Genomic DNA, 60070 nt, shown 5'->3' with positions numbered 1-60070 from the left:
TAGATTGTGTTGTGTGAATTGATTCAGAAGCCTTTCAATCTCACTAAATTGCTCCATAACAGACTTATTATCTACCATTTTATAATTATTAAAAGACGAGACAAGAAACTTCTTACTTGTAGCATCTTCTTGCATGTACTTGGACTCCAATCGATCCCAAAGTTCCTTGGCGGTAGCAATTGAATGGTAGACATCGAACAGGTTGTCACTCATGGTATTGAGGATGTGACCACGGCATATTTCATCGTCGTTCTCCCATTTCTGACGGTTTCGGATGTCTTCAAGAGTTTCTTCATCGGGATTGATCAATGGTTTTGGTGTGGTCAAAACATAGACCACTTTGAGTGCAGTGAGAAGGAAACGAACACGTTTTTGCCAACGAAAGAAATTCCCTCCATCAAACCTCCAGATTCAAAGTATTGTGTATGAATAGATTCAAAGTATTGTGTACACATTCATGCACTTTAATTCATGCATCTCATGATCATTAGATCAAAACATGAATCTATTCTTTCATTCAATAATTCCCATATACATGAATTGGTGACCTTTCATGCACTTTAATACATGTATAGTATTGTGAATGGTTCTAAAATATACATTCATTTATGAATGTATATTTTAGAACCATTCACAATACTATACATGTACCAAAAATCAATGAATATACATTAATTTCATGTATGTACATCATACAAATTTTGAAAAGTTTCCAACAATCCCCCGCCATTTTCAAAATTTAGAAAATGGATTTCAAAAAGGTCACCAATTAATCTGACACTCATATGCATAAATAACGGTGTCTTTCGATTGAACCACTATCTTAGTGAAAGTTCTTTGAAATCAATCCTTCAAGATGGTAGACAAGCTTTGAACCACTTGGACATTGGACCAACCTCATAAACACATCACACACTGAGCAATGCACAACCATAAGTTCTTCAACGATATATTTTACGGCCTTGTATCACTATTCTTTCATGAATGTTTACAAAGTAAAGTCCTTAACTTTGTGGTTTGCCGAAAACCAACATTCATATAGGCGACATCTTAGTGCCCCCGCCATAGATAGCACTTTTAAGATTCGTTAAGAGTCCAATGACTCATCCTTACATTTGCACTGGCGAGAATAACATGCACTATTCAACATTGGGATGACTAAACTTCATATAGTGCACCAACCACTAGAATGATGTACTTTCACTCATTGAATTCAGGACTAGACGTTGTATCTAGCATTGAATTGAGGTTCCACCATTAGTGATCAAGAATTTTGGACTTTAAACCCATCCCCCTCGATGTCTTTGACACCAAATTTCTTGATAATCCTTTTGTCAAAGGATCACTTAAATTTTCATTTGATCTCACAAAGTCAATTGATATGACTCCATTTGTAATCAAATCTTTGACATAACTATGTCTCAAACCGATATGTCTTGATTTACCATTATACACTTGACTATATGCTTTAGCAAGTGTAGCTGCACTATCACAATGGATTGAGATAGGCGACAAAGGTGTTGGCCACAATGGTATATCACAAAGTAAATTACGTAGCCATTCAGCTTCTTTACAGGCCGAAGCAAGTGCTACAAACTCTGCTGCCATTGTTGAATCGGTGATACAAGTCTGTTTCTTAGAACCCCAAGAAATTGCACCTCCACCAAGCATAAAGATCCAACCACTTGTTGACGAGTGATCATCTTTATTGGTGATCCAACTAGCATCTGAAAATCCTTCTAAAACTGAAGGATAACCGGTATAACATATACCATAGTCCTTAGTGGCCTTTAAATACTTTAAAATTCTGGTTACACCTTGCCAATGTAACCTACCAGGATTGCTTGTATATCTGCTTAATATACCAACTGCATATGCAATATCAGGTCTAGTACAAGTCATTGCATACATTAAATACCCTATAACCTTGGCATATTCCATTTGAGATTTTGGATCCCCCTCATTTTTCACAAAATTTATTTTGGGATCCAATGGTGTTGAGACTGGAATACAATCACTTTGATTGAATTTGTTAAGAATCTTTTCAATATAATGTGTTTGAGACAACATTATATTGTTAACATGTTTGAAGATTCTCATACCAAGAATGACATCTGCCTCACCCATGTCTTTCATGTCAAATTTGCTTGAAAGCAAAGTTTTTGTGACTTCAACTTGTTCCAAGTCAGTCCCAAAAATCAACATGTCATCAACATATAAACAAATTATGACACCTTTGCCATCATCAAACTTGCTATAAATACATTTATCAGATTCATTTATTTTGAACCCACTAGCAATAATAACTTGGTCAAATTTCTGATGCCATTGCTTCGGTGCTTGTTTTAGTCCATATAAAGATTTTATAAGTTTACACACCTTATGCTCTTGACCAGGTATCACAAACCCTTCGGGTTGCTCCATATATACTTCTTCATCCAAATCACCATTCAAGAATGCTGTTTTAACATCCATTTGGTGAATGACTAGATTTTGAATAGAAGCTATAGCAAGTAGCACTTTAATTGTAGCAATTCTAACTACAGGTGAATATGTGTCAAAATAGTCCACACCATACTTTTGTGTGAAACCTTTGGCAACCAACCTGGCCTTGAACTTATCAATAGTTCCGTCGATCTTCATTTTCTTCTTGAAGATCCACTTACAACCAATTGGTTTTGAACCAGGTGGTAAGTCTACTAATTTCCAGGTTTTATTACCCATGATTGAGTCCATCTCATCATTAATAGCTTTCTTCCAAAAGGGAGTATCTTATGAGTTCATTGCTTCTTCATAGGTCTTGGGATCAGCCTCAATATTGAAGCAATATGAGATTTGGTTGCTCACTGTATCTCTAGTTCCTTCAACTAGATACATATAAAAGTCCGAACCGAAGTCTTTTGACTTTCTAGCTCTTTTGCTCCTTCTCAATTCAATGGTTTCATTTTCACCATCTTTTGTCAATTCACTTGATTTTGAAATAACAACTTTTATAGAGGTGAACTTATTCTCTTCAAAAATAGCATCTCTAGACTCAATTATGGTATTAACCGAAATTGAATCATTAGGTTCAATTACCATGAACCTATATTCTTTGCTATTTTGTGCATATCCTAAGAATATACACTCCACACCTCTTTCTCCCAATTTCCTTTTTTGAGATTCTGGGAGTTTTACAATAGCTCTACAACCCCAAACTTTCAAATAGTTTAGGTTGGGCTTCCTTTTATTCCAAAATTCATAAGGGGTTATAGAACTCCTTTTATTAGGAACTCTATTTAGGATATGACAAGCCGTTAACAAGCCTTCACCCCAAAATCCTTGACTTAAACCAGATTTTGACAAAAGTGCATTAACCATTTCTGTCAATACACGTTTTTTCCTTTCGGCTACACCATTTTGTTGTGGTGTGTAAGGAGCAGTCACCTCATGTTTTATCCCAACAGACTCAAAATAGGTAATATCATAATATTCCCCACCTCTATCTGTCCTTAGACATTTGATAAAGGATTCACAATGAAGTTCAACTTCTGATTTGTATGCCTTAAATTTTTGTAAAGTTTCACCTTTTGAGTATAACAAGAAAACATGACAGTATCTACTATAATCATCAATAAAAGTCACAAAGTACTTTTTACCATCCAAAGTAGGAGTACCATGCAAATCACATACATCACTATGAATAAGATCCAATATTTTAGATGATCTTTCAACTTTAGGAAACGAATTCTTGTGATTTTCATTAGCATACATGTATTGCATTTTCCTTCAATCTTATCACAATATGGCAGAAAATCAAGTCTCATCATTTCATGCATTCTTTTGTAATTAACATGACCAATCCTATTATGCCACAATTCAAAAGAAGACTCAACCAAATACGCAGAAATAATATCACTCTTATTATTTCTAATAGCAAGTACATTCAACTTAAACATCCCATTGTAAAGATAACCCTTGCCTACAAACATACCACCTTTAGACAAAATAAATTTGTCAGACTCAAACACAAGTCTAAAGCCAAATTTATTTAACAGCCCAGCCGACACCAAGTTCTTCCTAACTTCCGGTACATAAAACACATTTGTCAAGGTTACAACAATTTCGGAAGTAAATTTTAATTCTACTTCTCCAATGCCTTGAACCGGAATTGTAGCAGAATTTCCCATGTAAACAACGGTGCTTTCATCCACCGGTTTCGTGGACTTGAAGAACGTTCTATTGTTGCACACATGTCGCGTAGCTCCAGAATCAACCCACCAAGCAAAATCATCTTCAATCATATTGATTTCAGATATCATTGCTACAAGATTTTTGCTTGTGTTTTGGGAAGTCTCTTGCTTCTTCTTCTTGTTTTGAAGAATCTTGCACTCGGACTTGTAGTGTCCCTCTTTCTTGCAATAGAAGCATTGTCCCTTCTTTCTTTTCTTGGATTGATTCTTGGGTTGTTGGCCCTTCTTGCTTCCTTGAGACTTTTCAGTTTGCCTCTCTTCAATCACATGCACTTTTGAAGTAGAATCTTTGTTCTTTTCAAGGATTTGACTATCCTTCTTTTCTTGCATGCGAATTTCCTCTTCTACTCGAAGAGATTTAGCAAGAATCTCAAGAGAGATATCCTCTTTCTTATGTTTGAGGTCTCTTTTGAAATCTTTCCAAGAAGGTGGTAACTTATCTATTATAGAGCAAACAATAATGGCTTCATCCATGTGTAGATTGTGTTGTGTGAAGTGATTAAGAAGCCTTTCAATCTCACTAAATTGCTCCATAACAGACTTATTATCTACCATTTTATAATTATTAAAAGACGAGACAAGAAACTTCTTACTTGTAGCATCTTCTTGCATGTACTTGGACTCCAATCGATCCCAAAGTTCCTTGGCGGTAGCAATTGAATGGTAGACATCGAACAAGTTGTCACTCATGGTATTGAGGATGTGACCACGGCATATTTCATCGTCGTTCTCCCATTTCTGACGGTTTCGGATGTCTTCAAGAGTTTCTTCATCGGGATTGATCAATGGTTTTGGTGTGGTCAAAACATAGACCACTTTGAGTGCAGTGAGAAGGAAACGAACACGTTTTTGCCAACGAATGAAATTCCCTCCATCAAACCTCCAGATTCAAAGTATTGTGTATGAATAGATTCAAAGTATTGTGTACACATTCATGCACTTTAATTCATGCATCTCATGATCATTAGATCAAAACATGAATCTATCCTTTCATTCAATAATTCCCATATACATGAATACATTCATAAATGAATGTACATTTTAGAACCATTCACAATACTCTACATGTACCAAAAATCAATGAATATACATTAATTTCATGTATGTACATCATACAAATTTTGAAAAGTTTCCAACAATCCCCCGCCATTTTCAAAATTTAGAAAATGGATTTCAAAAAGGTCACCAATTAATCTGACACTCATATGCATAAATAATGGTGTCTTTCGATTGAACCACTATCTTAGTGAAGGTTCTTTGAAATCAATCCTTCAAGATGGTAGAAAAGCTTTGAACCACTTGGACATTGGACCAACCTCATAAACACATCACCCACTGAGCAATGCACAACCATAAGTTTTTCAACGATACATTTTACGGCCTTGTATCACTATCCTTTCATGAATGTTTACAAAGTAAAGTCCTTAACTTTGTGGTTTGCCGAAAACCAACATTCATATAGGCGACATCTTAGTGCCCCCGCCATAGATAGCACTTTTAAGATTCGTTAAGAGTCCAATGACTCATCCTTACATTTGCACTGGCGAGAATAACATGCACTATTCAACATTGGGATGACTAAACTTAATATAGTGCACCAACCACTAGAATGATGTACTTTCACTCATTGAATTCAGGACCAGACGTTGTATCTAGCATTGAATTGAGGTTCCACCATTAGTGATCAAGAATTTTGGACTTTAAACCCATCCCCCTTGATGTCTTTGACACCAAATTTCTTGATAATCCTTTTGTCAAAGGATCACTTAAATTTTCATTTGATCTCACAAAGTCAATTGATATGACTCCATTTGTAATCAAATCTTTGACATAACTATGTCTCAAACCGATATGTCTTGATTTACCATTATACACTTGACTATATGCTTTAGCAAGTGTAGCTGCACTATCACAATGGATTGAGATAGGCGACAAAGGTGTTGGCCATAATGATATATCACAAAGCAAATTACGTAGCCATTCAGTTTCTTTACAGGCCGAAGCAAGTGCTACAAACTCTGCTGCCATTGTTGAATCGGTGATACAAGTCTGTTTCTTAGAACCCCAAGAAATTGCACCTCCACCAAGCATAAAGATCCAACCACTTGTTGACGAGTGATCATCTTTATTGGTGATCCAACTAGCATCTGAAAATCCTTCTAAAACTGAAGGATAACCGGTATAACATATACCATAGTCCTTAGTGGCCTTTAAATACTTTAAAATTCTGGTTACACCTTGCCAATGTAACCTACCAGGATTGCTTGTATATCTGCTCAATATACCAACTGCATATGCAATATCAGGTCTAGTACAAGTCATTGCATACATTAAACACCCTATAACCTTGGCATATTCCATTTGAGATTTTGGATCCCCCTCATTTTTCACAAAATTTATTTTGGGATCCAATGGTGTTGAGACTGGAATACAATCACTTTGATTGAATTTGTTAAGAATCTTTTCAATATAATGTGTTTGAGACAACATTATATTGTTATCATGTTTGAAGATTCTCATACCAAGAATGACATCTGCCTCACCCATGTCTTTCATGTCAAATTTGCTTGAAAGCAAAGTTTTTGTGACTTCAACTTGTTCCAAGTCAGTCCCAAAAATCAACATGTCATCAACATATAAACAAATTATGACACCTTTGCCATCATCAAACTTGCTATAAATACATTATCAGATTCATTTATTTTGAACCCACTAGCAAGAATAACTTGGTCAAATTTCTGATGCCATTGCTTCGGTACTTGTTTTAGTCCATATAAAGACTTTATAAGTTTACACACCTTATGCTCTTGACCAGGTATCACAAACCCTTCGGGTTGCTCCATATATATTTCTTCATCCAAATCACCATTCAAGAATGCTGTTTTAACATCCATTTGGTGAATGACTAGATTTTGAATAGAAGCTATAGCAAGTAGCACTCTAATTGTAGCAATTCTAGCTACTGGTAAATATGTGTCAAAATAGTCCACACCATACTTTTGTGTGAACCCTTTGGCAACCAACCTGGCGTTGAACTTATCAATAGTTCCGTCGATCTTCATTTTCTTCTTGAAGATCCACTTACAACCAATTGGTTTTGAACCAGGTGGTAAGTCTACTAATTTCCAGGTTTTATTACCCATGATTGAGTCCATCTCATCATTAATAGCTTCCTTCCAAAAGGGAGCATCTTGTGAGTTCATTGCTTCTTCATAGGTCTTGGGATCAGCCTCAATATTGAAGCAATATGAGATTTGGTTGCTCACTGTATCTCTAGTTCCTTCAACTAGATACATATAAAAGTCCGAACCGAAGTCTTTTGACTTTCTAGCTCTTTTGCACCTTCTCAATTCAATGGTTTCATTTTCACCATCTTTTGCCAGTTCACTTGATTTTGAAATAACAACTTTTATAGAGGTGAACCTATTCTCTTCAAAAATAGCATCTCTAGACTCAATTATGGTATTAACCGAAATTGAATCATTAGGTTCAATTACCATGAACCTATATGCTTTGCTATTTTGTGTATATCCTAAGAATATACACTCCACACCTCTTTCTCCCAATTTCCTTTTTTGAGATTCTGGGAGTTTTACAATAGCTCTACAACCCCAAACTTTCAAATAGTTTAGGTTGGGCTTCCTTTTATTCCAAAATTCATAAGGGGTTATAGAACTCCTTTTATTAGGAACTCTATTTAGGATATGACAAGCCGTTAACAAGGCTTCACCCCAAAATCCTTGACTTAAATCAGATTTTGACAAAAGTGCATTAACCATTTCTGTCAATACACGATTTTTCCTTTCGACTACACCATTTTGTTGTGGTGTGTAAGGAGCAGTCACCTCATGTTTTATCCCAACAGACTCAAAATAGGTAATATCATAATATTCCCCACCTCTATCTGTCCTTAGACATTTGATAAAGGATTCACAATGAAGTTCAACTTCTGATTTGTATGCCTTAAATTTTTGTAAAGCTTCACCTTTTGAGTATAACAAGAAAACATGACAGTATCTACTATAATCATCAATAAAAGTCACAAAGTACTTTTTACCACCCAAAGTAGGAGTACCATGCAAATCACATACATCACTATGAATAAGATCCAAGATTTTAGATGATCTTTCAACTTTAGAAAACGAATTTCTTGTGATTTTCGTTAGCATGCATGTATTGCATTTTCCTTCAATCTTATCACAATATGGCAGCAAATCAAGTCTCATCATTTCATGCATTCTTTTGTAATTAACATGACCAATCCTATTATGCCACAATTCAAAAGAAGACTCAACCAAATACGCAGAAATAATATCACTCTTATTATTTCTAATAGCAAGTACATTCAACTTAAACATCCCATTGCAAAGATAACCCTTGCCTACAAACATACCACCTTTAGACAAAATAAATTTGTCAGACTCAAACACAAGTCTAAAGCCAAATTTATTTAACAGCCCAGCCGACACCAAGTTCTTCCTAACTTCCGGTACATAAAACACATTTGTCAAGGTTACAACATTTTCGGAAGTAAATTTTAATTCTACTTCTCCAATGCCTTGAACCGGAATTGTAGCAGAATTTCCCATGTAAACAACGGTGCTTTCATCCACCGGTTTCATGGACTTGAAGAACGTTCTATTGTTGCACACATGTCGCGTAGCTCCAGAATCAACCCACCAAGCAAAATCATCTTCAATCATATTGATTTCAGATATTATTGCTACAAGATTTTTGCTTGTGTTTTGGGAAGTCTCTTGCTTCTTCTTCTTGTTTTGAAGAATCTTGCACTCGGACTTGTAGTGTCCCTCTTTCTTGCAATAGAAGCATTGTCCCTTCTTTCTTTTCTTGGATTGATTCTTGGGTTGTTGGCCCTTCTTGCTTCCTTGAGACTTTTCAGTTTGCCTCTCTTCAATCACATGCACTTTTGAAGTAGAATCTTTGTTCTCTTCAAGGATTTGACTATCCTTTTCTTGCATGCGAATTTCCTCTTCTACTCGAAGAGATTTAGCAAGAATCTCAAGAGAGATATCCTCTTTCTTATGTTTGAGGTCTCTTTTGAAATCTTTCCAAGAAGGTGGTAACTTATCTATTATAGAGCAAACAATAATGGCTTCATCCATGTGTAGATTGTGTTGTGTGAAGTGATTAAGAAGCCTTTCAATCTCACTAAATTGCTCCATAACAGACTTATTATCTACCATTTTATAATTATTAAAAGACGAGACAAGAAACTTCTTACTTGTAGCATCTTCTTGCATGTACTTGGACTTCAATCGATCCCAAAGTTCCTTGGCGGTAGCAATTGAATGGTAGACATCGAACAGGTTGTCACTCATGGTATTGAGGATGTGACCACGGCATATTTCATCGTCGTTCTCCTATTTCTGACGGTTTCGGATGTCTTCAAGAGTTTCTTCATCGGGATTGATCAATGGTTTTGGTGTGGTCAAAACATAGACCACTTTGAGTGCAGTGAGAAGGAAACGAACACGTTTTTGCCAACGAATGAAATTCCCTCCATCAAACCTCTCGAGCTTGACAATATTGGATGCCAAATCTTTCAAGGTACCAGCCATTGTAGAGTATAAAAAAAGCCTAAAGATTGTTGGGTAAAAAGCAAAGAATTGGCAAATATTGTGACAAGAATTGGCTTCAAATCGTGATAGAAATCACTTTCCTTTAGGCTTTATTTGTCCGATATAAAGTGCAATACCTTGGACAAATATCCTTCAGGATAAGATGAAGTTTTGTTTCTCTTATACTCTTGCACAAAGCAAGACAAACCCTTTGTGAACTAAAGAGCGCTTTTGAGAGAGTAAGGATAGTAGGAAAGTGATTTTCTGCAGCAAACCACTCTCTACTTGACCTCTTTATATAGGAAGATTGTTTGGGAAACAAAAGATCTCATTAAACACTTGTATGAACAGATTCAAAGTATTGTGTACACATTCATGCACTTTAATTCATGCATCTCATGATCATTAGATCAAAACATGAATCTATCCTTTCATTCAATAATTCCCATATACATGAATACATTCATAAATGAATGTACATTTTAGGAACATTCACAATACTATACATATACCAAAAATCAATGAATATACATTAATTTCATGTATGTACATCATACAAATTTTGAAAAGTTTCCAACAATCCTCCGCCATTTTCAAAATTTAGAAAATGGATTTCTAAAAGGTCACCAAGTAATCTGACACTCATATGCATAAATAATGGTGTCTTTCGATTGAACCACTATCTTAGTGAAGGTTCTTTGAAATCAATCCTTCAAGATGGTAGACAAGCTTTGAACCACTTGGACATTGGACCAACCTCATAAACACATCACACACTGAGCAATGCACAATCATAAGTTCTTCAACGATACATTTTACGGCCTTGTATCACTATCCTTTCATGAATGTTTACAAAGTAAAGTCCTTAACTTTGTGGTTTGCCGAAAACCAACATTCATATAGGCGACATCTTAGTGCCCCCGCCATAGATAGCACTTTTAAGATTCGTTAAGAGTCCAATGACTCATCCTTACATTTGCACTGGCGAGAATAACATGCACTATTCAACATTGGGATGACTAAACTTAATATAGTGCACCAACCACTAGAATGATGTACTTTCACTCATTGAATTCAGGACCAGACGTTGTATCTAGCATTGAATTGAGGTTCCACTATTAGTGATCAAGAATTTTGGACTTTAAACCCATCCCCCTTGATGTCTTTGACACCAAATTTCTTGATAATCCTTTTGTCAAAGGATCACTTAAATTTTCATTTGATCTCACAAAGTCAATTGATATGACTCCATTTGTAATCAAATCTTTGACATAATTATGTCTCAAACCGATATGTCTTGATTTACCATTATACACTTGACTATATGCTTTAGCAAGTGTAGCTGCACTATCACAATGGATTGAGATAGGCGACAAAGGTGTTGGCCATAATGGTATATCACAAAGCAAATTACGTAGCCATTCAGCTTCTTTACAGGCCGAAGCAAGTGCTACAAACTCTGCTGCCATTGTTGAATCGGTGATACAAGTCTGTTTCTTAGAACCCCAAGAAATTGCACCTCCACCAAGCATAAAGATCCAACCACTTGTTGACGAGTGATCATCTTTATTGGTGATCCAACTAGCATCTGAAAATCCTTCTAAAACTGAAGGATAACCGGTATAACATATACCATAGTCCTTAGTGGCCTTTAAATACTTTAAAATTCTGGTTACACCTTGCCAATGTAACCTACCAGGATTGCTTGTATATCTGCTCAATATACCAACTGCATATGCAATATCAGGTCTAGTACAAGTCATTGCATACATTAAACACCCTATAACCTTGGCATATTCCATTTGAGATTTTGGATCCCCCTCATTTTTCACAAAATTTATTTTGGGATCCAATGGTGTTGAGACTGGAATACAATCACTTTGATTGAATTTGTTAAGAATCTTTTCAATATAATGTGTTTGAGACAACATTATATTGTTATCATGTTTGAAGATTCTCATACCAAGAATGACATCTGCCTCACCCATGTCCTTCATGTCAAATTTGCTTGAAAGCAAAGTTTTTGTGACTTCAACTTATTCCAAGTCAGTCCCAAAAATCAACATGTCATCAACATATAAACAAATTATGACACCTTTGCCATCATCAAACTTGCTATAAATACATTTATCAGATTCATTTATTTTGAACCCACTAGCAAGAATAACTTGGTCAAATTTCTGATGCCATTGCTTCGGTGCTTGTTTTAGTCCATATAAAGACTTTACAAGTTTACACACCTTATGCTCTTGACCAGGTATCACAAACCCTTCGGGTTGCTCCATATATACTTCTTCATCCAAATCACCATTCAAGAATGCTGTTTTAACATCCATTTGGTGAATGACTAGATTTTGGATAGAAGCTATAGCAAGTAGCACTCTAATTGTAGCAATTCTAGCTACTGGTGAATATGTGTCAAAATAGTCCACACCATACTTTTGTGTGAACCCTTTGGCAACCAACCTGGCCTTGAACTTATCAATAGTTCCGTCGATCTTCATTTTCTTCTTGAAGATCCACTTACAACCAATTGGTTTTGAACCAGGTGGTAAGTCTACTAATTTCCAGGTTTTATTACCCATGATTGAGTCCATCTCATCATTAATAGCTTCCTTCCAAAAGGGAGCATCTTGTGAGTTCATTGCTTCTTCATAGGTCTTGGGATCAGCCTCAATATTGAAGCAATATGAGATTTGGTTGCTCACTGTATCTCTAGTTCCTTCAACTAGATACATATAAAAGTTCGAACCGAAGTCTTTTGACTTTCTAGCTCTGTTGGAAACTTTTCAAAATTTGTATGATGTACATACATGAAATTAATGTATATTCATTGATTTTTGGTATATGTATAGTATTGTGAATGTTCCTAAAATGTACATTCATTTATGAATGTATTCATGTATATGGGAATTATTGAATGAAATGATAGATTCATGTTTTGATCTAATGATCATGAGATGCATGAATTAAAGTGCATGAATGTGTACACAATACTTTGAATCTGTTCATACAAGTGTTTAATGAGATCTTTTGTTTCCCAAACAATCTTCCTATATAAAGAGGTCAAGTAGAGAGTGGTTTGCTGCAGAAAATCACTTTCCTACTATCCTTACTCTCTCAAAAGCACTCCTTAGTTCACAAAGGGTTTGTCTTGCTTTGTGCAAGAGTATAAGACAAACAAAATTTCATCTTATCCTGAAGGATATTTGTCCAAGGTATTGCACTTTATATCGGACAAATAAAGCCTAAAGAAAAGTGATTTCTATCACGATTTGAAGCCAATTCTTGTCACAATATTTGCCAATTCTTTGCTTTTTACCCAAAAATCTTTAGGCTTTATTTATACTCTACAATGGCCGGTACCTTGAAAGATTTGGCATCCAATATTGTCAAGCTCGAGAGGTTTGATGGAGGGAATTTCATTCGTTGGCAAAAACGTGTTCGTTTCCTTCTCACTGCACTCAAAGTGGTCTATGTTTTGACCACACCAAAACCATTGATCAATCCCGATGAAGAAACTCTTGAAGACATCCGAAACCGTCAGAAATGGGAGAACGACGATGAAATATGCCGTGGTCACATCCTCAATACCATGAGTGACAACCTGTTCGATGTCTACCATTCAATTGCTACCACCAAGGAACTTTGGGATCGATTGGAGTCCAAGTACATGCAAGAAGATGCTACAAGTAAGAAGTTTCTTGTCTCGTCTTTTAATAATTATAAAATGGTAGATAATAAGTCTGTTATGGAGCAATTTAGTGAGATTGAAAGGCTTCTTAATCACTTCACACAACACAATCTACACATGGATGAAGCCATTATTGTTTGCTCTATAATAGATAAATTACCACCTTCTTGGAAAGATTTCAAAAGAGACCTCAAACATAAGAAAGAGGATATCTCTCTTGAAATTCTTGCTAAATCTCTTCGAGCAGAAGAGGAAATTCGCATGCAAGAAAAGAAGGATAGTCAAATCCTTGAAGAGAACAAAGATTCTACTTCAAAAGTGCATGTGATTGAAGAGAGACAAACTGAAAAGTCTCAAGGAAGCAAGAAGGGCCAACAACCCAAGAATCAATCCAAGAAAAGAAAGAAGGGACAATGCTTCTATTGCAAGAAAGAGGGACACTACAAGTCCGAGTGCAAGATTCTTCAAAACAAGAAGAAGAAGCAAGAGTCTTCCCAAAACACAAGTAAAAATCTTGTAGCAATGATATCTGAAATCAATATGATTGAAGATGATTTTGCTTGGTGGGTTGATTCTGGAGCTACGCGACACGTGTGCAACAATAGAACGTTCTTCAAGTCCATGAAACCGGTGGATGAAAGCACCGTTGTTTACATGGGAAATTCTGCTACAATTCCAGTTCAAGGCATTGGAGAAGTAGAATTAAAATTTACTTCCGGAAATGTTGTAACCTTGACAAATGTGTTTTATGTATCGGAAGTTAGGAAGAACTTGGTGTCGGCTGGGCTGTTAAATAAATTTGGCTTTAGACTTGTGTTTGAGTCTGACAAATTTATTTTGTCTAAAGGTGGTATGTTTGTGGGCAAGGGTTATCTTTGCAATGAGAAGTTTAAATTGAATGTACTTGTTATTAGAAATAATAAGAGTGATATTATTTCTGCGTATTTGGTTGAGTCTTCTTTTGAATTATGGCATAATAGGATTGGTCATGTTAATTACAAAAGAATGCATGAAATGATGAGACTTGATTTGCTGCCATATTGTGATAAGATTGAAGGAAAATGCAATACATGCATGCTAACGAAAATCACAAGAAATTCGTTTCCTAAAGTTGAAAGATCATCTAAAATCTTGGATCTTATTCATAGTGATGTATGTGATTTGCATGGTACTCCTACTTTGGGTGGTAAAAAGTACTTTGTGACTTTTATTGATGATTATAGTAGATACTGTCATGTTTTCTTGTTACACTCAAAAAGTGAAGCTTTGCAAAAATTTAAGGCATACAAATCAGAAGTTGAACTTCACTGTGAATCCTTTATCAAATGTCTAAGGACAGATAGAGGTGGGGAATATTATGATATTACCTATTTTGAGTCTGTTGGGATAAAACATGAGGTGACTGCTCCTTACACACCACAACAAAATGGTGTAGCCGAAAGGAAAAATCTTGTATTGACCGAAATGGTTAATGCACTTTTGTCAAAATCTGGTTTAAGTCAAGGATTTTGGGGTGAAGCCTTGTTAACGGCTTGTCATATCCTAAATAGAGTTCCTAATAAAAGGAGTTCTATAACCCCTTATGAATTTTGGAATAAAAGAAAGCCCAATCTAAACTATTTGAAAGTTTGGGGTTGTAGAGCTGTTGTTAAACTCCCAGAACCTAAAAAAAGGAAATTGGGAGAAAGAGGTGTGGAGTGTATATTCTTAGGATATGCACAAAATAACAAAGCATATAGGTTCATGGTAATTGAACCTAACGATTCAATTTCGGTTAATACCATAATTGAGTCTAGAGATGCTATTTTTGAAGAGAATAGGTTCACCTCTATAAAAGATGTTATTCCAAAATCAAGTGAATTGACAAAAGATGGTGAAAATGAAACCATTGAATTGAGAAGGAGCAAAAGAGCTAGAAAGTCAAAAGACTTCGGTTCGGACTTTTATATGTATCTAGTTGAAGGAACTAGAGATACAGTGAGCAACCAAATCTCATATTGCTTCAATATTGAGGTTGATCCCAAGACCTATGAAGAAGCAATGAACTCACAAGATGCTCCCTTTTGGAAGGAAGCTATTAATGATGAGATGGACTCAATCATGGGTAATAAAACCTGGAAATTAGTAGACTTACCACCTGGTTCAAAACCAATTGGTTGTAAGTGGATCTTCAAGAAGAAAATAAAGATCGACGGAACTATTGATAAGTTCAAGGCCAGGTTGGTTGCCAAAGGGTTCACACAAAAGTATGGTGTGGACTATTTTGACACATATTCACCAGTAGCTAGAATTGCTACAATTAGAGTGCTACTTGCTATACCTTCTATCCAAAATCTAGTCATTCACCAAATGGATGTTAAAACAGCATTCTTGAATGGTGATTTGGATGAAGAAGTATATATGGAGCAACTCGAAGGGTTTGTGATACCTGGTCAAGAGCATAAGGTGTGTAAACTTGTAAAGTCTTTATATGGACTAAAACAAGCACCGAAGCAATGGCATCAGAAATTTGACCAAGTTATTCTTGCTAGTGGGTTCAAAATAAATGAATCTGATAAATGTATTTATAGCAAGTTTGATGATGGCAAAGGTGTCATAATTTGTTTATATGTTGATGACATGTTGATTTTTGGGACTGACTTGGAACAAGTTGAAGTCACAAAAACTTTGCTTTCAAGCAAATTTGACATGAAGGACATGGGTGAGGCAGATGTCATTCTTGGTATGAGAATCTTCAAACATGATAACAATATAATGTTGTCTCAAACACATTATATTGAAAAGATTCTTAACAAATCCAATCAAAGTGATTGTATTCCAGTCTCAACACCATTGGATCCCAAAATAAATTTTGTGAAAAATGAGGGGGATCCAAAATCTCAAATGGAATATGCCAAGGTTATAGGGTGTTTAATGTATGCAATGACTTGTACTAGACCTGATATTGCATATGCAGTTGGTATATTGAGCAGATATACAAGCAATCCTAGTAGGTTACATTGGCAAGGTGTAACCAGAATTTTAAAGTATTTAAAGGCCACTAAGGACTATGGTATATGTTATACCGGTTATCCTTCAGTTTTAGAAGGATTTTCAGATGCTAGTTGGATCACCAATAAAGATGATCACTCGTCGACAAGTGGTTGGATCTTTATGCTTGGTGGAGGTGCAATTTCTTGGGGTTCTAAGAAACAGACTTGTATCACCGATTCAACAATGGCAGCAGAGTTTGTAGCACTTGCTTCGGCCTGTAAAGAAGCTGAATGGCTACGTAATTTACTTTGTGATATACCATTGTGGCCAACACCTTTGTCGCCTATCTCAATCCATTGTGATAGTGCAGCTACACTTGCTAAAGCATATAGTCAAGTGTATAATGGTAAATCAAGACATATCGGTTTGAGACATAGTTATGTCAAAGATTTGATTACAAATGGAGTCATATCAATTGACTTTGTGAGATCAAATGAAAATTTAAGTGATCCTTTGACAAAAGGATTATCAAGAAATTTGGTGTCAAAGACATCGAGGGGGATGGGTTTAAAGTCCAAAATTCTTGATCACTAATGGTGGAACCTCAATTCAACGCTAGATACAACGTCTAGTCCTGAATTCAATGAGTGAAAGTACATCATTCTAGTGGTTGGTGCACTATATGAAGTTTAGTCATCCCAATGTTGAATAGTGCATGTTATTCTCGCCAGTGCAAATGTAAGGATGAGTCATTGGACTCTTAACGAATCTTTAAAGTGCTATCTATGGCGGGGGCACTAAGATGTCGCCTATATGAATGTTGGTTTTCGGCAAACCACAAAGTTAAGGACTTTACTTTGTAAACATTCATGAAAGGATAGTGATACAAGGCCGTAAAATGTATCGTTGAAGAACTTATGGTTGTGCATTGCTCAGTGTGTGATGTGTTTATGAGGTTGGTCCAATGTCCAAGTGGTTCAAAGCTTGTCTACCATCTTGAAGGATTGATTTCAAAGAACCTTCACTAAGATAGTGGTTCAATCGAAAGACACCATTATTTATGCATATGAGTGTCAGATTACTTGGTGACCTTTTAGAAATCCATTTTCTAAATTTTGAAAATGGCGGGGGATTGTTGGAAACTTTTCAAAATTTGTATGATGTACATACATGAAATTAATGTATATTCATTGATTTTTGGTATATGTATAGTATTGTGAATGTTCCTAAAATGTACATTCATTTATGAATGTATTCATGTATATGGGAATTATTGAATGAAAGGATAGATTCATGTTTTGATCTAATGATCATGAGATGCATGAATTAAAGTGCATGAATGTGTACACAATACTTTGAATCTGTTCATACAAGTGTTTAATGAGATCTTTTGTTTCCCAAACAATCTTCCTATATAAAGAGATCAAGTAGAGAGTGGTTTGCTGCAGAAAATCACTTTCCTACTATCCTTACTCTCTCAAAAGCACTCCTTAGTTCACAAAGGGTTTGTCTTGCTTTGTGCAAGAGTATAAGACAAACAAAATTTCATCTTATCCTGAAGGATATTTGTCCAAGGTATTGCACTTTATATCGGACAAATAAAGCCTAAAGGAAAGTGATTTCTATCACGATTTGAAGCCAATTCTTGTCACAATATTTGCCAATTCTTTGCTTTTTACCCAAAATCAAAAGCCATAGCCTCAAGACAATCCAGCCTAGTTCTTGTTGAACTCAACTATTGCATACCCTGATAATGTAGCACAGTTCCAGAATGGTTGCACAGTCATTGGATTAAACTCTTTCATAGTCAGATCATTCTTAACCTTAAAGCCGCAGCTTCGAACATCTTGTCCATTTCTATTGTCATCAGGAATATTTGCAACAATTCCCATCCTAGGATATACAAATTCTGCATTAACATCTGTGCCTGCATGATGATCACCAGCCATCACCATTCCTAAATGCTTTTCCCCATCTTCGATTTTTCCTTTTTTGTGAACTGTTTGAAACTCTAGAGACAAGCTGGTCAGACATTTCAGAGAACCTGAATTTGGAAAGGGAAGGGGGGGGCGCCATCTCAGAGAAAATGGCTACTGACTGGTGAGTACAGTACTGGCAGTGGCATCTGGACTGACTCTTTTCTGCTTTCTTGCATGCTTGCTTGCTAGGAAGTTGGAACGGAACATCATCTTCTTTTGGCTTTGTTTAGCCAACAAAGTATAAAACCAAGCATCAATTCATGACCTTTAATGAAGGTACTAATTTCATGGTTATGTCATATAAGCTGAATATTTAACAGAATGAACAATTGAATGCGTATTCGTAGTGTAGCACCACGGATTGACCTTACGTGTACCAAATCATTGGCAAAATTTAATGCATTTGCTCTAGTTTCTGCTATCCAACACGAGAGGATAACAAAAAAAAATAGCAGCTCAGTCTCAAGAAAAAGGTACAGACCAATGAATACAACCAAAATCCAAAAAGAACAATATGTTCTACTTGCTGGGGTTTTAAGAATCCCAATATGAGAAAATCAAGCACATATTTGCATACCACACCAAATAATTAATCGGGAAAAATTTTGTACCCAAAATGTGGTTGGGACAAATCTAGGCCATGGTGGATCATATATAGTAGTATTATTATGGTGGTGGGGCTTTATCAATTTTTATTTAACCTTGTATTTTTGAAAAAACAAAATTAATCAATGCAAATAAAATTACAAAATAATCTAATACTTTAATCAAAAAAGAAAAGAGGAGAAAAAAAATGGAATTGCGAGCATGAGCTCACTCAACTTGTTAAACTCACTTTTCTAGGCAAGTTGACTGTGATCCAAAAAAGATTGCCAAACTGATTTTTGTACATAAGTTTACGCAGGCAATGAAGGAGTAAGTGATACTTTTCTAACTCCGCTTGAACAAAGTCCATGCCAAGAAGCATTTCATTTCCAGTTTGAGTTGATTTATTCTGCAGGGGCTTTCAATTGAAAATGATAGAAATCTCGTAAAATGTGGTATCTGGTTTAGGTCAAGAGACACTGGAAATGAAAATGATGCTGCCTTTTATGTACTTCGATCTTATTCCTTGATCAATTTCAAGTTGGAGCAACTTCCAAGACTCCATGCAAAACACATAATATGCGGTGAAGTTGTGTATGCCAATCTGAGGTTGGTTCCCTAAACTTGGGACCAAGAGCTATTTCTATCTCTTCACTTTGATTGGTTTTATTTTGGAAAACTATACCAGAAATCCAACTTCCAAAAATCCTGCAGCTGAGTTCAATCACAGATACTGCAAAAAACTATTCCAATTCCTGATATATTGACTGATATACAATATATACTGACGGAAAGTAAGATCGAAACCATAAATCATGTTGTGCATCTTGCTCAGATCAATTCCGTTACGAGTGAATATTTCCGTTACTTTCACACTTTAATCCAAACCATGAGGGGGTTATGTATAGCTTTTGAAACCATAGGGGAGTTATGTAAAAAAGGTTAAATCATAGGGGGTAAAATGTAATTTACCCATTTCTTTATGGTAAAATAGCGACTATCTGGATAGGTTTGTTCCAAATCTTCTCATCTTACAACATTTCATTTGGTGAAGTTTTCTTGATATATCCATTTTAGAGTTTGGCTATCAATTAATGTTGGATACAATTAAGGAGCAAAACCAGCTTAATTAGTTTCTCTTTGAAGATTCTGATTTCTCTTTCGGGCTGGAGGGAGTGAAGGGGAAAGGCCAACAGAAGGATGTCACGGGATAGAAGGTCCAGAGAAGCTCTTAATTAACTGGATTAAGCTAGCTATTCTCTAATCGAATAATCCTCGCGAAAGTTACGAGTCAACTAACATACTTGTGAAAGTTGCCATGATGAATAAAGAACTGTTTAGGCGCCAATTATTGTAGCAGATTAATTGATACTCCTTGAGATTAGTAGGTTAATTACAAAATATTGATCGGTACCTAATATACTAGAATAAGACTTGTAAAAAATGATATAAATCAGGAAAGGGTCCCTTTACAACAACCTCGTGTTTGACCTAGTTCTTTGTTTTATGGTTCTAAGTAAGGCATGATCTACACACACAAGTACACACATAGAGAAGAAGTTCAATCCATGGTTCCAAATTGCAGAAGAGTAGCAAAGATGGAACTGCAACAAGTTCTTCACATGAGAAGAGGGGACGACCATGCGAGCTATGGAAAAAATTCATCATTTCAAGTAAGTGAGATACGATAAGACCCTTAATACATGTCAATTAATGATCTCTTTCTCCCGGCCCTGTGTATGAGGGAGACCTCTCTAATCACTTTCTAGCATTCAGAAATTAATATCAATGAAGGTCAGCAGTGAACTCAAACAAAGCATCCAAGAGTTTTGCAGAGCCAACCTACCAACAGCAGCAGGGTGCATAAGCATAACAGATCTGGGATGTGCATAGGGGCCAAATACGCTTTTGGCGATTCAAGACATCATAGAGAACATCGACAGAGAATGCCATGACTCGAAAATTTATCTTGAGCTACCTAGGATACAAGTTTTCTTGACTGATCGAGTGTCCAACGATTTCAATTCCATTTTCCAATAATTGCCTAATTTTTTTATCAAAGACTTGAGAAGTATTACGAACGCAGTCCAGGGTCATGCTTCATTGCAGCTATGCCCGGGTCATTCCATGGAAAACTTTTTCCGGACAACTCCATGCATTTTATACACTCTTGCTATAGTCTTCACTGGCTGTCTCAGGTGTGGCAATCTTGTGACCTTATTCTCTTCTTTCCGGTCAATGAATGTCTCATAATTGCTAACGTAAAAAAAGGATCCGATGCCCCTCCCCTTGAGTAGATTGCAACAGAGTGCTTTTTATGGTTCAAATTGGGCTACATCATTTCCAATTTTTTTTTTTTTTACTTTGAAAATTTGACCGAACTGAAGTGGTCACATATAGACCTTACCTGCAGATACTATCACCTAACTTATATTGCTTAAGGAAGTCTTAGTGAACTTAAGAATTCGTGTAAGGGAAATTTGTTAATTTAGTCCACCATCTTTGTTACGTTAAACCAATTTCATCCCCCATATTTTATTTAACTAGTAATAATTCACACGCTTTGTACGTGAATATATTTTTCCCAGAAATAAAACCTTTAATATACTAAATTTCTATGTAAAACTTTGATTATTGGCACAATATAAACTAAGAAACTGTATAATGAACAAAATTAAACAATTGATAGTGATACAAAATGTTTATTGTATACAGAGCAATTAAAAGTTTATTGTGTATTTTACAGTTATAAAAACTTTGAAAATGGAATATTATCATATTTAAGTTAAGTTGTTGGTATAATATTGCCTAAGAAACCATAGAATAAACAAAATTAAGCAATTGTTAGTTGTACAAAATGTTTAATATTAACAAACTAATTAAAAGTTTATTGTGCATATTACAATTACAAAACTCTAAAAATGGAATAATATTGTATCTAAACTAAGTTGTTGCATTTTTTATTTGGATTATAATAGTAAGAAGGGAAAATTTTCTATGTTGTGTTAAGCCATGTATGCAATAAAACGTGAGCAAAATATATTCTAAAACAGTCTGATTTGGATACAACAAATCTTTATTAATTTCAGTAGCTGTAGACAACTTTTTTTGGGAGTTTTCTTAATCAATATGACATAATGAATTTAATCATCAGTTTAACCTTTTATTTTCTTATAAATTGTTTATAACTTTTTGTCTTCTTATTAATCATGATTTTCTTCTAAACCAATATGTATATAAAATATAGTTAACTTTAATTATCATGCATAACAATATAATAATTGGATATAATTTTAACACATACAATAATTGGAGATGAGGGAAATGATTGGTGAATGTAGTTGTAATTGGACAATTTTAAATTTTAATTACCAACATTTTTGAGATGTAATTTCTTGAAACTATTAATTTTTCCTTTTTTTTTGTCAGAAGGCATGAGGGTAATTTAGGCATAACAATAACTCTAATTAGTGTCATCATTGAAATGCAATAACTGTAATTAAAAGGGATGTAATAACTCCAATTAAAAGGCATTAGGACAATTTAGCCATAACAAAAACTAAAATCAAAATATGCTTGCATTCTTGCACTCCCTATTGTCAAGACTCATCGTACATTAATGATAATGATAATGATGAAAATGTGAATTTTGTTGCCAATAGAATACTTTTAGAGCGGCACCCCACCAATTGAATTATGTTTTGCTCAATATCTCTAGCCAAACAAGGGCAGTTTAGGAACCACAAGCCAAGTATTTTACTAAAAAGAGGAAAAACAAAAATTTTCCGTTGTTTCAGGGAACAGAACATGCATTAGCTATAAAGTTGGACGTCAAAATAGAAAATAAAAATGTATGATCTCGCCCTTATCTCTCAACCTAACCTCCATCACCAGCCTTCATATTCTCAAAGGTCCTGCCAAAACTATTTACCCAAAATAGTTTTCCAGGTAGAATTAATTAGAATATTTTCTATTTTCTATCATATTATGTAAAAACAACTTAATTGATATTTCATTTTCAGTCACGACAGCCACTTGACTCCCAGATTTCCAAATTCCCAAATCACGTGAGCGACTTTGAAGCACTGACATCGTGACTTTCCAATTGCACAATCTAATGCAAATTTGTGTATACCTCCCAATCTAATAATGCAAATTTCAATTTTCTTTGCTTGTTTTATACGGCCTTGGCTTGAAGTTCCTCAATCACCCTTTGTTGGCCGGAAGATTTTGAGCAAAACACAATTTAATTGGTGGTGCCAAGTACAAGGATTCAATTGGCTCTAAATTCAGCCAAATAGAAGATGAAGGATGACACTGGTTCAAGTTAAAGAAGTTGTAAGGACTAAAATAGTGATTCCCCCCTCCTGTAATTTAGTGGTAAATTACCCTTTTAACTTTTTTAAGATGTTCAATTTAGTTTCAATCTATAAAAAGTTTTACTAAGTCGTCCAATTATGTTAAACAAACTAATGTGATTGATTCCTTGCTGTCAATTTGAAAAATTATTGACTAATTTACTTACCTGGCTCCAGGTTCCTAGAGGGCTGGTGACTCAGAAAGGCATGCCACTGAGCAAAGGCAACATTTACATAGGAAAAACAAGTCCTAGAAGTGTGCCTGCTCCCGTATTTGGATCAGTTTGACAAAGATTTTACAAACTTTTTAGAGTGCCCGTGCTGCTGAAACGGTGTCTGGGCGACGCTTACTTCTCACCTTGTCATCTAACAACGAGGACCTTGTTGCTTATAACTAGAGGTGTCAAAATGGGTGACTTGGGTGGGTTTGGGTTGGGTAAAATAAGTAATGGATATAAGTGAGTCAACGCATTTATACCCATTTAATTAGATGGGTATAAATGGATAAGTCAAAAAATGAATTGAATAACCCAATTACCCATTTATAACCCATTTATTTTAATTTTTTGTAAACTCATTTAAATTTATTTTTGCAAACTAAGTTATCAATTTATACCTCTCTTTGTACCCATTATTAATTTTAAATATTTACTTATAATGCTCAATAAGCCTAATTACCAATTTTTTCCCATTTATACTCTATGTCACAAAATTAGATATTATTTAATAATTGAATAATAAGAATAAAAAAATTTGAACTAAGTACTATAAAAGTTAATATAAAAATTTAATCCAAAAATTTTTAACCCCTAACATTTTTTTCATATATAAATTTAAAATTTCATTTTAGAAAGATAAGAAAAGAGGCTAAAACTTATCATAAATTAGTAATGCTAAAAAATGAGCAAGTTAACAAACTAAGAGAAAATAAAATAATAAGATAAAATCAACAAATAATAATAATAATGAAACAAAAGTAGTTAATATCATGACAAAATGAAAAATTTGAAAAAAAAAAATGGGTGGGGGAAGAGAAGAGACTTAGGGGAAGAGAATTCTAAATGGGTTAATTGGGTTTGATGGGTTACCCAATAATATCCATTTATAATTCATATCCATCTACAAAATTTTAAGATACTCATACCCATCTATTCATGGACGGGTATGGGTAAATTTAGTTAAGTGGGTTGGTTTGCCACCTCTGTTTTAAAACTCGGACCGGACCGGCCGGTCGAACCGGGAATCGGCCAGGTAGCCGGTCCGAGTCATATTAGAAAACCGGAAATTTTAAAACCCGGTCAAAGCCGGTCAAAAACCGGGTTTGACCGGGAAAAAACCGATTTTTCCGGTTCAACAGTAATTTTTTTAAAAAAAATTCAAACTTTATAATATTATGTTTTGACCCCCTAAATTGTTAAAACTTATTGATATACCTCAAATATTTGATACTTTATAAATATTGTTCTACAATTTGATGTTATTTTTCAATTAAATTCATAATTTTAATTCTAAACTTGTTAATATTTATTAAATAATATAAATTGTTACTTGATTGTTCTAATTTCTTTGTATTTTCTTGTTAAATATATTTGAAACAACAAATATATATGAATATACCTTTATTAATATCAATATATTATTAGATATGATATATATAATATTTTAATTTTTAAATAATTTTTATTTATGACGTCATCCGGTTCGACCCCTATCGACCCCCGGTCGAACCCATTGACCCCTGACCCCTGACCTTGGCCGAGTCGCTATCCGGTCCGGTTCTGAAAACATAGTTTGCCACCTATACTTATAACTATCATGATTTGTTAGGGATGACAATGAATGACATGGTTACAGAGGTACACAATTATGAAAATATCACAGCAAAATTTATTTTTTTTTCCTTTGTTTCGAAACGTTAACGATTAATTTCATTAATGAAAACGTATTTGGAACTAATTAGCTGGACAACTGATGGAGGAAGTGTAATTGATCAGGGACTTATTGAGGAAAAAGCAGTTGACAATTTCAACCTTCCACATTATCAGCCCTCTGTGGAAGAACTAAGGACCATAATTGAGAAAAATCATGCATTTAAGATAGGATATTTGGATATCATTGAAGTGCAATGGGTTGATGTGGAGGCTGCCGATTATGGGAAGAATTACGCTTTCGATAAAAACACCAGTGGCAAGTGTATAACCAGGAGCTGCTTATGAACCCATCATTCGACCTCACTTTGGAGATGGTATTATCGATGATTTCTTCAGAATGTTCGACCCCAAAATCTCACAATATCATGGGAATATCAAGGACTCCAGCAACAATCACGCTGTTTCCCTTTCTAGGATATGAAATAGAGAAAAAAAAATTTAATCCCTCCTCTAAAACTCTTTTCTCCTCCTTCTCTCTAGATTCTTTCACTCAAAATCTCCATCTCTCTCATGAGAGAGGGACCAAATGTGGTCTTTCCCCAAGGGAGGGAACCCTCTCTGTAATTTTCTCTTGTTTGAATAAATTCTCTCCTAGGATTCACTAATGAGATATTCTTTCTCTCCTAGGATCAGTTAGTGAGAGTTTATTCTCTCATAAATTATTATAGTGAGAGTTTTATTCTTTCATTGATTTTTCCTTGTGAAAGTTTTTTAACCAATACATCTGTGCATGCCATGTGCATGATTTGTGGATGTCTTTTGACAGTTAGATTTGATTAAAAGTAGTTCAAGTTCAAAGAGAAATTTAAATTTGACAATAATAGAAAATTGCAAATCTAAGAAACTATATCCTAGATATACAAAATCTCAAATTTCACAAAAAAAAAAAAGACTAAAACTAAAAAAACTCTCACAAGAAAAATTTCAGGAAAGGATAAAACTCTTACTAAAACAATCTAAGAAAGAAAAGCCTCTCATTAGAAGAAAACAATCTAGGAGAGAAAAGCATCTCACTAAAAGATCTTAAAAGAGAAGAATCTCTCATTGAAAAACTTTTGGAGAGAATTTATTTAAATAAGAGAAACTAAAAAACTAGAAAGAAAGTTCCTTATGATGGGGCAAGACCATATTTGATCTCTTCTATGGGAGAGGTGAAAGAGATTTTGAGTGGAAAAATTCTAGAGAGAAAAGATGAGAAAAGAATTGTAAAAATCTAATTTTGAAAGAGTTTAATTAAATACCAACTCGCAGAATTTTAGAATTTACAGCATGAGAATTAGCACGTCCAGTTTTCTTCAAGCAAGTCTTGTACCTTGATAGCTCTCCAGTACCAGCTACCATGCTTGATAGGGTCTTAATTGTCAGTTATTTTATTATTAATTTTCCCTTTGTCCCTGCCAAATATTGTTTTAATTGTTAATATCTACTTATATTTGGTTATATATGGTATTTGGACTTAATTCCAGGGATTGGAGCAAGAAACTACAAAAAAGTAGGGACTTGCTCCATAAGTGGGAGACTTCAAGAAGGCTCCATCGACCTGGCCCACAAGGAGAGGAAGAGATGGACTGCATTTGCTTGCTGATTAGGAGATTAGAGCTCTACTGGCAATAGGAAACAAGCAATTCGGCAGGGCTCCAATTCTTTTGCTCCTTGACTTCTAATCCGTGGGGACCACTAGATAACTTGAGTCATTTCTTTTGGCTTTAAGAAGACAAACGTACAGGAGGTTTTGGAGATCAATAGTTTTAGCTTAGTTTTTAGCATAGTTTAGTTTTATTCTTTCTTGGTTCCTTTGATGGCCTGGACCTCAATTAAATTACGTGGAGATTTTCTCATGAGGCGTGGCTAAGTTTCTCATCTAGTCGAAGGTCAATTTGAGGACTCGGTTCCGAACATCTGTGAGATCTAATTATTTTATTTATTTCTTTTATTTATTGGTATTTGTACGTTTCTTGATTTAATTGTTTAAGATTGTTTTGTTATTTGAATGTTAAGGGCCCGATATTCGAATTAACCTAATAATCTACTGTCATATTAATTGATTGAATCCGTAATTGTTCTATCGATTAATACCAGTGGCGACTAGCGTGATTGGTTTCATGTTAGGGAAACGTATGATCTAACTTAAACAAACCCTCGTAGCGTGTTTGTTGGTTAGGGTTGGGTTTTTCTAATTATTAATGCAGTCAAGTAATTAAATCCTATGGTCGTACCTAGGGTTATTTCTTGGTTAGAGAAATAGTTAACGGTCGTACCTTAACTATCGAGAAATTAAGGAAAGGCTGGTTGTTCATCGCGTGTATGGCAACTATAACCAATCTATTAATGAGTAATTGAATTATCTTTGCGTCGATGATCAGTTGCATGCCCCGTGTCTAAAAAGTTGTACCTTTGGCTAGCTGTTGTTTAATTAATCCACGACGGAGAAAGAATTACTAGCTGTTGTTTTTGCACTAGAAAAATTTAGGTCATATTTATTGGGTGCAAAAGTAATAGTTTTCTCTGATCATGCAGCCTTGAGGTACTTGCTAGCGAAGAAAGATGCTAAACCAAGGCTGATCAGGTGGATTTTGCTCCTGCAGGAGTTCGACCTAGAAATCAGGGATAAGAGCGGAGTTGAGAATTTGGTGGCTGATCATTTGAGCCGGTTGCTCACAAATCAAGCGGATCTACCGTTAAGAGACTCATTTCCTGAGGAACAATTATTGGCCATTGATTCGTCAATACCTTGGTACGCTGACATTGTCAATTTTTTGGTAACAAATCAATTACCGATAGGGTGGTCAAAAGCTAAAAGAGATAAGCTAAAGAGTGATGCCAAACACTATATTTGGGATGAACCGTACCTGTGGAGGCAATGCTCGGACCAAGTGATAAGAAGGCGTGTAAGTGCAGGTGAGTTTCAGTCTATTTTGACTTTCTGTCATTCATTTGCATGTGGAGGGCACTTTGGGCCAAAGCGAACAGTTCGTAAAGTGTTAGAAAGTGGTTTTTATTGGCCTACTCTGTTTAAGGATACATATTTGTTTTGCAAATCTTGTGATAAGTGTCAAAGGGTGGGGAATATCTCTCGTAGAGACAAAATGAGTCAAACCCCCATATTATTTGTTGAGATTTTTTATGTTTGGGGTATAGATTTCATGGGTCCCTTCCCCTCGTCTTTTGGTTTCTTGTACATTATACTTGCTGTTGACTATGTTTCTAAATGGGTGGAGACAAAAGCCACCCGGGCTAATGTCCGTTTTGGAATGCCGAGAGCTATAGTGAGTGACAGGGGCACCCATTTCTGTAATAAGACAGTCACTGCATTGTTTCGTAAGTATGGTGTGCTCCACAAAATGTCCACTCCATATCATCCACAGACGAATGGTCAGGCCGAAGTGTCAAATAGGGAAGTTAAGTCCATCTTGGAGAAAATGGTGAGGCCTGATAGGAAAGACTGGAGTCTGAAGTTGGAAAATGCTCTCTGGGCTTACCGCACTGCATATAAGACACCAATTGGGATGTCCCCATATAGATTAGTTTTTGGGAAGCCTTGCCACCTTCCGGTGGAATTTGAACACAGAGCATTCTGGGCGCTTAAGCGGTGTAATATGGACCTTATGGAGGCCGGAGGAAATAGGAAGCTCCAATTACAAGAGTTGGAGGAGCTAAGGAATGAAGCCTATGAAAACGCTGCAATATCTAAGGAGAAGAGTAAAATTTTTCATGACCAACAAGTGTCGAGAAAGTCGTTTGTCATAGGGCAAAAAGTCCTACTTTATCACTCGAGACTTAAGCTTTTTCCTGGTAAGTTGCGTTCCCGTTGGATTGGTTCATTTGTTGTTACTAATATTTCTTATTATGGTGCAGCGGAAATCCAAAGTCTTAAGACGGAAAAAAGGTTCGTAGTCAATGGTCACCGTCTAAAGCCTTATTATGAAGGGTATAATAGTGAGCAAGTGGAGGTTCTATTCTCTGATAATCCAGATGGTGAAGTCTAAACAGTTAAAGGCCATGTCTAGCCAAAGACGTTAAAGAAAGGCGCTGCTTGGGAGGCAACCCAAGGATTCCAGTATTAGTTGTGGTCATTTTTCATTACTCTACAATTTTTCTATTTTATTTTAAGGTTTTGATTGTTTTTGTGGTGATGGACAGAAGAATAGGGGTTTAGTGCGCCAGGTGCCCTGAGAAAATTAGAGACTAGCAGCCCCAAGGCATGCCCACGCCTTGACAGAGATTGGTTTGGACTGCATTTAGATGCCGTGGTCAGAAGAACATATCCTCCAAGGCGTGCCCACGCCTTCCAACCCCTCCGATAGCGAAAGTCAAAAAAAAAAAAATTTTTTGACCAAGACCCTACTTCTTCCACTTTCCCTTCTTCTTTGACTGGTCTGGGTCTCTTTCCTCCGAATTTCTTTTGGCTACGCTGCACTTCTTCTCCCTGTTTTGGTCACGCCGCCGCCGCTGCCGTCCGCAAGGACTCGTCCGCCGTAGCAGATCCACAGTGCCTCGTTGCGCGCGCTTCGCCTTCCCCTGCGCAAGCACCAGCGCACCTGCGCCCAAGCGAGCAGAGGCACGCTACCTGCGCGCCTCCCTCTCCCTCTCACCGCAGAAGCCCGCGTGCGGTGCCGCCCGCGATAGCCCGCGCCCAGCGCGCGTGCAGAGCCTGCTCGTGCCAGAACTCCAGCCGCGCGCGACGCTAGCCCCACTCAGTGCCCGACCTTAGCGCACTACCACCAGATCTGTGCGCAACCCAGCAGCTCTATCCCATGCCCAGCGCGCGCGCGACCCTCCTGCCTGCGCGCCACCCGCGCGCCCAGAGAGCCTAGCACCAGCCCGCGCACGCTCCGCATTCCCCTGCGCAGGCCAGCAGTTGTCTCGCGCGACCCAGGCAGTCAGCCAGGCGCAACAGCTGTGAAGCACAGCCCAGTGCCAGCTTGCGCGCGCGAGCTTCTCCCCTAGGCGCGCCCCCACTCGACCAGCAGAACAGCGCGCGCGGTTTGCCCAGTCCAGCAGCGGAGTGACCTCCCCCCTCTCGCGCGCCTCACTCGACTGCCGTGTGTCATCTCCACGGTCTTGTGCATTTGGGTAACTCTATTCTACTACAATTTTTGCCGCTGGATTTTGGATTGGTGACTTCGATTGGGAATTTTTGCCTCCTGTCTGGTTGACTTACTTGTTGGTTTTGGTTGGGGGACCATTTGATTGTTATCTGAAAGTGAGAGCCGTCATATCTGCCTTTTCATTCATTATCTATGTTAGGATATCTGTGGGCTCTGGTGAAATTATATTTTGGTTCAAGTGGGCAGTAGCTCGCTGATTGTAGATTTTTATTGACTGATATCTTGCTTTGAGGGGAGTTGGATCGGTCTTCTTTATTGTTGTCGGCTAATTGACGGCAGTGGGGCATTGGGTGGTGTTTGTTGTCTGGTCGTTGTTTGGTGGGGTAATTGTGTCCCCTTTTGTTGTTGAGCTGCTGAATATTCAGTAATTTTTGTTGACTGTGGTCCCCTATCTGCTTTTGGTGGTTGGTTGGCTGTCTCTGAGCTGATTTATTATTCCTGTGGTGCCTAAATGCCGCCTAAGAAGGCAACCACTGCTGGGCCGTCTGGCTCCCAACCGCGTAAGAGACGAGCCACGGTTCAACCCCCCATTTGGTCCCGTTTGGGCCTGAATAAGAGCACCATGTCTCCTGGGGAGTGGGGGGAACCGATCACTAATCTTACAAGGGTCCAACAGGACCGGTTTAACACCTTGGTGCATCGACCTTTTGCCCCTTGTAAGTGCTTCCATGCCCCAACCCTGGACCATCTGCGAATTGCACGGGAGGTTGAGCAGTTGTTCTCGGCGATAGGCTGGAAAAAGTATCTGAGCATTAACTACCCCACGTTTGAGGAGCTTTGTTGTGAATTCTACTGCTCTTTTGAGTTTATCAGGAATGAATACATCACTTTGGATGAGCCGGAGATTATTCAGTTTAGATTAAAAGGCACACAGTATAATTTCTCCATCAATGAGTTCAATCTGACTTTGGGGTTTGTCAGTGAGGATACCGTTGCATCCGGAGCTTATATCAATAGTGCTTGTAACTACACCAGACCGTTCAAAACTGAGTATATCGACATCTGGAGGGAGTGGTCCACGGATCGGCAGGTTTATAATCCGAGTCAGTCCAAGGCCTCTCAACTGAAGAATCCGGTCTTGAAGGTCATCCACAGGTTCTTGGCTCACAATTTCTCGGGGCGGAATGATTCCTCCGGCACCCTTACCAAAGCAGAATTCTACTTCCTTTGGTGCATGCGCAACAATGTTAAGGTTAATTTTGGATGTTGGGTAGCCACTCAAATGGAGTCAGTCATTCACAAGCGCAGTAAACCGATTATCCTAGGCTCGCTCATTACCCACTTGGCCATCCGATTGGGATTGCTAGACCTCGACAAGGAGCACAACTTCACCCTAGCTCGAGAAATTGAGCCACTTGATTTGTGAAGTTTGGAGCGAATGGGAGTTATTTTCAAGGCGGGAGACGTCTACCAGTTTACGCTCCCTGGTGAGGACGGGCCGCAGCCTCGGGAGCCTCCCACTGCACCCTCCACTGACTCACCACCCCATCCGGATCAGGCGGGTCCGTCCTCCTCTCATCCTCCTCTTGCTGGGGACCCCTGCTACCCGGACCTCCAAGATTCTGTTGATAAGCTCAACACCCAACTGTCGAGAATAGATGGCCGTCTTATGGCGCTCCAGGTCTTCGCCCGCATTCAGGCAGAGAATCAGGCGGCCTTCTTCGCGCACATTGGATTCACCCCGCGTCACCCCCCTCCACTTTAGTATCTCGTTTTCCCTCCCCAGTGGTCAGGAAAGTTTCTCTTCTTTCCTCCTAAATACTTTATTTGTCTATTCTACATTGAGGACAATGTAGGTATTAGGTGTGGGGGGAGTGGCTTCCATTAGTTCTTTTTCATTAGTTCTTTCTCTTTTTCATTAGTTCTTTTTGCTTTGTTACTCATAAAAAAAAGGGAAAAAAACATGAAAAAACAAAATGATGAAAAAAAAATGGTAGTTAGTCGGTTTTTTGGTTATTTCTATGCTTGTTAAGTGTTGGGGCATGTTGCTATGATGAATGACACAATCAAAGTGAGTGGTTATGTGGTCAAGTATGCTAGCTATGCATTTTGTTTCCCTAAGCAATGTCGTTGAATGTTGAATATGCTGGAATTGACCCATTCTTGAAACTTTTGGGGAGCTTTTGAGCCTTGTTTGAGCATATTATTCTTGTTTGCTCTATTCTTGTTTGATTGAGTGGGTATCGCACATGGTATGAACATTCTAGAACTTGCTATTTTGTACACGTCAAGACCACATTTATGTTGAACTATATGCATTCAAAATGATAAGGGCATTTAGGATTTGACCCTCCTTGAGCTTTCGAAAGGAAATCATGCATTCATATTGTTTCCCAATAGTGAACCAATTTGAGCTTTATCCTTCGCTTTTGGTTGTTATCCGTGTTTGTTAACCCGAAACCCCTTTAAACTTTCTTGTTTATCCCTGTGTTGTCAAGGGATGTCTGAAATCCATCATTCGTGCAAAGCAAACAAAATTTGGGGTTGCAAGTGCTGTTAGATTGGGAGCTGTATGATGTTATCCTTGTAAAAAGGGGGAGAAATTGGAAAAAGGCCATTGACCAGAGGACTGAGGGCTACAAGGCGTGCCCACGCCTTGCGAGCAGTTCTCTCCAAAAAAAAAAAAAAAAAGAGAGAAAGAGAAAAAAAATTGGGGACACTTGTACAGTGTGTACAGCAAATGAAAACTGCCTTGTTTGTGGAACCCCTCCGGTAAGGCACTGTGGTTATTGGTGAATTTCGGACATTTTCTTGACACTTTACCCCCTATCTACACCTTCTTAACTCGCCTTTCACCCGAAGCCCCATTACAACCCTATTAAAGTCCCTTTGATTATGTATTTAGTTCACTTTTGAGTGGTGGAGATGTGATAAATGTGCAAGCCTATGGTAATGACATTCTGTGATGTTGATTTGAGCGTTCCTAGTATTCATATATCTTCTTTAAATTACAATCTGTCCGGTGTGTTCTAATTTTGACGATATTGTTAGGGATCTGAAATGCTTATGTTAGTATAGACTGCTGCATGACCTCTGCTCTCCTGGTTGTACTTCTGAGCTCCGAACTACTTGAGGGCAAGCATTATCTAGGTGTGGGGGGATTTGATAAAGCCGTTATTTGGCACGTTTTGCAATGTTATTTTGTCCTGATTTTGGCTATTTACTGTGCTAAGTACTGAGGTTTAACTTTTATTTCATATTTGTACGAATTATAGGTGGTCGGCACTAAAATGATCTCTTGAGACAAATTTACAGAAGACCCTTCGTCTCAGAGCGTGGCCACGCTTTACAAGGTAGACGTTACCGAAAAGACGGACCGTGGTCCACGTGAACCCGAAGCGCTGGATTAGAACCTTTAACAAAAATTGTGGGCCTCCTAACCCTGGAAAGACGTCTCCTGCGGCTGCTTCAAATGAAAAAAGAATAGGAAGGACCCACGACGGCTGATGAAGACTTCAGCTTTTAGTTTTTCTTGGGTTTTTTTTTTGTCAGACGCTTTCCGTCGTTTTTGCTTCTTTTTCGGCAGCAAATTAGATAGCCAGATTGACATTGAATCAAAATAGTAGCTTTAGTTTTTCTTTTCCCAGGCGCTAGACGTCGCTTTCCTCTTTTGACTTTCAACTTTTCCGCTGGACAATTCATCCGTAGCTTTGGCTTTGTAATTGGGACTCCGAAGCAGAGACGAAGGCAGGGCCTTTACTGTTGCTATTGCAGTTAATTCCCCTTTCCCAATTCTTTGGCAAATAATTGAATGAATTCAATTAAATCACGCGGGATTGAAACGATGAGGAGCGGCTAATTTCCCCTTCTACCCAAAGGTTGACGCAAGGGCGTGGTCCATAATATCTGTGAGATCCAATCAAGCTTTCATTATTTCCTCCAATTTGTTGCTATTCGTGCGTTTCCTGAATTAATTGTTCATGGGTATTTTATTAATTGAATATCAACGGCCGGGTATTTGATTTAATTTAATAGCCTACTGCCACGTTAATTAAATAGAATCCGTAATTGTTCATTTAGTTAACACCCCGTGGCAACCACCATAATTGACTTTATGATGGGGAAACGCAAGATCTAATTTAAATAAACCCTCTCAGCGTGTTTATTGGTTAGGGTTGGGTTCTTCTAGTTTTAATACAATTGGGTAATTAAATTCCTACGGTCGTACCTAGGGTTGTTATCTGATTAGGAAAGCAGTCAACGGTCGTACCTTGACTGTCGAAAAGGTAAGGAAGAACTGGTTGTCAGAGCTTATTGATAACTATAACCAACCAAGTGATGAATAGATGAAATATCTTTGCATCGATGATCATTTAATTGGACCGTGCCTGAGCAGTTGATCCTTTGGGTAGAACTTTTATTAATTACTATTTTTAGTGAATTGTGCTTTGTGAGTTAGTTTTGAATTTAGTTCGCTTTATTTTTATTTTACTTTTATTTTATTTATTTCTCTCTCAGTGAAAATCCCCCAATTTTGTTCTACTGATTTGGAAAGAAATAATTTCCTACCCGCTCCCTATGGAATCGACCCTACTTGCCATTGTATGCAAAAATTAATATTTTTATAGACAAATCCATTATATCGGATCAAGCAAACTCTTCGGGAACAGGGTGAATCAAGTAACCCATTGCACACCTAGGGTCCCTGCTCCAGTACTTGGATTTGTTTTATAATTATTTAATTGAGGTCGTAATTAGGACTTTTTTTTTAGTAATTATTATTGTATAGGTTCGGCACCTGTCAATTTTTGGGCTTTTGACTAGGTCCTCCAGGGAGCTTCTTGAATTGGAGGACGAGGGTTGAGATTTTGGTTGCCATGGCTGGTGGAATCTTGGTGGACGATTCGGAAATGAATTTTGTTGCCTGTTCCCATAACTGAGATTGGAATGGTCCCTCCAGCCCGGATCGTACGTATTGGAGTATGGGTCGTACTGTCTGCGGGGCGTGGGCACGCCTCCGGCCATGTTTACCTGTTCCGTCCCGTCCTCTTGCAAAATGGGGCACGTGTCCGTGCAGTGGTCCATGTTAGTACAGATTCCACACACCTTCACTCGCGGTGTGTCTCTCATGGCTAATTGCCTAACAACAGACGTCAATTCTGACAGTTGCTGCTGTATAGATGAAGTCTCTACCTCGTTGACTCTACGGGGAGGGTTGCTCTCACGGAAGCCAAATTGCTGGGAGTTCTCTGCCATGGCTTCGATGAACTCCCACGCTTCCCTCGGTGTCTTGTTTGCAAGTGCTCCCCCACTCGCAGCGTCAATGATACTCCTATCGGTTGATTGGAGCCCTTCATAGAAGTATTAGATTAACAGTTGTTCACTAATTTGATGCTGCGGGTATCTAGTGCACAACTTGTTAAACCTTTCCCAATATTCATACAAGGACTCACCAGGATATTGTTTAATGCCGCAGATCTCTTTCCTCAAACTCGCAGCCCGGGATGCAGGGAAGAATTTTTCCAAAAACTTCTTTTTTAACTGTGCCCATGTGGTAATACTACCCGCTGGTAGGTAGTATAGCCAATCTTTTGCTGCATCCTTGAGAGAGAAGGGGAAAGCTCTAAGTCTTATTTGTTCTTCAATGACCCCAGGAGGTTTCATGCTAGAGCAAACTACCTCGAACTCCTTGACATGTTTGTGGGGTTCTTTGCCAGAGAGACCATGGAAAGAAGGTAAGAGGTGAATCAGCCCTGACTTCAGTTCGAAAACAGTATTCTCTGCCAAAGTGGGGAATGTGATGCATAAGGGCTGGTGAGTCAACTCCGGGGCAGCCAGCTCCCTTAATGTTTGGGTGTTGGCCATGCTTATTTCGTCTTCTACTGACTCGTTTGCAACAAATAAGTGCCCTTCTTTTCGTCTCTTGGTCTCTTGCCTCCGCCTACGCGCTGCCTTCTCAACCTTAGGATCGTATATCAATTCACCTATGCTAGAAGAACGGGGCATAAACTAGCAAAAATACCAAGAAAAATAAAATAAAATAAAAATTGAATTTAAAAAGAAACAAATAATCCAAACGCCAACTCCCCGACAACGGCCCCAAAAATTGACAGGTGCCGAACCTGTGCAATAATAATTACTAAAAAAAAAGTTCTAATTACCACCTCAATTAAATAATTATAAAACAAATCCAAGTACTGGAGCAGGGACCCTAGGTGTGCAATGGGTTACTTGATTCACCCTGTTCCCGAAGAGTTTGCTTGATCCGATATATCGGATTTGTCTATAAAAATATTAATTTTTGCATATAATGGCAAGTAGGGTCGATTCCACAGGGAGCGGGTAGGAAATTATTTCTTTCCAAATCAATAGAACAAAATTGGGGGATTTTCACTGGGAGAGAAATAAATAAAATAAAAGTAAAATAAAAATAAAGCGAACTAAATTCAAAACTAACTCACAAAGCACAATTCACTAAAAATAGCAATTAATAAAAGTTCTACCCAAAGGATCAACTGCTCAGACACGGTCCAATTAAATGATCATCGATGCAAAGATATTTCATCTATTCATCACTAGGTTGGTTATAGTTATCAATAAGCTCTGACAACCAGTTCTTCCTTACCTTTTCGACAGTCAAGATACGACCATTGACTGCTTCCCTAATCAGATAACAACCCTAGGTACGACCGTAGGAATTTAATTACCCAATTGCATTAAATCTAGAAGAACCCAACCCTAACCAATAAACACGCTGAGAGGGTTTATTTAAATTAGATCTTGCGTTTCCCCATCATAAAGCCAATTATGGTGGTTGCCACGGGGTATTAACTAAATGAACAATTACGGATTCTATTTAATTAACGTGGCAGTAGGCTATTAAATTAAATCAAATACCCGACCGTTGATATTCAATTAATAAAATACCCATGAACAATTAATTCAGAAAACGCACGAATAGCAACAAATTGGAGGAAATAATGAAAGCTTGATTGGATCTCACAGATATTATAGACCACGCCCTTGCGTCAACCTTTGGGTAGAGGGGAAAATTAGCCGCTCCTCATCATTTCAATCCCGCGTGGTTTAATTGAATTCATTCAATTATTTGCCAAAGAATTGGGAAAGGGGAATTAACTGCAATAGCAACAGTAAAGGCCCTGCCTTCGTCTCTGCTTTGGAGTCCCAATTACAAAGCCAAAGCTACGAATGAATTGTCCAGCGGAAAAGTTAAAAGTCAAAAGAGGAAAGCGACGTCTAGCGCCTGGGAAAAGAAAAACTAAAGCTACTATTTTGATTCAATGTCAATCTGGCTATCTAATTTGCTGCCGAAGAAGAAGCAAAAACGACGGAAAGCGTCTGACAAAAAAAAACCCAAGAAAAACTAAAAGCTGAAGTCTTCATCAGCCATCGTGGGTCCTTCCTATTCTTTTTTCATTTGAAGCAGCCGTAGGAGACGTCTTTCCAGGGTTAGGAGGCCCACAATTTTTGTTAAAGGTTCTAATCCAGCGCTTCGGGTTCACGTGGACCACGGTCCGTCTTTTCGGTAACGTCTACCTTGTAAAGCGTGGCCACGCTTTGAGACAAAGGGTCTTCTGTAAATTTGCCTCAAGAGATCATTTTAGTGCCGACCACCTATAATTCGTACAAATATGAAATATAAGTTAAACCTCAGTACTTAGCACAGTAAATAGCCAAAATCAGGACAAAATAACACTGCAAAACGTGCCAAATAACGGTTCTATCATTAACGGTCGTACCTTAACTATCGAGAAATTAAGGAAAGGTTGGTTGTTCATCGCGTGTATGGCAACTATAACCAATCTATTAATGAGTAATTGAATTATCTTTGCGTCGATGATTAGTTGCATGGATCGTGTCTGAAAAGTTGTACCTTTGGCTAGAGTCATATTGGTTATTGATTAATTTCTATTTATTTCTATTAGTTGTTTTATTAGTTAGCTAATTAGTTATTTTATATTTTCCAAAAAAACCCCCCATACTTCGGACTCTAAAAGAAATAAATTATCCCCAATCCCTGTGGATTCGACCCTACTTATCACTATCTATAGAAATTATATTTTATTTGAGCAGGTATTTATTATTGCACAGGCTCGACACCCTGTCAATTTTTGGCGCCGTTGCTGGGGACTGGTGCCAGATTATTTGTTTCTTTTTGAGTTCATCGTGTTTTTATTTTATTTTATTTATTTTTCTCTTATTTTTTTTTTATAGTTTATGGCTTCTAACACTCCGTATTTTGGTGATAGACTGGATTTTGTTTCCAGGGAAGGCAATGAGGCTAGTTTTTTTGCTAAGTTTGCATATTCAGAGGCACTAAACTCTATTAGAGATAGAATGGCTGCTGCAACCTGTAAAATTTGTTATGCCAGGGATCATTCAACCGGTATGTGCCCCGAATATCAAGATAATCTGAGTGTCCCACTCAATAATTATGGAGATTTTTCACTCTGGTCTCAAACGTGGTATAACCCTAATCCAAACGGGTATGATCAAGGATGGTGGGATAACTTCAGTTATAATTATACAACAGGGCCAATGAATTTTCAGCAGTATGAGTCTCAAGAATCATCATCTATGTCAGATACAAACTGGACCAATTCCCCTGTACTTCGAGTAAGTTGGGTGGAGTCATTTCCAAACCACATACCTCCTCATCTTTCTTCAAAAATGATTCGAAACCACAACCTGATGTTGCAGTTAGAGAATGCGAAAAGTGCAATAAGATGCTCTAGAGGTTCCAGGCCGACTCTGCCTTAAGCACACTTTTGAGCCTTTCACAATGTTTCGGCGCTATCACTGCTTGCTGCTTCACTGACACTTGTGGCCTACAAGGCCATAATATTATCAATCCAATTCACAAAATAGAAAAGTAGCTAGTTATAGTATCTGAATTTCAAAAATTTTAAAAGATGATAAGAATTTATAGTTTTAGCAGCAGCCTAGTTCCTCTGCAAACAATTTCAACTTAATCGACATTGAGCTAATTTTACGGCAATCATAATTCAGAGTCTTACAGAGAGAATATTAAGAACATATCCACCCGTTAAATGCTAGCGGTAAAAACCAAAAATTGTCACCTTCAAGTGCTGTTGAGTGTAGTGGGCTTTTAAAGATATCAATTCAACTTTTGAATGTGTTTCTTTCCGACACCACTTTGGTTCGGCCGAAACCTCAGAAGTACATATTGGCTATTTCAGAAAAGATTTGTTAATTTATTTGTATGAATTTCTTTATTTATTTGTAATTGCTAATGATTTTAGTTCTAATTTATGATTTTTTCTAGATTTAGAATAGAGTATATTAGTCATGTGATTTGCAAATTTATTTTACATATTCTTAACAATATAAGTAGTTGTATCAGATTGATAATTATTTGTTGTATGTATAATGTTAGTAGTTTTTATCTAAGTTTTAATTTAGAAAGTATATTACAATTATTTGGATAAGTTAATGTTCCAAAATTGTCATTCATTTGTTTCACATATTTCTGTTACTCAAGTTAAAATGCATTTTAGGAATATAATTGAAAATAAGCAAACAAGAAAATTAACAGCAAAACACTACTACTTCTTTCGTGTATTGGGATTCTTACTGTGTTATATAAGATATGATGGCTTTAATCTTATACTTAAGTTTTAATGTCAATAAAATAGGAATGGAAGGTATACCCGGAGAAATACGGGTAGAATAAGATGATCCAATAATGAGAAGGAATTAATTAAAATTTTGAGATGAGATCTTACCGGATCAATAAATTTCACGCTCTGAAATATTAGAGATCTTGGGCCACTCGGAGCCGCTTTCAGGTGTGCATCCTCCGGTTAATAGAGGACAACCGTCAATTTCCAGACGTCTTAATTTGAGGCGTTCCATGGCATCTACGGAGGGTAAATATTCAAGCTTTGGGCATCCACGGAGGATTAGCTCATCAAGAGACGCAAGGTTCCCAAGCCAATCTGGTAAGGCCTCGATTGCTCCGAAGAGATGTAGAGACAGTGATGTGATGGTAGTCAAGTCTTGAAGCTGATGTGGCAGAGATTTCGTGTCAGGCATTCCATTCAAAGACACGTGTCGGAGTGATGATGAAGATGCTAATCCAGCCCAATCAAATTCGATTACTGAGTAATCTGAGAAGGGACCAATGTGCACTTCCCTTAAGCTGGTAAGATAGCCAAATCCACTAGGCATCCCAGCAATCAAGTTGGCACACCAGTATAATGAGAAGCTCTCAAGAGAAGGGGTCCGTCGCAAATCAAGGGGAAAGGAGACCAGACTGCGGCAATTGGACAAATTCAGCTTTCGGAGAGACGTACACGACTCGAACATCTCCACTGGCAAACTTGTTAATGCACCGCACCTTTCGACAGTAAATCGCTCAAGAGACTTAAGGAGGCCTTTCTGTCCAAATGAATTTTTAGGATTTGGATATCCAAATGAATCAATTCTCCGGCAACCCCGTATCGCCAAGTGCTCTAAAGCTTGAAATTGATACAGATCTTCTGGCAACTCTCGTAAATTCTTGCAACGGTCTATCTCCAATCTCTTAAGACAAGCGGCGCAACTCATTCCTCTTAATGTTGTTACATTATGGGCATCCCCCAATACTACACGCTGAAGAGTTGGAAAAAGACAGAGTCGCTCAAGCTGCTCTCTGGTCGTATCACTAATTTTAGAGACTCGACGCGTTGATTACCAAAGAGATTTAAGTCACCATTTAATTTAAGGGACGAGAGTGTGGTTATATTGCTCAAAACCTTTTCTGCCAGCAAAACATGGCAATTGACAAAGTACAATTCCACTAATGTTGATGAGTTCACAAGCCATTGTGGAATCTGTTCACCCCTAAAATTCCGGATATGCAACTCTTTTAAATTTGGGTGAGGTTGGAGGCCTTCCAACACATTTTCATCGCATTTATTACTTTCCCGATCCCTATTGCCCCACTCAAATACCAACCGATACAGATTTGGCTTTTTAGATAGGTTCGCCAGTTCAGCATCATCTTTGCCATTTACTAATTCAAGATTTCTGATCTCCAAGGAGCCTTTAAGATCTTCCAAGGTTCCAAGCTCTTGGATACCACGACCTTCCTCTTGACGACCTATGTTAAAGAACTCCAATGTTTGAAGACAAGTCCATCGTCCAATCCCGGATGGCATTTGGATTTTGCGTCTTGTATCATCATGAAAATAGTGAAGGTGTCTCATGCTAATCAAATTGATTTTGCATCTTGTATCATCATGAAAATAGTGAAGATGTCTCATGCTAATCAAATTGCTCATCTCCTTTGGAAAACCTTTTTCAAGCGCGTCAATTCTCAGTGTTTGCAAACAGTAAAGTTTGCAAAGAGATTCTGGCAAAGTTCTAATGCTAGAACCTGATATGTCAAGTAAGTGTAAATGTATTAGTTTGCCAATGGAGGTCGGCAACTCTTTGACATCTTCTCCAAACAATTTTAGGACATGTAAGTATTTGAACTTTGATAACATATCATCAGCTATGCCACCGTCCAGAAATAATGTGCGAAGTGATGCTGATGCTTTTTCGTTCATGTTTTCTAACATTCTTTCAGATGCCGCAAGGTAACGGTCCTGATTGCGGCTGTTACGATTCAAAATTGATTTTGCAAAATCATGCACAAGATCATGCATTTTATACCAAGTTCCCCTCCAACGTCTTACTTCTTCCAATAAGGAAGTTTGCAGCAAAATTCTCAAATACTCACATCCCATTCCCTCCATCGTTTGATTTTGGGAATCCGGTTGAAGAAAGCCTTCAGCCATCCAAAGCTCAACTAGTAGATCTTGTTCCAAGTCAGTATCTTGATCAAAAATTGAGCAATATGCAAAGCATTTCTTAACCGGTGCAGGTGACAGATGATCAAAACTCACCTTAATTATTTGCTCAATCCCACCCTGATCTCCATTCAAGAGGCTCTCCTTCAAAATAGATAGCCAATCCTCTATTCCCTTGTTAGATAACAAACCACCAATTAACGTTGCTGCCAGAGGTAGACCCTTACATCTTCCTAAAACTTGCTCCTTTATGTCTTTTGGTACTTCTTCCCCTACATTTACCCATTTATTAATGATGGACCAGCAACCATCACTGCATAGCTTTGCTAGCTTATGGCGAGTAAAATTGATCTGCGGAAGTCCAGACAGAGTAGTTGCCACATGTTCTAGACGAGTGGTAACAAGACACCAGCTCCCTTTCTTCGCTTCGAGTGCCTTAAATGTGGTGAAAAAGTTATCCAACAATAGTTGTTGATGATTCCACAAATCGTCAAGAACAAGCAAATATCTTTTTTCCTTAAGTTCAGTTTCAATTCCTTTAACTATTACTTGCCTATTATCCACTTCAGCCTTTTTTCCTGTTGACGTTTCTAGAATCATTTTGAAGAGCTGCAAGATGTTAACCGGTTTAGCCACACAAACCCAAATTTTTTTGTCAAAATGATTATCAAACTGTGGATTGTTGAAAACGGCTTTAGCTAGAGTTGTTTTTCCTAATCCTGGCGGGCCGGTTATGGAAATAACTGAAATACGATCACTTTTAGATTGGGTCAACAACTTGTCAACTATTTTTGATTCATCCTCGTGTCTTCCAATGACATCACTTGGAACAATCATAGAGTCGGTCTGTCGGTTTGCTGTGGCTCCCGATGCTTCTTCAGATTGGCCCTTGCACTCCAGACTCAAACCTCTGGCACGCCCATGGATCCCTTCAAGGTTCGCGTTGACCCCCCTGATCGTTGAACCCAACCTCCAACGAAAAGCAATTTCATTAAAGAATGAAAAGCAGAAGAATACCTTCGTGAGTTGATTTTGATTTTGATACTTCACCTTCCGACGAAGATTTTCATAGTTGAGCTCGTCCAGCACATTGTCAGCTTTGAAAACCTCATCTTCCAGCTGCTCGAGCCAAATTTGCACCTCTGGTCTACGCATGTCCTTGTCGGCACCGGCCAAGAAGCCTCGGATCATTGCAGCAGAATCTTTGAGTCTCTCCAGCTCCTCTGGGAATTCAAGAGCCAGATTAACATGATCAGCGGCAAGGGAAACAACCGTGTTCAATCCAACCTTAATGGTAGCTCTAACAGCAGCATCAACCATTTTTTCTTGCTTGGGATTGGAATTAGGATGAAAGAGTTCTGATATGGATGATGGTGATGGGGATGCTTTCTGCGATGAGATAAGGAAGGAATCGCCAAAACGAATAGTAGACGGCTATTAAGAGAAGACTTGGGTCTTCAGAGTGCTGTGGGGCCTTTGTTGTGGAAAAAATGAAACCGCAGTTGTCGTCCACCCAAAACGAATGGCAAAAAAGACACTCACATATGGTTTTTGCAATCCGAGTAGTCGACAAATTTTTATTACAGAGATTTTTTTTTTTTTTTTTTTTTTTGTGATCGCAATTCTCGAATTATATCAAACGTTTTAAGACAATGAAATTTTGAGACTTCTATTTACTTTACTTAATATGTAATATCATTGAGAAATTGGCTCTAAAGTTTACACAGCCAAGACTATTGAGTCCAGTATCATGAATCCTAAACATAGGCTAACAATCACGCGAATTATGCATTCTTGTACCCATTCCTTGTTTTTTGTTAACCCATGCATCACCTTAGCTTCCAGCACATGCTTATAGCAATAATTATATGACAGATTATGAGCCCACAATCAGTGTAGTGGCAGTGTTTTGTTGGCAATTGTTTTTTAATTGTTTTTGCCTGGAAGTTGCTTGGCTTTTTCACTTGAACTGTCTTGTTGCTGGAGCCTTCACCATCTCTCATTGAATGCTGGGGCCGTTCTGTGGGAAAAAAAAATCTGAATGATTGTACGTACAATAATGTAGCAACCACCCAATCAGGCTTTACTTGTCAATTTGTTGTTTGAGACTCTATAAATGAATGTAACAACCGGTGGGATGAAAATTATTTAGTTGTCATGTATTTGCTAATTTTATTGAAATAAAAAGTGTATAGAATAGAAAAAAAGATGCTGGAGAAAAAAATATAATATAAAAAGGTCAATTCGGTAAACCGCCCGGTTTTGTAGGAAAACTCAATTTGCATGTTAAAAATGTTTGGAAGATGCTGGAGTAATACGAGGTTTGTAAAATCGGGATCCTACGTAGGATCGATTTTAGTTTCACAGAATCGGATCGTAGATCCTACCAAAAGCTCTTAATTGCAATTAAAGGCTGCAATTCTTTGATAAATTACAAATATACCACAAATATTTTCATTTACTTGCAAAATGGAGCCTCGTAGTTCACAAATTTACAAAAAATTGTAGGATCGTACGATCCTACGATCCTACCGATCCTACTACGATCCTACGCGATCCTGCATAGATTAATATGATTTGCGACGTACGATCCTACGATCCGGATCACGATTTTGACAACTATGGTAATACCTTGATCCAGCGACCTCTTGTGTTTGAGGACACGCAACAACAACTACACCAACAGCTCACTTGTTGATTATTTTGTCTTTTTTATATTATATATTAGACTTTCATTCTTATTTTAATTTTTCAAAACATAATTTATTTGGAATCTTTTAATAATTTTATTACTCCCCAAACTCTATAAATTATGAAATAAATTTAAAAAATAACATATCACACAATCCATTGTAAAGGCAAATATCGTTCCTAATAATCTTTTGCATTTAATTCATAAATAAACTACATAATTATACTTCGATAAAATTTTATATTTGAAAATTGATAGATTACTAATTGAATTTAGGTTTTGTTAATTTTTATAAGAATTAATGATTCTATAATGAATTAGACTAATTGAGCATTTACTATGACATAATTTATTATAGTTTTAATCATATCAAAAATTATGAAACATAATATTTAAATATATTTCGTGACCCATCGGTTGAACCACTCACCCATTGGTTGAACCAATAACCTGTTCACCCACCTTTTTCGCTAGGTTCCCTTTCGGGCCGGGTTTAATAACTATGCCTACAAGTGCTCCAAAAGAATTGCCTGATCTGCTGCTTGCTTTCATACTTGACTTCACATGTGACATTTTAATTTGGAAAATTCATCTACATTATACTCCAAATATTTTTTTTTTAGGTTTTTCTACTTGAAATTAAATACAAAATACGTCTTACCTTAAAGTAAACCATAGAGGTCAGAAAATAAATATTATATCATTAGCTCATCCTCGAAGCATTTGAGAAAGAAGATCCAGATTTTGAATAATTTTGGAGCTTCAAAATATTGTATGAGAAATACATTAATGGAAGCTCCTGAAACATTTATTGTTATGTGATTTCTCAGTTCTCTTAGTTCTTGAGAGTTTTTAAGACAATTTTATTTCAAAATTTAGGAATTTCAATATATGTTCTATTTACAGCCAAAATATGTAGACTTGGTCTCCAAGAAATCCTCCAGAATCTTCCTGCGTAACCCAAACCCTATTTATTTTGGGTTTTAATAACACATTTGCCCAATAGTCTACTTTAAATTAATAAATTAATTAATCCACTTCAATTTAAATGGACCTTACAACTTTATATTGAGACCAACATGGCATGGGCCTAACTTGTCACCGCAAAAGTTATTGGATTTGACAAAATTTAATATGATTTAATTTAATCTATCAAAGGCCAATTTATTTTATCTTGACTAAAATTTTAAACAACAATTTCATTGTCTACAAATAGTTAGTAACGTTTTTTTCCTGAACAGTAATTTCAGTTTCATTATTACTTCTTTTTCTTTGACAATCTCCCAAAAAAAGATAAATAAAAATAAAGAATGAAGAATCTATCAGGTTTCATGGGATGTTTAAACTTGGAACACAGCCTTTAGAATGAAGAATACAGCCTAACAAACATTTTAGAAACTAACTTTGTCTAAGGGATCAAAATTGAGGATTCTATTATCTAGTCAACCTTGTTCATCTTCAACTTCGGGTGCATTTGATAAAATTGAAGTCTGAAATTTAAAGTTTGAATCCATTAAGTTATTGAACTATTAAGTACTAAGGGTGCGTTTGATAAAATTGAAATCTAAAAATTGAAATTTGAAACCTAAAATCCGAAGTCTGAATCCATTAAATTATTAAATACTAAATATCATATATTTTGAGTGTATATCACATTTAATGATAAGTGAATAGTTTATTACTTATATTTATGAGCAACTTTTACTTACAAAATTTAGTGCCACTTAATGAATTAAGATGTTCAAGTTTTCATTATCAAACGTGTTTAAATATATTAAGATCCAAATCCATTAATTTTAAGTGATGAATTGGATTATCAAATAATGTCTAAATCTGATATATTTGAATTTATATCATATTAAATAATAATGAATAGTCTATTACTTATTTTTGGGAGCAAGTTTTGTCTAAAAAATTCAGTGTCATTCAATTAATTCAAATATTATATTCTTAGTTATTAAACATATCCGAACATATTAAAATTTGAATCGATAAAGTTTAAATACCAAATTCAATTATCAAACAGGGTTTTTGCCTCGTAATAGATCCTAGAGAGAAAATGAGAACAAAGTAACCTAACTGCAAACATCACAGCTATGTTCTAACCGTTATATGGTTTTGTCCTTGATATATTATCTGTTCCTTCATGAGAAAAAACAAGGAAACAGATACACAACAAATAACATGATACAAAGCAAAAATGGATTTAACACATACTTACAAACTACAATGACCAAGATCCTCAGAGACACTGCGAAAATACATGTATTTTAAACGATTACTCCGGTCCAAGTCTCTACAAAAAAGGGCAATTGGGTTAGAAAGTATTCACGTCAATAAGGAATCCTTTTCAACACTTCTCATCACTTGCCCATAATTGGGTTAAAATTTTTATCACCCCATAAGTCACGATTTGCAATATTTATTATCAGATTGTGTTAGTAATGTTAATGCGTTCAAACAAGTGACCTCCAAATTATAGACAAAAATCCCATTTGTCGGAACGGAATTGTTATTACTAAAATTCTGTATTTTTGCCATGAAAGCTAAATAGTCCAATTCATAAAACTACAAGGCAAACGAAGTCATTATATTCTATACATCAGCGACAACAATTTAGATTGAGATTGTTTCAACAAGTACAGAAGTAAACACCAAACATCGATTTTGTTGAAAATATTCCTTAATACCTCTGTTTAGAAATCATCTCTATGAATCATCTCCAAAAGCAAAACTTAAGAAGTTCAAGTTTAGATTCATGCCTTGACAGTACGAGACTCCAAGAATTTCCTCTTACCGTAGCTACACTTAATTTCCAAAAGCCATCCGAAGAACTTTATGAATTTTTTTTTTGTATTCTTAAATTAATATTTAATCTACTTGGAAATTCCATTTATGATAGGGTATAATTTGTTAGTAATTTTATTATTGATTTCCCCTTCTATCCCTGACAAATATTGTGTTAATTGCTGATATTTACTCATATTTGGTATTTGGAATCAATTTCAGGAGTGAAACAGAAAATTACCAAAAAGGAGGGACTTGTATGGAAAAATGCAGACTTCTAAGGGATTCAACCTTTGGGTCCTTGAATTGGTGGGGACCACAAGTTAGTGCAAGGCATTTAGTCATTTGGGGCTTTTCAAAGAAAGCAACGTAGAGAGATTTGGAACAACAAGTACTTTGGAGGATTTGTCCACATGTGCGGAGACCACGGATAAGAAGCATGAGTCATTTGGACTCTAGGAAAAGAAACGTACAAGACTTTGAATTTGGTGTGGGGACCACTAGAGATAGCATTAGACTTCCTTTTGGCTTTAAAAAGGAGACAAACGTACAGAGAACTCTTATCAATCACTAGTTTTAGGTTTTTAGTTTAGTTTTTAGTTTTCTTCTCTTAGCTCTTTCGCATGGTTGTTCTCCATTAATGGAGGACTAACCTCTTAATTCTAGTCAAGGGGACAACTGAAGATTTGGTTCAACAATTACTGTGAGATCTAATTTATTTTAATTGCTTCCTTAATTTATTGGTATTTATATGTTTCCTGCTTTTAATTGCTATAGCTCGTGTGAGTGATTGAATAGATGCGCAATATTTAATTATTCACATAGGCTATTTTGCTAAATAGGGATAATTGAATCCGTAATTGTTCGTTATCTTTATCTCAGTAGCAACTGGCGTAATTGGGTTTATGTCAGGGGAGCATACGATCTAACTTAAACAAACCCTCGTAGCGTGTTTGTTAGTTAGGATTGGGCCTTTCTAATTATTAATGCAATCTAGAAATTAAATCCTACGGTCGTACCTAGGGTTGTTTTTGGGTTAGAGAAATAGTTAACGGTCGTACCTTAACTATCGAGAAATTAAGGAAAGGTTGGTTGTTTATCGCGTGCATGACAACTATAACTGATCTATTAATAAATGTGGAATTATGTGTGAATCAATGATCAGTGCCTGAACCATTTCTGAAATGTACCCTTGGCTAGAGTTTTCCCTTAATTATTTCTTTGAATTAATTATTTTCTGCAGTTAATTTATTTAGTTAGCATATAATCCAAAACCCCCCATACTCTGGACTCTAGAAGAAACGAATTATCCCCAATCCCTGTGGATTCGACCCTACTCACCGCTATATGCAAAATCTGTATTTTTCTCGAGTAGGTATTTATTATTGCACAGGTTCGGCACCTGTCAATTTTTGGCGCCGTTGCCGGGGACTGGTGTCAGATTAATTTGTTTCTTTTTGAGTTCATTTTGTTTTTATCTTTATTTTTTTTATTTTTCTCATATTTTTTTTATATAGTTTATGGCTTCTAACACTCCATATTTTGGTGATAGTCTGGATCTTGTTTCCGGGGAAGGCGATGAGACTAGTTTTTTTGCTAAGTTTGCATATTCAGAGGCACTAAACTCTATTAGAGAAAGAATGGCTGCTGCAACCTGTAAAATTTGTTATGCCAGGGATCATTCAACCGGTATGTGCCCCGAATATCAAGATAATCTGAGTGTCCCCCTCAATAATTATGGAGATTTTTCACCCTGGTCTCAAACGTGGTATAACCCTAATCCAAACGGGTATGATCAAGAATGGTGGGATAACTCCGATTATAATTATACAACGGGGCCAATGAATTTTCAGCAGTATGAGTCTCAAGAATCGTTATCTATGTCAGGTATGTCTCTTGAAGAAATAGTTGAATCAATAGCTATTAATACATATCAATTTCAACAGGAGACACAAAGGAGAAATGAGATGATGAAGGAGGCAATGAGTAATCTGGAAGATCAAATGTGTCTATTGACATCCAGAATAAATCGACTGGCTTCTCAATTTGAAGAATTGCCCCCGAAAACCATTGTTGAAAATGAGAGTGCAATTCGCCTGACTAGTGATGAGGAGCTGCAAGATTTTCAAGAAGAGAGATGTACAGATGCAGTTGAAAAAGAAGCCGAAAAGGAAGAAATGGAACCCCAACCGCAACCCATTCAAGTGAAAGAATCCAGTGAAGAATCATCAAATGTGGTGACACCATCTCCATTCCCTAACCCGCATTTTCTTAACTCTGACTCTATGATTTCTGTTAATGAGATTGATTTTGTTATACCGGAAGTTCTTGAGTCTCATGGCAGGAATGAGTTAAGAGTAGCTATGGTCAAATATCTTGAACCGTTGAGTGCTCTTGATGGAGGAGTGGATGAAGAATTGAGATCACTGCTTGATTATTTGGCGCCATCAACTACTCCATGGAAGACCGTAGCTCGTGTGTTCAAAGATTACTCCATCTATGAGGATTACCAGGATCACATTGAAGATGAAGCATTGAGACGAGCCACACGATTTTATCCTCCATGAAAAAAACATAATAATGTCTAACCAAAGACATTAAAGAAAGACGCTTTTTGGGAGGCAACCCAAATATTGATTTTATTATTTTTCGTTGTTCATTTCTTTCGTTTTTCGTTTCTCAGTTGAGTAGTAATCGATCTTCATATTTTTCTCCACTGTGGCAGGAAGTGCAATCTTGGCGTGCCCACGCGGTGTTTGTGACTCCTGAGATCAGTGGACGTTTGTCAATCTTGGCGTGCCCACGCGGTGTTTGACGACCCAAAGACAAAAGAAAAATTTTTATATTTTTATATTTCTCTTTATTGGAAAAAAAAATTTTTTAGAAAAATAAAAAAAAAATAAAATACTTTCCATTGTAACCTGCGATTTTATTTTGGAAAATTCAAATTCTAAACTAAAAAAAAATCCTAAAGACTATTTTTTTTTCTTTTCTTTTTTCTTTCCTTCTTTTTCTTTTCTTCTTTTTTTCTTTCTTTCTTTTTCTTTCTTCCTTCTTCCCGCTGCTATCCCTTTTCCCCTTTTTCTTCTTTTCTTTCACGCCGTCCACGATCCTTGCTGCCCCCTCCACTACTGTTCGCCACCAGCTCCACCACCACAGCAGCTCCACCCCGCGCGCGCAGCTCGCAGCCAGCAGCCTCCACTCTCCCCTCCCGCAGCTGAGGCGCCATCGCGCTTTCCTCTCTTCCTCGCGCGCCGCCAGATCCCTGCCACCTGCTCCAGCCACACGCGACAGTCTCTCTCTCTCTCGCTCACACCAACAGCTGCTACGGTCCATCCATCGCCCCAGCCGTGCCACCAGCTCCCTCCGCCGGCTCTTCACTCTCCCTCAATCTCTCTCGCGTGCGACAGCCACCCAGCGCACCCCTGGACAGCCACGCGCAGCCGAGCGCGCCTCCATTGCTGCCCTACGGTGCCGACCATCCACGCCATCCTCTTACTTCACGGATCATCGGTTTTTATTCCTCTCCACTCCTCTTTGTTTTTTGGGCGTTACTTTGGAAATTTGTTTGCTGAACTCACTTGTGGTTCCTCTGCTGCATTTTTGCCTAATTAATTCCGTAATTGCCTTCTGTGGGTCTGTGTTGAGCTCTGGTTGGCTCCAGTCAGTCATTTGTCGGCTTACCTGTGACACGCTGGCTTTTATGACGCTGATTGTTGCCATAAATTAAGTTGGTTGCTAAGTTGATTGTTTGGAGTTTCTTAGTGAATTGAGTTTGCCGTTTGATTTAATTCTTCTCTGTGCGTACACCAGTGGTACTGGTTGTGGTAGTTTGCCTAACATTTATTCATTCTCTTTGATTGGCTGCTTGATTGAAAGCTCAGAGCTTGTGACTAAGTTGTTATTGCCTAAATTCTGACCTGCTATTACTGGACTTGCTGAATTCTTGGGGGCATTTGTTGGGATTTTGGGTGGATATGTGTCCAATTGCTGAAATTTGTTGCTTTGTTTAGTTACTCACACTGCTCCTAGTTTGCTCGAGTGAAAGTGGTTGGACGTCCCTTGCCCGTGGAGTTTAACTGTTACATTGTTTGGGTTGCTCTCTGGTATTGATTATATTGTTGAATATTATTTGGGTTTTGACTACTTGAGATTTCTATTGCATCTGGGAGATAAAATTTGCCGGCTCTTGTGCCAGTTCATTTGTTTGGGAATTGTTGGGGTTGATTTGGGAGGTAGTTTCCAATTGCTTGTCGTTTTGATTTCTGCTCATTTTTGGTGCTACTTGGTGTGTTCGGATTTATCAGGTGCAGTGGGTTGGCCATTTGATTTAATTTTTTTTTCCTGTACCTGCAGCGGAGGTACTGGTTGTGGTGTTGACTAAAATTTCTTATTCCTTTATGCTTGACTGCCTACTTGATTCTTGGGTTTTAGTGCTTAAATTGTTTCTCAAATTCTAAACGGTGGTTGCTAGAATTGCCTATTGCTTGGCCCCATTGCTAGGTTTGGTCGCTTAAAGTGGGTAATTGAATGTCCAATTGGTGACATTTGTTGAGTTTCACTTGCTCCATTTGGTTAAATTCTTTGCTCTATTGGGGTCCCTGTTGGTATCACTTGAGTTCTGCTTTGTTAGTTTCTGTATCGTGCCCCTTGATCTTATTTTGACTGAATGGGAGACCCAGTGCATATTCATTCAAATTGCTGTATTGTTGGGATATTTGTATAGTCTCTAGGTGCCTAGGTTGTGCATTTTGTTGATTGGGTTGTCTACGAGGGAGGCACCAGTGGCTATTAAATTGTTATTGTTTTGAATTTGCTAAGTGGCCTCTCCCACCGATGGCCTCTGATGCTAAGTGGCGCCACTTCCGAGATCAGGTTCACCACGCGGATGAGCAAGTAATGCATATCGCCAACCAGGTGGCTCCAATCTCTAAGAACCTGGCCGCGTACTTCCACCATGTCTGCTTCACTCCCCCGTTCCCGCCTATGCCGTAGCCGCTTGAGAGGGAAGTTTCGTTTTTCTCTTCGCTTTAATTGCTATATTACCTCCATTGAGGACAGTGTCGGATTTAGGTGTGGGGGGAGAGCTGTGGTACCGCTGGTATTTCTGGTGTTCAGTTTTTAGTTTTTTTTTCCTTTATTTTCGTTGTTATTTGTTCTATTTTTTCGTTTATTTTCTTTTTTACTTTTACTAGTGATCAGTTTTATATGAATACCAAGTTTTGATACTGGATTGCTGTTTCTAATTCTGCTATTGCCAAGTTTTAGTAATAAAAGGATATCAAGTTGATGTAGTTGAGTTCAGGAACATCTCTTTGGTGAATATCAATACTTGCTTGACTTTTCCAATTTTTGGTTAACTCTTCTAGGCATAGGGAATGATTGTTGGCATTCTTCATGTGAATTGGTCCAATTATTAATTTTAGTTCTCCATGTTTGGAATTTGAGGCTGGCTGCTGTTATTTTTAGTTGTTGTGTTATATGATTGTAAATAAGAGTTGACTGTACTCCACTAGTAGTTACTACTGAGTAACCGGGGATCTTCACCTAAAGTGTTGATTTTCGCGTCAAAAGGTAGTAGTTGCTATGAGTGCATGGTCTCGTAGCGATTGGAGCTGAGTAACCGGGCTCCTCCATCTATCAAATGTTGGAGTTCGCGTCAAAAGGCTCTAATGGCTAGAAACTAAGTCTTTTGTTATTATTGAAAAAGAAAAAAAATAGTAAAAAAAAAAAAAAAAGAAAAAAAGAGAAAAATAGAAAAACGTGATAAAAAAAGGTGAAGGTTGTGTAAGTGTGTGTCTAAAGTCAGCTTACCGATCTATGGGTTAATGTTGAGATTTGGATTAATAGTTGGACCATTTGCTGATAAATGTGAGCAACTATTCCTTTTTCTTAGATTAGTTTGCTTGAAATTGGAGGAGTTGGTAGTTTAGATGCTAACCGGAGTGATTTTTCTTGGATCTTGACGTGTGTCGCTTGATATATGATTTTCTTGGTGTCTTGGCAATACGGTAGTTGGAGTAACAGCCATGGTCGAATTTTGGTGTTCAATTGTTGTTCCCATGCTTGAGGGCAAGCATGATTCAGGTGTGGGGGGAATTGATAGGGTATAATTTGTTAGTAATTTTATTATTGATTTCCCCTTCTATCCCTGACAAATATTGTGTTAATTGCTGATATTTACTCATATTTGGTATTTGGAATCAATTTCAGGAGTGAAACAGAAAATTACCAAAAAGGAGGGACTTGTATGGAAAAATGCAGACTTCTAAGGGATTCAACCTTTGGGTCCTTGAATTGGTGGGGACCACAAGTTAGTGCAAGGCATTTAGTCATTTGGGGCTTTTCAAAGAAAGCAACGTAGAGAGATTTGGAACAACAAGTACTTTGGAGGTTTTGTCCACATGTGCGGGGACCACGGATAAGAAGCATGAGTCATTTGGACTCTAGGAAAAGAAACGTACAAGACTTTGAATTTGGTGTGGGGACCACTAGAGATAGCATTAGACTTCTTTTTGGCTTTAAAAAGGAGACAAACGTACAGAGAACTCTTATCAATCACTAGTTTTAGGTTTTTAGTTTAGTTTTTAGTTTTCTTCTCTTAGCTCTTTCGCATGGTTGTTCTCCATTAATGGAGGACTAACATCTTAATTCTAGTCAAGGGGACAACTGAAGATTTGGTTCAACAATTACTGTGAGATCTAATTTATTTTAATTGCTTCCTTAATTTATTGGTATTTATATGTTTCCTGCTTTTAATTGCTATAGCTCGTGTGAGTGATTGAATAGATGCGCAATATTTAATTATTCACATAGGCTATTTTGCTAAATAGGGATAATTGAATCCGTAATTGTTCGTTATCTTTATCTCAGTAGCAACTGGCGTAATTGGGTTTATGTCAGGGGAGCATACGATCTAACTTAAAAAAACCCTCGTAGCGTGTTTGTTAGTTAGGATTGGGCCTTTCTAATTATTAATGCAATCTAGAAATTAAATCCTACGGTCGTACCTAGGGTTGTTTTTGGGTTAGAGAAATAGTTAACGGTCGTACCTTAACTATCGAGAAATTAAGGAAAGGTTGGTTGTTTATCGCGTGCATGACAACTATAACTGGTCTATTAATAAATGTGGAATTATGTGTGAATCAATGATCAGTGCCTGAACCATTTCTGAAATGTACCCTTGGCTAGAGTTTTCCCTTAATTATTTCTTTGAATTAATTATTTTCTGCAGTTAATTTATTTAGTTAGCATATAATCCAAAACCCCCCATACTCTGGACTCTAGAAGAAACGAATTATCCCCAGTCCCTGTGGATTCGACCCTACTCACCGCTATATGCAAAATCTGTATTTTTCTCGAGTAGGTATTTATTATTGCACAGGTTCGGCACCTGTCAGATATATTTAAATATCAACGTTATTTTAAATTAACAACTTTAGTGTTAACATTACATAAATAGCCTCAATCATCGGTGCTTGGTATGCCATTTCCACCATACATCCTAATATATTCAAAAAATAGTAACTGGAACGATCCATTTTTGTAATCTAATTTTAAAAAAATGGGGCATTAATGCACATTCCTTGTTTTTGTTAAACCGTTTGGTAATTCATGCATCAACCCAGCAATACGCCAAGAAATAACAATAATTATGTGACAGATCATGAGCCCTCAATCCGTGTAGTGGCAGTTGTTTGTTGGCAAAAAAATTTTCAAATTTATTTTCGAGGAAGTTGGTTGGCATTCTCACTTGAATCGTCTTGTTGCTGGGGCCCGTTGTGTGGAGAAAAAAAATCCTCGCAACAAAGTGTTTTCAGCTCCTCGCAATCAAATTGAAACAAAATAAAGGGCCAATTACACTAAACTCGAATGTAATTAGGGATAAGCAGCATTTTGCCCACTTGAGACAAAGACACGCATCTTTTTTTCACACTAGCCATTTTGCTTCTTGGTTCAAAATAGAGACACAAAGTGATCTCAAATTAATTGAACTTTTATTTTATTTTTTTTGAAGGAGATAATAATCAATGAATTCTTGAAACTTCTATTAATTAACTTTAGTTAATTTGTAATATCATTGAGAATTAAGACCTTAAATTTTACGCAACCAAGAATGTTGAGTCCAATGTCACGAGGGATTGGTGGGCTATTCCCATTCTGCATCCTAGTATGTTTAAAAGGAAGGGATAATTTCACAAACCTCCCTTGACCTTGAGTATCTAACAGTTGCAAAGAGTTTCCCTCAAATTTTAGAAATTACCTCTAGTTCCCTTACTTTTACTATTTAGGTAACAAGACTAGGGATGGCAATGGGGGCGGGTACCCGCGCGGGGGGCTCTGGGGCCGGGGGTTGGGGCGGGGGCGGGGGCGGGGGGTGGGGGAGTATACCCCCGCCCCGCCACCCGCAAAACAAAAAAAAAAAAAAAATATATATATATATATATATAAATATATGTATAATTATATATAATATGTAAGTTAATTAGTTATAAACTTATGATAATGATATTATTAGTTAGATGTATTATATAATATATATTAGTTTATGTAATATAATTGATATTATCAATTATATGAATAATTATACATGTCTACTAATAAAATTTATTAATTAGTTATACTAAATTTACTAATACATTTATACTAAATTTCTAATTACACTTAATAGAATAACACTTTTTTCTCAAAAAAAAGCACAAACACAATAATGAATTAGTGATTGCATTTGTACTAAAAGTGAAAACTTGATTATTTTAATTATATTTATTTTATCATATTGGATTGTATTCAAATAACTTCTGTTTGATTGTTTTTATGAGTTTCAATTGTAAAATTACGATGAATAATAATTTGGTGATGTGTTGATATTTTAGTACTTGATTATTTATTAAAATTTAATTATAATAAAATTATATAATAAAATTGTATTAACCCCGCGGGGACACCCGCGGGGGAAGCGGGGCAAGGCCGGGCGGGGGCGGGGCGGGGCGGGAGGAGCAGGAGGCGGGGGACGGGGCGGGGGACGGGGGGCGGGGGAGGGGTCCCCCGCCCCAACCCCGCCCCGTTGCCATCCCTAAACAAGACAGACCCATCAGGCTAGATTTTTCCTCAAATACCTTAAACTACTCTTATTCTATAAAAAAAAAAAAGAAAATTAGTTTTCTCAACACTTTCTTCCAAATTTGCAACAACACCATCACTAAGCAAACACTTCAAACTCTAACGCCAAATCTAATGATTTCCAAGCATGCGACAAACCCACCAAGCAAACCCTTTGAACAGTTCAAGAATTTCAGCAACTTCAAAAATCCTAATCTTTGTCTTGTAATATCATCTTCGCCTAAATATTTTTGAAAAATCAATTCTCTTTTGACAACCAATAAGCAAACTCATAACCTCTAAACTTCAATTTAATACCCAGCACTGTCACAAAACAAAAGATAATCCACCCTACAACCACCAGTAGAATAATACTCCGACCTCCATAGGAATATATATTAACATCGCAAAATAGAGTAAAGCCATTCATAACAAAACTAGAACCAACAATATTAATCAAGTAAAGAAAATCAAATGCATTTATTAACATCCTACACGAGTTTTTAGGATAATAATCAATCCAACAATTTTCCCACTAATCCCTCCTCTTCCATGCTTCTTAGTTATCAATTGCATTATTTATTTTATTATCATCACTGCAAGCATATTCATTTCTCTTTAGTTGACAATGAAATCTGCTCCCGCAAGTAAAATAGTGACATATTTAGCAAGTAAACAAAGATGGTTATGGTACGGTAGGTCATCATTAAGATAAATAGAGCTGTGGATATAGAGAAGAGGTAAGAGGAGAGGAAAGGTATAGAGGCAAAAGGAGAAAGGAAGAAAGAATCATTAATTACAAGAGTGAGAGAAATGAAGAAAGAAAGAATGGTTGTTGGTGGATAATAAAAGAGCTAGAGTTTCTTTTTCTTGGTTTTATTTAACCCTTGCATCATATTGTGAATTATCTATTAAGAGAAGGACATTATAGTCATATTATCATACCAAGGGAGGTCAGTGTAATTTCTTAAATTTGAAAGGAGCTTGGTTAAATTGTCAAAAACCTCAAGAGAGGTTTTTGTTAAATTTTTTGACTAAGGAAGCTGAAAATGAGTAAGTCGAATGGATTTAAAAGGTCTCAATTGTTATAAGGTCTAACTATTTGAGACAATTTATGACGAAGATTAAGCTTGACACTTGTTTACATAATCATTACAACTTAAGCTCATGCTGAAATTGTACATTCATTGCGTCGAAGGCGCAAATGAACTGCCCCATGCATGACGGCATGACCGCACAATCGGTGCGGTAGGATGAAATGGTTTGCTGGCAAATTGAATGTTATTCAATTGCATGGGAGTTCCCTGGCATTTTCATTTGAATTTATTGGTGCTGGGGTCTTCATCTTCTTTCGTTGAATGCTGGGTCCTGTTGTGTGGAAAATATTCTAAATGATTGTACGAATACTAGTACAGTATCCAGACAAGAGCGACAGGAAATTGTTCTAGCAATCAAGTTACAATAAAGTAAAGATTAATCTTTTTTACGTCGCAAATGTATATATTGACCGGCTTGGACGCATTTTATATTATCTTAATTTGAATTTAAAAATTAAATTTTTATTTATATAATATGTATCTAAACCTGCTAATATATATACTATCAATATATAAAAACTTTAAATCTACACACTCTTTTCTTACTTTTCAAATCTCACCCTTCCTCTGCCAGTGAAAAAAAAAACTTTACCCAAAATGTAAAGGGTTATATACATTAAACCACAATAAAGTAAAGAGCTAACAAGATAAACTTCGACTCTACAAAGACAAACTTCTGCCCAAATATTTTTCTTACAATATTGAATTGTTTATGTACCATCTTTTAGATCAAAGAAGTGCAACAACGGGGAGGGTACAGTAGGGATTAGATTTGTTAATTGTGTAAGTGATTTCCAAATAAGTAATTACAAAAATTGGGCAATAAAACTAATCATCGTTTGCAACAAAAAAAATATTAAACTGGTCATCTTAGTAATTAGATTTTCTGTCTACTCAAAGTTTTAAATGTTTGAGGTTGTTGCCCACCTCATAGTTCATTGATTGATTTTTGTGTAACAAAGTTAGATTCTTCTGTTTTATTTCAAAATTAATCACAAGAGATAGAACAAAAGAAATTTCCTAAATATTAATACAAAACCTCCATCAAAATTAAATTTAGTTATATGATCTTTACATGTTTGGATTTATAAACTTGCTACCAATGTTTTGTTGAAAACTGCAACTTAATTTTTGTTTATGTTAATAGGATTTATCATCAGAGTTAAAAATTAGGTGTTTTTATTTACATTTGATGTAGAAATTGCTAAGGCTGAATTTTATGATTTTTTTCCATTTCCGTTTGGACTAAGTACATATTAGTTATTGTGTTTATCGCATATTAGTTGTGTATTAGATTATATGGGTGAGGAAAAGTATAGATACAAGTGAGTTGAGTCAAGCACCGAGATACTTGAGTAGCAAATCAAGCTCGAGCTTGAAAATACTATGCTTAAGTACTCACCAAGGCTAATAGAATTTGACTAATTATGCAATTTTTATTTTTTAAATATTATACTTATTATTTAATATTTATTTTGAAATGCTCAAAATGATGGGCTATTGAAAATTTTTTTGTAAGATTTTAGAAGATAAAAAAGATCGCTAATCTCAATAGGCTTGTTTGGATAAATTATTTTATTTGATATATTTGGCTTCAAAATAAGTAATCTTGGAAGGTATTTGAATGCGGATACAAAATCAGTAATTACTATCATGAGTTAAATTTCCACCTACTGTTCGGATTCCTTACCTATTCCACTGACATGTATATCCTTATGTGTATATATACATATATGCATACATACTTGTGTGTGTATATATATATATATATATTTTCATAAGTGCACGGAGTTTCATATATATGCGTACATATGTGCAAAGAGATTTGTCTGAACACTCTTGACACAACTACGTACCGACAACTAAAATTGGAATCATATACTATGATCATCTCTCAAAGTTGTGCTAGAAAGGCATTCAGGGTGATTCCTCAATCCCTCAAAGTAGGTTAGCATTTTCAATTGAATTGTCTTGTTGTTGGCGCCTTCATCCTCTCTCTTTGAATGCTGGGGCCTGTTGTGTGGAAAAAGTTGTAAGTAGAGGAATGTAAATTTCCACCCAGGAGTGACGAGAAACTATTTTCAGCTTCTCGCAATCAAATTGAAACAAACTAAAGAGTCAATTACACTAAACTCGAATATAATTAGGGATAAGTTGCATTTTGCCCACTTGAGCTTATTTTATCATCACTAGA

At 36.9% G+C, this 60070-nt stretch overlaps 3 protein-coding genes, 1 long non-coding RNA gene and 1 other non-coding gene across 6 annotated transcripts; 3 read left to right on the top strand and 2 right to left on the bottom strand.

Moving 5' to 3' along the window:
- The first annotated feature begins 20190 nt into the window (after positions 1–20190).
- Positions 20191–21249, top strand: LOC140006070 (uncharacterized). Of its 2 annotated transcripts, none has more exons than XR_011813660.1 (2): positions 20191–20715; positions 20819–21249. It is a non-coding gene; the product is annotated as an uncharacterized lncRNA (long non-coding RNA). The 2 variants fall into 2 exon arrangements; XR_011813659.1 differs by having other exon boundaries at positions 20812–21249.
- Positions 21250–25334: 4085 nt separating this feature from the next.
- On the top strand, positions 25335–29317 carry LOC140038153 (uncharacterized). The gene is made up of 3 exons (XM_072083249.1): positions 25335–25587; positions 27849–28229; positions 28470–29317. Exons 1-3 carry the CDS (start codon positions 25335–25337, stop codon positions 29315–29317), a joined length of 1482 nt encoding a protein of 493 aa, XP_071939350.1.
- A 6448-nt stretch (positions 29318–35765) lies between these two features.
- Positions 35766–35872, top strand: LOC113743913 (small nucleolar RNA R71). Its single transcript, XR_003461235.1, has one exon. It is a non-coding gene; the product is annotated as a small nucleolar RNA R71 (small nucleolar RNA).
- A 2930-nt stretch (positions 35873–38802) lies between these two features.
- Positions 38803–43518, bottom strand: LOC113743322 (putative disease resistance protein RGA3). The gene is made up of 2 exons (XM_027271335.2): positions 40147–43518; positions 38803–39228 (listed from the first exon to the last, which is right to left on the bottom strand). The coding sequence occupies exon 1, from the start codon at positions 43516–43518 to the stop codon at positions 41008–41010; it is 2511 nt and encodes an 836-aa protein (XP_027127136.1). The 3' UTR covers positions 38803–39228; positions 40147–41007.
- On the bottom strand, positions 40151–40969 carry LOC140038144 (protein SUPPRESSOR OF npr1-1, CONSTITUTIVE 1-like). The gene has a single exon (XM_072083248.1). The coding sequence runs from the start codon at positions 40967–40969 to the stop codon at positions 40151–40153; it is 819 nt and encodes a 272-aa protein (XP_071939349.1).
- Positions 43519–60070: the final 16552 nt, after the last annotated feature.

Source organism: Coffea arabica, chromosome 1c (assembly GCF_036785885.1).
Source record: "Coffea arabica cultivar ET-39 chromosome 1c, Coffea Arabica ET-39 HiFi, whole genome shotgun sequence".
NCBI lineage: Eukaryota > Viridiplantae > Streptophyta > Magnoliopsida > Gentianales > Rubiaceae > Coffea > Coffea arabica.
The sequence above is the reverse complement of the archived record's forward strand: the minus strand, read 5'-3'. Positions and strand labels throughout refer to the sequence as shown.

Bases quoted from the DNA above. Each gene is read 5' to 3' on its own strand.
- LOC140038144 (XM_072083248.1), bottom strand. From the start codon at position 40,969: ATGAGTTGCGCCGCTTGTCTTAAGAGATTGGAGATAGACCGTTGCAAG.
- LOC113743322 (XM_027271335.2), bottom strand. From the start codon at position 43,518: ATGGTTGATGCTGCTGTTAGAGCTACCATTAAGGTTGGATTGAACACG.
- LOC140038153 (XM_072083249.1), top strand. From the start codon at position 25,335: ATGAAAACGTATTTGGAACTAATTAGCTGGACAACTGATGGAGGAAGT. The intron at 25,588-27,848 runs GCAAGTGTATAA...CTGATCATGCAG, and splicing joins TTTCGATAAAAACACCAGTG to CCTTGAGGTACTTGCTAGCG. The intron at 28,230-28,469 runs GTGAGTTTCAGT...TTTGGGGTATAG, and splicing joins AAGAAGGCGTGTAAGTGCAG to ATTTCATGGGTCCCTTCCCC.